We start from the raw sequence: 72,089 nt of genomic DNA, 5'->3' as shown, positions 1-72,089 counted from the left end.
TAAGTACTTTGGGTGAATTATATAAAAAAATTATTTTTAATGACAAAACGTATATTCAATTTTTAATAGATCATGATTTACTACCTAATACAAAACTGCGTACAAAGTTAAATTCTATTGAAGAACAATGTAACGGTGAAATGAAAGAAACTTTTTAAAAAACCGAAAACGTGGTGTAAACGTAGATATTATTATAACAAAATATTTACGATGAAAAAAAGGGTTGTCTAACATAGCAATTCATTTGCACAGAAAATCTATTTTTTATTTACACCGAAAAAATGGAAAATATAATAGTGAATTAAGTTTATGGAAAATATTTGAACTTGTTTGGTGCTGGGAAAATCAATTTAAAAATATACTAACAGAAAAATTTACTGGTAGAGGACATCACACAGTCTCAGATTGGTATAATTTGAGTCGAAACGTTATCGTCGAACAGTTTAAACAACGAGGAAAAATTGGAGGCAAAGAATACATCGTACAGATTGACGAGTCTATTTTCCAAGGCAGACGGAAGTGCAATAGAGGCAGATTACGGCTTGGCGATCATAGACCTAATGATAGTACAAGCTATCCTATTTTGATTCAATTTCTGGTTATGATTTTGAAAACTATTCTGACGAAGAAAATCAAAATATTGAAAACCAAAACAGAAGAAATTACGGAAATCGCTTTCAAGGACCTTGGGTGTTTGGTATGTGCTGCTTGCGTCAAGATAATATTTTGGAGCGCCGTTATAGTTTATAGTTGATAAAAGAGATCGTGAAACATTACTTCTCATAATTGTCCAAGAAATAGAACCTTAACCACAATTTATTCAGATGAATGGAGAGCTTACAATATTCTTAGTGAACATGATTTTCTTCACCAAACAGTTAAACACAGCAAAAACTTTATAAATCCACGTACAGGTGCTCAAACACAGACTACTGAATGGTTATGGAAACACATGAAAGTAAAGTATGGAATCAGAACTCGTGGAGCGACCAATCTTCTTGAAAAACAATTGCAAGAAGAATGGTGTAAATCCGTCAAAGAAAAAAAGTTTTTGAATGTTTTTTACAAGATATAAAAAATATTTTTAAAATAAAAAAAAAATATGAACAACTGATAACAAACAGGCTATTTAAAATACAAAAACTGTGAACCAACAGGCTTTGAGCAGGTTAGTAACTTAAGTTTGTAGATTTTTATATATGATTTTTTGGTAGATATAGCATACGATACGTATGTGTAGATTTTTGTATAGATATGATTTTCTTGGTCGAAAGCATACGACACGCCTATAATAATTATAATATTATGTGGAATTCTGACCATATTATTGTCGTCGTTATACTTTCGTAGTTTTATTTTCGTATGTCAATTTTAGATTTTCCAGAACTTTTCGCCATAAACATAACGACCGTCATGCCTTCATGTTACAATCTTCAAAATCATCAAGGACAAAACCGAATATTATATTATAATATAATAAAATAAGTGTGTCTTATTTATATTACAGGCTTAATGACAGGTAATGTGCATAATAGCAAAATTTCATATTTCACGATGGTTGTGTTAAAGTAAGTAGGTATATACAGTATATCTACGCAACATTTTGTTTGAATTAATTTTTTTTTTCATTATTATTATTATTCATTATGATCCACTTAACAATACAACAATGTACCTACAGATAAAGTGTTACACTGTCATTGTATGTGATTATTAAAAATGATAATATAAATTAATTATATCCACAAAATATACATATATACCAGCTACTCGTAGGTAAGTAGAGATAGATACCTAGATTCACCTTGCCATTATAGTTTTTAGGCTATAAGAGCAACATTATTAGTAACGTATACAATGATCTATTGTCCTAATACTGTTATGCTTTTTATTTTTCCAGATAAGTATGATCCCACCTCAAAAGTGCTTTTTTTTTATTAAATTTAACCTTCACGCTGACACAAAAAAAAAATGGTTTATTGCATACGAATATACTCTCGATATTAAGCTTGCAAGTGATCATTATAAATTTGACGAGTTTAATGATGTTAATTGCAATTTAAAATAAAAAAGTAAATTAATTAAAGTAGATATTTATTCAAAGGAAATATTCAACATTGATTACAACTCTAAGAAATATTTTACCATGTTACAAGTTTTTTAAGGAAACGCCTTTAAATTTAGTGAATTACATTAATTTATTGAATTTTAGGCATTTGAATTAAATATATGATTTTAAAAAAAGTTAATGAATGTCAAATACGATTAATATATTATATTTAACACTAGAATTGACCGTAAACCTAATGACAAAAACCTAAAGACAAAAACCAAAAATAGTTTTTAATTGAAATATAAAAGTATAAAACCCTATAATAAGTTTATTAAAAAGGTCGCACAGTTTACTTTTTCAACTACAGTAAATTCTTTTTCAGATTTTCAACGAAGTGAAAAATGTACATTTCTTTTACAATGATATGTTTATTTTATTTTCGTTATTTTTTTTTTACTAAAAAAACTGCTACAAAAGTTTCAAGTAACCTTATTTATTGATTGAAAATTGTATCTAGTTGGTACTTTAGACAAATAATATTTTTATTATTTCATTAGTTTTACTAAACCTAAAGAAAAAACAAAAAATAGCAAAAACGTAGGAACGTTTTATAAATTATAACATATCCACTTAATAAAATCAATTATAATTATTTCATCGTAAATTAAAATATAATAACACTTAAGAGTCAGACTATATTTTTGCTAATTATAATATTATGTATATACATAAGTACATAAATTATGATTTAACTAACACTAAAAATCTAAAACCTAAACAATTAATTCATTTTTTTGTACATAATGTAATACATTTACTATTACTATTTAGTATTTACTAGTAAGCACTTTTAATGCAATTATTCGTTGCTTTCAAATTTAAATTAACAGCCCACCTCAAATCTATATACCAAAATGGTCAACCTAAATGTTAGTGACCTACATTAAATGTGTTAAGATCGATAGATCATCTGTTATTGATTTTATACAAACAAATAAATATATTAAAATCTTTACGTGTTATCAAAACGATTAAAAAAAATTTAAAAACTAATTTGTACAAATATCGGATAAACCATTTTAGATTTGATAATAAAATTTAAAATTAAAAAAAATATTATATAGTTTTGATTTTAATAATTACTATAATATTATATGTATAGATATTTTATTACTATATAATATTATGTATTCTAATCTTGAATTCAAAAATTAATGTAAATTAGTTATGTTTATTTATTTTTTGGAAACTCGTAATTATTATCCATAATAGAATATACCAAACCAATAATTTGGTTAAAAATAAGTTCGACATACCTAGCTTACTTTTAATAGAAAAATAAATCCTACTTGATATAGTTAAATGAATTATAAAATATCTTTAGAAATATAAGGTAATATACCGTATCTGCAAATAATGGTTTTTCATATTATATATTATTATAATCATTAAAAGTATGGTTGTTTATTCAAAAATATAATATTTTTAATTACTCATCAATTTACGATACACCTAAACTAACACAAATATTAACCGAGTTAAAATAATATTTATTGAATAAGTACTTAATAATGTATAATAACCAATATTGTCAGACAAGTTGTGTCTTCTCCAATAACTTTTTTTCTAATTAAGCTAATTTCAACTTTAAAGTAAGTTAATATTTATATTTACCTTTTTGATTATTTCTTGTGCAAAAAGTAAAAATGTATAATGTATTATTTGAATAAGTGTACAAAATAGTTTTAAAAACATTAACATTCTAAAAAATGTAAAATTCCTTATAGGTTTTATAACTATTATAATTATTTTTAAATATGTATTATTTGTATTATTTTTGTTTGCAGTATTCATAATAATGATATTAAAATACAAACACTATTAATAAGAATATCTATACGTAGTTTTTATAATTTCATAGTTTTGATTTTGTATTGTTTTTATTATAATAATAATTTAATAAGATTAAATAAGTTTATAATTTGTATTTAAATGATTAAGTTGTATAAAAAAACATAAATTATAATTATAATATATAAATGGGATATTTTTTTTTATCATTTTATATTTAATATTTTGTATCTATATTGTATTTATAAGAAATCATAATATAATTAATAAAGTGAGCAAAACATATTATATTTACATTATTTGTTTTTAGTTTATTAGTTTATAGAACATTTAAAAAATGTATTTTTACTGATACCTACCTTCCTACTGAAAATTAAATTTGAATCAGTAATAATATAATATAATGGTATAGATATGTATAGACATGCATGCTAAATGTGGGGGGGGGGCATGTTGGTCGGTATTGTAACTTATAGGAATAGTATAGAGTATTACTCTATGCTGCATATTATTGACAAATTGCATTGTTGTATTGATAATTATCTTATCAATAGCTATAAATATCATATTATCATAACTCAAGTAAAATATACTGTTAATTTGACAAGAATTTTGTTTGTTAAATAGCAACAAGATGATTGTCAAACAAACAGGAATTATTGTCAACATAGGCACAAATAGTGTTTGAAATCTGGGGGGGGAGGGCTAAAGCTGTAGCTCAGATCAGGATACTGAATACTCTTATGATGCGTTTAAATTAAATAATGTGTATCATGTAGTAAAATAATTTGTTTTTTGTGTGGGCTATAGCAATTCTTAGGAGGGCTAAGCCTCCATACCCCCCCCTCTATTTGTGCCTATGAAATATAATATAACCAGAATTATTTTTAATTATCATCTCATTATAATTACAATTTCACATATGTTGGTTTGACAAAAATCTTGTCAGCTAAATAGCAACAAGATAATTGTTAAACCAATTAACCAACCTAGTATTTTTTTAATTTGATCAGGATTTTTATTCCAGTATAATCAATTAATATTTAATTCGAATTTAATACATTCATTCCAGTGATTTGCTCAGTAACAACTTAGGTATACTTTAAACCTACTGTACAACATTCAGCAGTCAGTAGAGCAACTTCCCCGATTTTTTATACCCTAAAATAGTATGTTTTTTGTACATACATAAATAAATTACAGGCTTTCCAGTGTTATTCATTCACACTAATGAACGTTGAACAAATTATTTAAATTTATACTACTTTAACGAATACTATTGTAGTGTTGTTTTAATTCTATTGTACATTTTTATACGTTATGAAAATCTACACTGTTGTTATACAAAATACATGTGATCATAATATGAAAAGGTGTTTATCGAAATTTTCCGACTGAAAATACCAAGTTTACCGACGAAAATAACTATTTTAATCATTTAATTTGTATGGTTTAATCCATTGTGCAATGTATTTGTAAGAGGACGTTGAAAAATATAAAGTTTCTAAGAATTAGAATATTATATACTATTTACCATTATAATGTATGTCTAAATTTTTGTTACACTATTATCCATGTTTTATGGTTGAACAACTTACAACTATAATTATACCTCAATTTTAGGTATGTGGTAGGTTGGTAGGACGGTAGGTATAACATTTTATATTTTACATTTTGATATTATATGTTTATTTGTATCATTGTATTTAGTTGAATTAATGTCTTATTGACTTTTTACAAAGGTAACAGAACAAAAGATGACATATAAATAAAAACAATTGAGTGAAATAATTCTGTTATGCATTGAACAATAAATATTTTAAAAACAGGTGATCCAATAATAAATATGAAGTTAAGAAAAAAACAGTTTGTGCCTTACTATGAAAGTATTGATGTATCAAAACACATATTGTAATCATGCATAATAAACGGTAGTAATGAATTCTTGAAAAAGTTAGTATAAGTAACTTAAGGATAAAAAAAATCCTAATAACTAATATTTCTGTCAATTCGGATGCTAACTCGTTTGAGTATTTTTGTACCATCTCTCGAATAAACCTTTTTCCGTCTAACATTGTCTATATTTTAATATTATTTAGTCATTGATAACAAAAAAAGTAAAAAAAAAATTATCATATAAATCCTATACATATATAACGTGTTATATTACTAATTTATTTGTGTCGATTCAACTATAATAATAGATGCTCAAACGAAATATTTGTGATCATCTCGATTCTGAACTGTAATCATGCAAAAAAAAAAATGTCGTCAAGAAACTGCGACTCCTTCTTTCACAGGGGCGAAGGAGAGTACGGAACCATTACGGATTTCCGATAAACCACAAAACGTTAATAAAAAAAAAAAAAGAAAAGAACATAGTGTATTGATAGTGGCTTTGGAAGAATATGATTTCACTCTCGTATCGCGTAGATGGTGATTTTGTTTTCGAGAATTTTCCAGCTTCTGAGTTATATCTACATAATATTATTATTTATGTATGTAGGTGCAGTCAACTCCGCCGGTATACACACTGATTGCGGCTCACGACGACCGACACGTATACTCATGGAGATAACTCTTGTCTATGGCCGTGATTTATATATACCTATATATAGGTACACTCGATACCGCGTATTGTCAATACGTACCTGCGTGTATGTTATGTGCGTGTACGTTTGTAAAAATAAAAATAAATCCAACGGCAGAGGTGACTCGCTAAACAAACAGAGTCGGGCGAAATGTCACGGTGGAAAAAAACTACGAATGTAAATAATAATAATAATAATAATATAAAAATATAAAAATAAATAAAAAAAAGTGCATGCCGAAGCCAATAAAACGCGCACGCGTTCCTCCCCCCGAATTCCAGGCGATCACGGCGCATCTGTCTCTATTTCGGTACACAATAACATCATTAGTCATTCGCCGGGGAAATAGATTCGGATCCCGTTGAATGACTGGAATTCAAATGCCTCGCTGGACGTATATTATACAGCGTGATACAAAATAATATTTAATATTTGCCACCGAAACGAACTACCTACAACACTGTTGGTAATTATAATATTGTTCAGCGCTCGCCGCTCATCGTGTACCTACATAATAATTTTGTGTAGGTATTAAAATGGGAAATCGCATCGTTTCAGGCAAAGAGTGATTGAGACGGTACCGTTTACGCGTTTGTAGCGATTCATATTATTATAATATTATGCAGCAAGTAAATAAATAACCATAGGTATAAAAAATATGAATTTCTCTTCTTATTTCTTAAACGCACGTCGACGATGTAGGATGATTCCTGTTGTTATCGAATAACAGTATAACACATAATTTTGTACGTACGCCTACACACGATATAAAATGAATACAAATGTTTGCTACACATTGGAAAAAGTAAAATGTATTTTCTCTAAAAAAACACGATTCATTATTATTATTATTATTATTATTATTATTATTATTATGATATTGCATTCGACTCTGAAATTCAATACTTATAACTTACGAGTTACATGTAATATGTGTAAATACAAATTTCATTGCAAGCAGCTATGTAAGTTATTCATTTTTAAATAAATTGAAGCGTATACTACTGAGAACTTTCTTTTTACCTGTCTTTATATTTTCTAACCTTTTTTCTAATGATTTTCCTTGAAATCAGATTTTGTGTAGGTAATATCATGTATATAGTATTATCATTATATTAGATAGGTCCACATATTATGTTTTAATGATTCCAAAATATTTTAGATAGATACAGATTATAATCATCATTTGTCATTTAAAAAGCTGAAATTATTATAGGAACTGAAATATTTAGGCTAGGTATTAACTATTAAGAGGATAATAAAAATATAGAAGCATCTTGTCACTAAACTTGATATTCAAATAGTTTTCCAAAATAACCCTATTGTTAATAAATAATAATAATATATTAAAAGTTTTAAATCATAAGATTAAAATTATACAAATGTAGTATATTATTCTTGAGTATAATTTTCGTAGTTTTAAAAAAAAAAAATCAAAACCACTGAATACTCTATTAAAAGGTAAATCACAATATTGGTGAAACTTCATTACAACTTTTATCAACTTATCAGTATTTTAAAACCTCTTTACCTATTGTTAAAAACTTAACATTTTGACCATAATTTATCTTGGTTGAATCTTTAAAAATATTTGACTATTTAAGGTTTTCAACCTATACATTACTCTCTTATATATTTATGTCTTATATAATAAAATGTTTGAGGTTATTTTTTTTAAATTGAGTTGTAAGATTTTCAGCGGAGCATTGTTTTTAAAATAATGTGTGTTTATATTTTGTACTTCAAATCGAATCTGATTAAATTGTAGATACTAATCCAAAATAATCAGGAAAATAAAAATCAAAAAACAAGAATTTTTACACAAAAGCAGTTTTCAAGAAAATTTATTCTATTTTTTTATTGTGATAAAATAAAATTAACAACTGCAAATACTTAAGATTTGTAAAACTTTTCGACACCTACTATACTGTATACGCAACACAGCGACTTCCCTAGTATTTTGTGCAACTTTAATATTTCGTTGATAACCGGAAATTAATAGAATTCTAATTCTAATTCAAATACCGGAAGTTTTTTTTTTTTGATCAAAATACATCGACAACTAGGCGATTAGTAATAGAAACATTTATTTTGGTTACATTTTTAGTAATTAAGTATTTAAATTTTCTACATTAAATTAAATTGTACAATTCTGTTTTTTTTAAGAATAAAATTAAGTTTTTTACATCCTGTGGGTTTGGTCCAAGTGCTTGACAGATTTATTCAGAGATGTGAAATTTATTTCGATACTGGTTGTATTTTTGACATTCAGTGATGATGTGGTTGACGGTTAAAAGTACGCTGCATTGACTCACATAGTGGAGGATCGTCTTTACTCATCAAGTAGCTGTGTGTTAAGTGTGTGTGACCAATTCGGAGGTGGTTTATTATACCGGAAGTTTGATTCTGAAAATTAATATATATATATAAGTTAAACGTTTGATTATTATTTAGTAAACTTAAAACCAGTTATTTCTCATAATCGATTATATATCATCATATTTTCATGAATTATTCTATAAGAAATTTTAATATTAAAATATATAAATTACATTTAATTCATTCAATTTTAGAGAATGTTTTGTTTAAAATGATAATTTTATCAAATTGATTTTTAAAATATACCTACTATAATGTATAAAAATGTATTTTCTACAAATTTAAAAATAAAAAACATCAAATCAACCAAGATGGAATTGATAATCAGGTATTTTAAGCTCTGCATTCTGTCATTATTACAGAAGAAATTCAAATATCTGATACGAATGAATGTAACGAAGTAAAAGAAGATATTCTTAAACGCTTGTTGTATATGGATTAAATTGAAAACTTGACTTAAGCAATGTGAAAAAATAGTATCTGCGTCCGACGTTGATGGATTTAAACAATAAACATATTTTAAAGTTTAAATCGGCAATTGTATAGGAGTTTATGTACCTAGTACCTACGGCTACGTATTAATCAGAAACGTACACATCTAGCTGTTCAACTCAACTTGAACTGATGAGTCAACGCCGATTGTCGTTTATTTATTATAATTTAAGTGATTTTTTATTTTATTTAGTATTAGATTTGAAAAATAAAACTATCAAAACTGTCTCATAAAAAAATATATGTATATTTTTTTTTTTTCATTAAGGAAAAAGTCTCGGTAACGTCACCATTGGTTTGTGTTTACATGATAATGATAATTTAAATATTTCTTTTATATTAATACGGTCTGTAAATACAAAATGAAAAGAATCAATTTTTCTTAATCAAAATTAATAATATAAAATATTACAAAAATAAAACATTATGAAAAAGACGATAGTAATAGGTACTATGTGATTAAAGCGTCTGGAAAAAAATAAAACAAAAATATCTCGATCTATGATAATACAATTTCAGGTTGACTTAAAATATACAGTATTGGTACCTAATATTCATTGCAGTTCAATGTGCCGTAAAAATGTTTTAGAAAGAAAAATTGATGAAAATTAAGCCCGGACGAAATGAATCAACTAATCAATAACAAAAGAAGGACATTGTGTATGCGTAACCACATCTATGTACTTTTAAATTATTTTCATTCTATACGTGCATAACTGTAATGTTATAAAAAAAAATGAGAAAAGTACTATTGGCCACCGTCGTATGAAATCGAATAATGCAAAAACATAAAAGATATTACTTTATGTGGTACTCGGAGGAAGAATTTATTTGGGTTAACATTTTTATCAGACAAATAGTATATACGCTCTTCTATTATGGAAAAATGATATTGTTATTTATTAAGGGGCCAAATTCTGAAATGTACATCCACAAGTACGAATGAAATTGCGATGCAATGTGCATTTGTGCATATACTCATGTAAAGTATAAACATCAATATTATTGGTTCAAACTGAATGTCCGATTGCGATAGGCTTGATTATTGACTTTACTACTTGCGATCATAAAATGTTTATCCAATAACTCGAAGAAAACGAGTATTTTACATATAAGTAGCCAGTAGGTTTATCGTGCACAACACGTCATACATTTCTTTTTTAAAATCACTTTATGAGAACACGTTGAATAGATAGATACAAATATTTTTATTTTTTTTTTAGATATCATAATAGAATTATATTTTTTTAAACGTGCCTATAATGCCTATATGTTTTTGCGATGGATATATTATTTTTTTAACCAAATTTTTCTGACCGTTACAATTATTGCTATGGCAACCCAACAAACATTAAAATGAATGTTACAACGTTATAATTTAGCGTTATACTACGTAACCACCTAAGTTGCAAATTGAAACTTATAATATAATATAATATAATATGCACCACTTAATTACTATAATGTATAATGAATTATTGAATTATCATTATACTACGGGTCTAAAACTATCTTCCCTAAAGTGGCAGTATTCCTAAGAAAATAAGGAAATTACAATTTTTTTACTTTGACAATGGTATAAATAAAACAACATCAAAAAAATTATGTCAAGGTTAAGGTACCAAAACACACAAATAATAAAATTTGATTCGACCTTGGATAGATCGCCTACGACGCTTGTGCATCATACTTGGTTTTATCATTCATATTGGGTGACAGTTGCTAGACCTATGATCGTACTATCTTCAAACTCTCTGAGCTAAAATCTCTCCAAAATCAATTGGATTAACGTTGTTAATTTTAAAGAGGTACGAAGGTATACGCTTATGTGATTTACCATCGTTCCTTCATATTTAAAAATATTATATTTGAAAAAAATAGGTAATACACTGTAAGACGCATATACCTACCTTATAAGTTAAGCATAAGTAAGATATTATTCAACATAAATTTAGATCATATTTTTGTATTTATAAAATATGTATTATATACTTTAAATGAAATGAAATTAAGTAGTATAACTTACAGTTAAATAATAACACTCCATGCCAATACAATTTTAGTTTTATATGTAGGTTTGCTTCCAGTATTGTTTATGCTATAATATTATGTATGTTATTTTGATTCTAAAAATAGTAGCTATCAATGTACGTGCAGGTTATGCTAAATAATTATGATCTAGCCTTAATTACTTTTATAATATAATTAATCATAAAATAAAAATTTAAAAATGTGGAAATTGTATAGTATTATATTGATATTGCATGTGATATCTGATATCTACCAAATGGAAATATACCACCTTTAACGACTTATGTAACTGAAATCAAATAATATTATGTAGGTACCTTCATTAAAATTTCATGCACTCTAATAGCTCCAATATTTTACAGTCCAACTATACGAAATATACGTATATATAATACGCTGATGTCTTCATTGAAACATTTAAAGAAAGTAAGTTGCTTTTCTTAGAAAAAAAAAGTTGTTTTATTGTATGAGGAACATAGGTAGGTACTCTAAATTTCACTTCCTGCATGCATAGACGACAATAGTGACATAAACAAAGTATAGATAAATGTGTTATTAAGCTTTTTTTACGATGACTATTAGGTGTACCTATCTTACTGTTTATAAGTTTGTTTTGAAATGAAATGATTTTGATAACACTGTTTTTGAATTAAGAAACATTGTAATTTGTTATGTGTTTCAGTTACAACTTAATTTTTATATAGTGATAATTTAATTAATATATTATATTATAAAAGTAAATTAAGTACATCAATGTGTATCTTGAAAATAATAGTGATTGTATAAGAATATTATTTCTACATGATGTTTACTGTGTAAAAGAAATTTAGAAGAGAAAAACAAATTTAATGCTTTGTAAGCCATTTTGGAACTGGTTGATCTGTAATACCAGATGTTATTTTTCCAGGGCGTTTCGATGAACAGATGAAAAATGCACCTGGCTCGTTAAACATTGGTACCCAAAATTGCATGAGAAAACAACTGCGCAGTGGTTTTTATTATACATGTAGTGTACATTATATACGTAAACTTTTATCTCAGATACCTACGGATTTTGTTAAAGACGGAGTTTACAAAAAATCAAGAAATAGTTGATGTTTTTTACTATAGGAGATAATACTTACGAAATTATTTCAGGAAGTTGTTGTTAGTTGTTACTCCAAATAAATGTTTTCCATAACGTAATCGAAAATACTAATTTTTTTAAGAAAAAAGTCAACAATAATAATAACTGTTGAGTCCAAAATGATGGTCACAGAGGTATACCAAAGTCGAGTACCTAATGCTATAAAACAGGGGTGGGCAACTGGCGGCCCACGGGCCGCATCCGGCCCGCGAGCCTTTTTTATCTGGCCCACGCTACATTTTCAAATTGCATTAGGTATAGGTATACAATTTTAAACTTTATCGTCTATACTCTATAATCTATAATGTCTAGTATAGTGTATACTCTATCTTATCGATATAATAATATTGTTATCTGGTATTGAACATTGTTAAATGTATAAATGTCACAATATAGTTATAGTAGGTATATACACACGTATGGATACGTATAGATTTTAACCATAGCTGTTTGTACCGATCTATTTAATTATATCAGAAACATATTAAATCAAAACATAGAAATCGACTTACAGATGAAACATTAAGTCACCTACTTCGTGTTTCTTCGTCCGAAATAGAAGTCGATTTTGCCGCGTTGTCATTAGAAGCCACACATCCTCAAAACTCTCACTAAACTGCAAATAACTATTTATATTTTATATTTAAATATTTAATTAAATTATTTTCAATAACGCTTTTTGTATTACCTATGTCCTATTTCATTATAAACAAAATAAATGCTATTTAAAATGTATATTTTAAATGACCTTTTTTTTTTTTGCTTTCTATGCTCTGGCCCGCTATATTTTAAATTTCTAAAAATTGGCCCTATAGTAACTGTGAGTTTCCCATCCCTGCTATAAAATATAAAACAAAATAATTATTATAAAAACGAATTAAATTTTGATAAAACAAACTATAGGTGTATAAAATATGAATATACACCTACCTATTTAACAAAAATACCTTTACAACAAATGTGAACTAAGTTTTTTAGCAGTTTTCTTACGTTTCGTCATATTTAACATTTATAGTTATAATTTAAATATTTAATTCGTATTATACGCAATAAAAACTTGTTAGACACTACCGCATTATAGATATTAAATTATTTTACCAATAACCAACAAAAATCACAAAGACATTTAAACTATTAAGAGGTTGAATAAAAGTATTGATAAACTTAATTTTATGATTACCTCAAATTTACCTATTATATCCGCTTAAATTTAATGGAAATACTGTAAGATAATAGTCACGTACTGAACTACTAAACCAACAATCTATATTGATGAACAAATTACTCGGGTAGTTGTTATGCTATGAATGTCACGAAAACTACATAATAATTGTATCGAAAAAAGTCGATTGACTTTTATACATTTAGCAGTTTGAACCATATTTTGATGAACGTATACACCATCATATGATATAATATACATCACCCAATTTATAATAACAGTTAGAATTTGTTATCATTGCATTAAATATATCAATTTGGGAGGATAAATAAATTATAAGTTGAAAAATAAATAAATATAAAATAGGTAATACCTGAAGCCTATGTCAAAAAAGTACATTTAGAATATTATTCCGTAGAAAAAATAATTAACTGAGCTATACATGGAACAAAACAGGTTGACTGCCAATTAATCAGCGTAAATCTACATTGGAAAGATACTGTTTTTATTTCTTATTTAATAAATTAAATTAGTAAATAATTTATGAAAATAGATTAAAAAGAATGATTTCATAAATGATTTGAATACAAATTACTTGATTACATTTCAAATACATTACGTAGGTAATACGTGCATCTAATCAATCATACCCTTAAATGAATATTTTTTATACATAAGCTGTGCTGTACAACCTCAAAGCGAATACTTCAATATTAAACTGATAGAAAGAAGTCAAACATGACAAGGATCAGGGAAAAAATCAAGACTTGATGTAAAAAATTTAACTCTGTTTAAAATACACGAAGGTGGAGCAATATATCGCATGTGTAAAAAAATAATAAATCAAATGACTTAATCCTAGACCGAACAACTAAAATTGTTTGAATGTGCATAATATATGGAATGTACCTACATGTGTATATACCGAATCTGGTAAACAGTCTGTCAATCTATTAATCTTCGTTAGCGAAATTATTTATTAACATCGAGTAAAATCCCATGATCCTATGAAAAAAATCATCGTTGTTCAACTCACCTATAATGTATATTGTATATATGCATGTTATTATGACAACGAATTTCACTCAGTAGAACATCGGTTTGCTACACATTTAAATGAAATTTATGTTTTCAAAACAGACACACTGTAATAATATTATTAGGCAAGGACGAATTTTATGGATGCAAGGGAAAGGGTTACCTCTATGAACGCTTTTTATATTTCACGGTTGTGTTGTTTAAATTGATAGAAGCTTATTTCTAAAATTAATGCTACCTAACGGTTTAATTTATTCCCTTTTATAAAATTTAAATTCCCTTTGTATAAATATTTTTCTATAATACTTAAGGCCCTACTTAAAGTGAGTTACTTAAATATTAATTCTCTGAATTTCCTCCTGTTGAACCATTTAAAATTTTAATAATGTCTTTGCATTATATTATAATGTATGTATGTACCTACACAAGATAAATCAATTCTTGGTAAGCATTACGATTGCGTCATATTAATTTAACTATAATACTCTTTAAATTTGGAACTATTTTGTGAGCTAAGTAAGCGTCTCTGATTATATTAGGTATATCTGATATATCGATAATTGATTTTGTATTTCACCCAAATTTCTGCTTGTTTTTTTTTTGTAAAAAAATGAGTTAAAAATTCTCTTTTAAACAGAATATATCTCTACAGATTTGGAATCTTTGTTCTTTTTAAGAATATAATATGTATTCTTTTGTTTTATTTTATTATAAATTAAATAACTTACTAGAAATTCGGAAGATCATATTATACGCCATAATATTATGTTCATATTATATTCATTTATAATTTATTAGATATTTGAATATATCATTTCAATATATATATTTATAATCATATATCACAAATCATAAACTGAAGCAACTCAAGTTTATGCATTGTACTCAATTACATGTGCTGAAAAATATTTAATAATTTGGAAACGCTTTAATTACTGTTTGCATATTTTTATAGTTTGGTAAAAATATCAATAACAGATAACACCGCTGCACATTGCCACATTTATTTGGTAAAATATTTAACAGCCGTATTAATTATATCATATTTTGGTTCATAATTCCTAATAAGTTTAATGACCGTTTACAAACTTTGTGAACACCTATATAGTATAATAGCTTATTTACATATTAAGCTTAGAGCTATAAAAAATACGTTTGAAAATGTATCGATTATGAATTATTAAGTAAGCTTATTATTAGTTATTGTCTTTATGTACCTATATTAATGATGCGAATTACATATTTATCTATTATTATTCAATAAACATAATATAATCATGCTTAATGTTCATCCAATCATAGTCGTACTATTTAAAACAAATTTTATATATTATGTAAGTAAAATCTACAAAAATAATTTGCGTGTTTCAGTATAATGAGTCCATAATGAAAACTTGAGAAATCAAAACACAATTTTACTATGAACAATATATAAAAATTTAACTATTTAGAAAACATTTTTTGTTAAATAATTAAAAAATGTTACCGTCTAATTTTAGACTTTACCAACTGTATTGTCACTGTAGTTATAACCTAATAGAAGAATTCTTGTTACTAAGTTTTTTTTTTTTTAATACGAACTTATCAGTAGGTACGCTATTTATTTTATAAAAATTAATGAAAACTGAAAAAAATAGTTTAACTAGGTATGTAGTTTTGAAAAAAACACTATTCATAATTTAATGAATATTAAATAGTTGTTTTTTTTTTAACATTTTAGATTCGAATTAAGCACAATTTTATATTATTTTTAATTTTTAATTTTTTAAATAATTGAGTACTTTCAGTATCCTATACACATTTATCAATATATATTACAAATAAATATTTCAATAACTTCCATCACCATTTAAAACTACAAAATAATAAAAAAATTAATAAATATGGGTTATTTACATAAAGTTTATAGTATGATGTATAATAAAATATAGGTACATATAATAAAATAATAAAACCCATTGTTTTGTGGTTTTATTTATTACATTTTTAGCAATAATTATTTACTAAAATAAAGCTGAAAGGGAAACAATGTTGCTAATAAAACAGAAGAGACTAATAAATTTAACTATTTTTTTTTTTATATTTGTACAAATAATTAAAACTATCTATAAGGCTTTTAAACATCTAACTAAAATTTTTATATTGTTTTTACTGTCTTACATTTTATATGTTCTTTAAATAATTATTTACGAGTATCATTTTAATTATGTAAAAATTCACTGATTAAATTGAATTCAAAATGCTATCCTTAAATATTGAACAAATTTGATAGGTAGTATATAACCAGGCAAAACTAATGAAATAATAATAAAAATAATAATTTTTCTATTCTAATTTACGATTTTACGATTATCTAATTAATCATACTAAACACAAACATTTTGGCAGTGTTGCGCATTATTTGGAAAAATATATATTGATCTTATCTTATCTAGAAAAAAATAATTTAAAATTCATATTTGATTTATCTATTCAAATAAAATGGTAACCAGAGATAATAAAATATACAATAAATTGTACAATTAATGTGTAACTATATATATGTATAATGTGTATTGTATATATATATATATATATATATGTGTGTGTGTGTGTGTGTGTGTGTGTGTGTGTGTGTGTGTGTGTGTGTGTGTGTGTGTGTGTGTGTGTGTGTGTGTGTGTGTGTGTGTGTGTGTGTGTGTGTGTGTGTGTGTGTGTGTGTGTGTGTGTGTGTGTGTGTGTGTGTGTGTGTGTGTGTGTGTGTGTGTGTGTGTGTGTGTGTGTGTGTGTGTGTGTGTGTGTGTGTGTGTGTGTGTGTGTGTGTGTGTGTGTTCAAAGGATCTATCTCATGTATTTAATAAAATAAAATAAAATAATATTTATCTGTATAATTTTTTATGACAAGATTTTCAATTTTCTTCTCGTATTTTTCATTGCAGGTAGTTGTTTTCCTTCAAGTCGATACTGTTAAATATAGGTCATGCCATCTATTCCTGCAGTCCATTGCTGAAATTCATCAATCTAGAGAGTTCGATTCAGCCAGCTCCATGTTTTTTGTAGCCTGATCTTCCCACATTAACTAAACATCCTATTGGTTTATTATCTTCCGAAGTAAGTACCACATTGTTGTTTAAGTTTGATTTAAAACATTTTTTTTTTTATGTGGGATTTGTAATTGTTGAAGCTATCTGTCTTATACTGTAATTATTTAACAGGATATTGTTCATTCTTGCTGTTAACTCCAATGAGTCATTGTATTTAAAAATGTAAAAATTGAAACTTATGCAGTTATATCTTATATGACGTATATTGTTATGCTTATAGCAAAAATTCAATTTTATTCTAATTCAAGTTTTAAATTATCTGTTTTTTATTTAGATCTTTCATCTATTATCTAAATAAATATTATTATTAAGTGTTACCTAGATAATAATATATGAATGAATTAACTATTAGCAATAATTATCATATATAGGTAATTTTTGGGTTATTTTTTACAACACAGCATTTTGAATTGTGTACAGACTACAGAGTACAGAGTGTCCCGTGAGAATATACCCATTAACCGTAGAAGGGGACTCAACGTACGGATAAAAACCAGTTGAGATTAATGAAAATAAAATGTTGAAAGGTCAACATTTTTAGCAAAATAAACTCTATAAAATAGGTATCATTATTTTTTCAAAATTAAAATATTGAAGAATAATTTTTTTAACTTTTTACCAAAAAATAAAATTCAATAAAATAATAAAATACATGTAGTTCTTGTCTATGTGAGTCTAATAAAAAAAAACAACAGATTTATGATATATTTATTATCTCAGGAGATATCACAATGGGTAAATCCTCGCGAGGCACTCTGTATATGAATCTGAGTACAAGCACAAAGAGAGTCTCATCTTTAAAATAAAATAGCTTTCAAAGTAATAAAAATAGTTTTTTTGTTTTTTAGATTTCAAATTGGATTGTTCATTGTTCTAATAATGGGTTTTATAATATAAAATATTGTTTATTATTTTTCAACGCACTAGGTTTTGAGTAAGTATATACTGTTCCCACTTCCCACACATGTGTAAACGCCATTTAATTTGATTGGAACTTTATTATAAATTAAAAATACGAATTTTCTAGTCGGAAAACGTTCTAAATCCTATTATAATATTTCGACAAAACCTCTCGAATTCGTTGAATTTATTGATTTTAGTACGTGCGATTACGCATTTATATTAAAGGTCTTGAGGTTTATATTTTTATTTGATATTCATTCATAAAAAATTACGTACAACGTTTAGCATGTACTACGTACATTTACGGCTTACATGAAACTAATTATCTATATACCATGATGGAGATTATGACTTGGTATACTCGGTATTATATATTATTTTTAGGTACTGTTGTCCAATGATGGAAACGGGATGAAAAGCTGCAATAAATCGCGTGTAATTCGGAGACTAGAATATTGTCGTTCCCAACTAAATATATACCTAAGTATATAATATAACTAATATTGACTATCCTTTTATAATGGTTTTGAACCCATATTCACTAAAACACGTGCAAGATTATAGTGGTTGCGCACGTTGTGCGTGGTGTTGTGGTAATGCTGTATCACTCGTAATTATATTGGGACCCTGATAGTCTCTAGGCAATTTTCATTTAAACGAAACGTCCTCTGTTCGTGCTGTTTCAATGGGACGAATTAAAATCATTTTTTATATATATATATATATATATATATTATTTGCTAGAAGTAAATGTCTGCGTTTTCAAATAATTATATGGATACAATTAAATCGATTACCATTTTTTCCGAGGTAGATATATACTATTATTATTATGTAAGATGTAACTTGAAAGAAAGGGGTATTTAGCATTTATCATGTGATTTAGTAATCAAGTGAGAACAAATCAGTAATTAAGCGATTATGTTGTAGTTATATGTATTTTGATTTATTAGTATAAATCGGATGTAATACGATAGTTCTTGTCGGACATTACAAATTACACAGTAATTTTAATAATTAAAAGCAATATGCTGTTGAACTAAATAAATAATTTTGTTGATTTTTGATGTTTGTTTTCTTTGTCATTACATCAAACATGTTGCAAGTATTTATAAAAGTAATAACCATATTAGAAACATAATATTAAAAATTAATAAAATTAAATTGTGAAATTTGTATCAATGTATTTTGAAATATTCCCGGGTTAAAATAATAAAGAATTTATTTAAATTAATATATTTAAATACAACTGTTAATAAATAATTATAATATTTTTATTATTTATATTAAATATAAGTATGTAGATTGTAGGTAGATGTATTTCTATGTCTCGATGCAAAATGACTAGTACCTATATCATTATTTAAATTATTTGGTAAATTCTATTTTTGTTTGAATATATTCATTGTTGTAAATTTAAAATTATATAAAATCCAAAAAAATATTAAATACTTTTTGTTATTTTAAATAAATAAATGAAAACCTTAATACCAATTTAAATATTTGACAAATAACGAAGACGTTGTTGAGTTCTTGAAGTTTTTCTATGAAATTATTTTGATAAAAATTATTTCTTAATCTTTTATGGGTATTCAATTATTATAATATAATATATTATATATTTGCATTAAGTTCCGTTGACCTTTATGTTATTGTGACTAATGAAAATATCGAGAACGAGTATAAAACAGTGACATCATTTATCTATTGATATCTATATATAATCATAATTCATAACAAATTTACAAATTCAGAAGAGTATTCACGGGTATTCGTATAGTAGTGGTTTCAATGTATAATATAAAAGGATATTAAAGTAAAATACGGAATTTAAAAAAAAAAATTAAGAATTCTACTCGCCTCATCTAATTATGATTAATGAATAATGTACTTAAATACGTATAGGTAATTTTACTATAAAAAAATTATATACACATAGATAGATATTTATTATAAAATATATAATGCATCGTGAATAAATTTAAAGGATATAAATATTATTATTCCTATTTGCTGCTATTTTAAAATTAAAATTCAGCTTAATAATTTTATTTAATGACGCAATAATATTAATATTTGAGGTGATGGAGATAATGACTCATTACATTTAGTCAATGGATATATTATGTATGTTTTAATGTTTTATGAAATCAATACTAATAATAATGTGGTGTCGTGTTAAGAGAAAGTTTACGATTCGTATTATTTTTTCGTTGTTTTATTCAAGTTTAGTTGATATTCAAACTAGAAGGAAAAAAGACAAAATTCAATTAAAATTTGATGTTTGACAAAAAAGTAGGTAATATTTTGAACCCTATAGGATGAATTTTTTTTAACCAAAGCTATAAGTACTACCAAATTAATGATTATTTGAACATCGTGGTTTACTGGTTTAACATCAAACATATACATCTCCAAAATACTACAATAGGAATTTGACAACAAAAATAGATCAAAATTAAGAAAAATAATATAGAGTGCATTGACAATTTGTAATGCTATAGAAATAGGTGCTAAAAGTGAAAAACCTAACCATCGCCGCAATTAGATAATCTAATTTCAAATAATATCTATATTCCTGTGGCAAGGTTTAGTTATTACTTATTAATTATATTGTCTAAACCTATAATCATAGTTTATTTTCCATTACATACTGTATGTAGTCGCTAATAGGTACTGCGTAAATGTCAATTTAAATCACTCTACATACATATTATTATGTGATTATGTCGTATCTAGTAAACTTTACTTACCTATTAAAAATTGCTTTTTTGTTAATTTCTTAAATAGATTTATTTAATTTTAATGAAGTGTTTAGATATAATAATTATTATAGTTTACGATACCATTGTAATTAAAAGTTAAACGAATTAAATTGGCTCCAATATCACAAAACTTCATCCCAAACAAATGTCTTACTTAATGGTGGTTGCGTGTTGTGTGAAATCTCAGTGTCACAATAAATGTTATAAAACTGTTTGAGTTTTAAAGAAATTCTGTCGAACACACATAACTTCTGTGTAAACTATAAGATATTGCCATATGGGCCATGGTATAACCTCGTCAAAGTAAACATACCACACTGTCTAACCTTTAAAATCTCTATTAATATTCTTTAAATAAAATATTTGGAAACACGATTCACATAAAATTCAAAACAATAAAAACAAATTATGTTTAGTAAGGAATACTATGATCAGTTATAAACTTAGTCATCTATAAACACTGAAATTTATAATATAATTCATTTTTTTTTTTGAAATTCAATCGTCTTTTTTAGATCAGTAGATCACCTATCAGCTGTTATTTGACAAAGAAATTTGGAAAAGAAGTGGAATACAACACTGTAAACATCCTATGATATGTACATATTATATATACGTTATAGGACGCATAACATATAGGTTGAATGGACATGAGCATATCATAATTACAGCACTCAACAGTCAACACATGCACTAAAAATATTTTCTTTACTCGATAACTAACATATTTCATTATATTATATTTTAATAAAAATTCGTATAAATCGCAATTTAATTAAACATCATAATATATTAACATCCCATAGAATATTAGTTATTATCATAACAGTATATAAATAAACCATACAAGGTAACATAATATATTATTATAAATTTAATTAAAGTTGAAAATAAATAAAATTGTTATGCTTGGTTCAATATGTAAATTCGTCAAAATTTTAACTGAAAAAAGCTATAAAAAATCTGTACTTATATATTTTTAAATTTTTGGCTTATATAATTAACTACTTATATGCAACCTTGTTTTGAATTTTCAATAAGACTAAGAGCTTATTAAGCACAGAATATGGTGTCTAGGAAAACAATTTCTTCTTCTTCTTCTTAGGCTTGAAACAGACCATTTCGGTCTAATTTTGCTTCCACAACAAATTCCTCTCCATTGAATTATATCTACTGCCAAATTGATGCTATAAGTAGGGTCCACTCGTGTTAAGTCTCTCTTCATCGTATCAAACCATCTTTGGCGTGATCTCATATGGGTCTTTTTCCACTCAGGTTTCCAACGAACACTTTTCTTATAAGACACCCTTCTGCACGCCACACATGCCCTGCGCATTCCAGTCTTTTACTACTAAGAAATTTGGAAATGTTCGGTTTATCATAAAGTATTTGTAAATACTTTATGATTATATATTTATATATTTATATTGATTATATATTTATGATTATGATTATATTTTTTGATTAATTTGAAATTTATTTTATAGATACTTACATATTTTTTTGAAATAATAGCAATTTAATTAATATAATATTTTTTTTTTTTTTTTTTTTTTTTTTATTAAATTAAAGTGTTTCTGACATACAAGGTCATCTAAGTTATTGATATAATAAAGAATTTTTAAATATAACATAAAACTATAAAATATCCTAAACTGAGAAACCATCTCCCCTCAGAATCGTTTTTCGTATACATGCAATGATATATATTATATCATCGAATTCGAATTTAATACCATCCATTACAGTAACCCATTTGTATACTACTTTACAGCAGAGCGACATCTACTTACCCGCTTTTTTTTGATTTCAATACCTTAACTTTGAACAATTAATATAAGGTTACATATAAGTTTTTCTTGCAAGAATTATACTAAAAAGTCATTGAGTGCAGCTCCACAAATATCTATTTTTATAAGCTTCTGAAGTTGAAATTTTGAAAACACGGAATATTAAGTATTCACCTATTTATGTATTCTAATTAATTTTAATTAGTTTTTGTTGTAAAATAAAAAGTAATAACTGTAGAAATTTGATAATTCACAATTCTTTAAATACGGTATCATTTTCTGTACTCAATTAAACTAATCTGTTCAAAAATAATAATAGTAGGGACGTGAAACTTTTAAAGACCTATTTGATAGATAAATAAATAATTATATTATGTTATACATACAATAATATTCTCAAAAAATTTAGATTAATTTTAAACTATTTCTTATATTTATACCACGAGTCTAAAAACCTCACACCGTTATACTGATTCAACAGTTCATAGCAATGGACAATGGTGGTGTATGATATAAATATAAACTATAAACTTATACTTTGTAGTAATAAAATAAGTGTTAAGTTTTCAGAAAAACTTAATTCTAAATAATATTATAGGTTGCTAATGACTAATGAGTAATAAATGAATTTATCAAAATTTAATTCAAATTTAACAAATTTATTACAGTGACTCACTCAATGAAAATGTACATCGACATCTACTATACAACAGAACAGTTATCTACTTGCTCACTTTAAAAATAAAAATCTAATTTTGAAAAAAATAAAATACGGTACGACATGTACGTCTGTACGACTGTACCTACCTATACTATATAAAGGTAAGTACCTACAGCACATTATTGGTATGTATGGTATATTATAAAAGTTAATGTCAATTTCATTTGGGAATTGCAATTTGATGGTGGACCGAAATAGAATATTTATTTTGTACTTTTAAATCAATAAACTACCTAATAGACATTCGTTCATTTTATTAAGTTTACTTTATATGTTTATCCTTTCCGAAACCATGTAAATATTTAAAAAAAATTGTCTCATGTATTTTATTGCATATTAATATAGGTATTAAAAAAATCTTTATAATGCACTTTATAATATACTTACTAATTACTATAGGTACAGTTATATTATTATATATAGCTCATGGCATAAACAATAGTATGGTGAATTATTAATTATACCTTTATCACAATCCGCTCGTTATTTCCCAATCATTAGAAATTTGTTTTAACTATATAGATATTATACCTAATATTCTATATAGAATTTATTTATTTTAAACGAATTCTATACTTTCTTAATTGTATACTGTTTGTTAACATTTTTTAAATAACTGTTAACATACATTTAAATAAATTATTTTTTGGAAAAATTATGAAAAAGCTTCTCCCTCTTCCCTCCAAAAAAACAATGTGGTGCGTCCACAATTTGGTCTTTGTATTTCATCCTTAGGCTTATTATTGGTAATATTTCCACTACTATTAATATTTAATACCTATACCTACATTAAACATTTACTTTTTAGTAGCAGTTATCATACTTACCACACTGTACTATGAACGGGTAGTTCTATAAGACTAACGTAACGATATAATATAAATGGTCAGAATGTCCTTTAAAATAATTTTTACGTAACCTACATACGTGTATACAACACATAAATTTTTTTGTATTTTAAATTTAATATCTTGTGTGGGAACATTTCACTTTTTTATTGAACTGCATCTACTGAAAATACTTTACGACAATTTTTACTTTATAGATGTGAATAAATTATAGCATACCTGCGTGCTCTATACTATATCATAGCCCATAGGTAAAAATGTTCTGGTGTTTGAAAACGTTACGAAACACCTAAAACAAGTGTTAGGTATAAACACAAAGTATAAAAAATTCTACTTTTCATTGAACATAAAATAAAAAAGTATTAATTGTGTACTTAGCTAAAGGAACAGAAATTATGAGAAATCGTTATTGCACTGCGAATAAAAACGTTTATTTTTTATTGCCAGTATTTATTTTCACGGAGCAAGTTAATGCGATTTCTATTCTCTGCAGGAAACAAAATTACATTGACGTTGCTTGTTTGTTAACCAATATCGAAGTATTACACTAATCACGGAATAAAACAGCATATTATTTTTTATATAAGTATACCGTCGTATAATATATACATATGCACCCGCGTACTTAATAATAATAATAGTAATAATATATCGAGTATCCACTATAGATAATTTCACACCTTTATCTATTTCTCTCTTTATCTCTCTCTCTCTCTCGGTGAGATTAGAACAGTGCGAGTTATTCGAAGGTTCCCCTAAAGCCTTGGCAAACAAGTTTGTAGTATCATGACGTAGGACTCGATGAAATACGAATGATGAATACAATAGTTATGAGCATAGTTATAAGGGACTAGACCATCCTATGTTAAATATATTGGTAGTCGCATGCCAACATGGCGCAGTTATGCAGCCCGTTGAGTATAAATATATCGTAAACATGTATTCAGTGTTTGGAACGTTCACTAAAAAAATTAATTCGTTCAGTCCTTAAAAAGGAACTCGTTTACATTCTTGTTGTTTTAAAAAACTAATAGGGTCGTTCATTTAATATCGTTAAATTTTTCTATAGTAGAAATTTTAATAAGAAAATATTATTATACAACATTATAATACTAATCAATATATTTTAAATATAATATATTTATTAAACGGAAATAGGTACATTAAGCGTCCAAGTTCATCAAAATACAAACGTTGTTCACGTTCACGTCCAATTTGAAAAAAAGACGAGTGAAATTAACGCATGAATGTGTGCGTCCATGATCAACGTTTATTCCAAACACTGTACATAGATATATTATGTATGTTGTACCTTATCAGAGTCATTCAATTGCCGAAGAGCACCATTTATCTTGACTCGAAGGAAACGTGAAAAGAGCCGGTCGATTGATAAAAGGTGCTAGGGTTATGAGGAGAAACGGGTGATTACCAAAGTACGGCGGCAAATGCAACGGTCGTTGCACATTTTTACTGAAAGAAATATCCATCCGGATCTAGCGTGCACGAGAACCCAAAATGCCTTTGAGCCTACGACGGCGGCGTACCATCGCTTTCGGTCTGTCGTCGCCGTAGCGCCTCATAACGTTGCGGCGATATTGTACAAGACCCACACACACATATACACGCGAACGTAGTCAACGCCGCTCACTTCACCGCACCACCGTCAACCTCCCTTCCATGCAAACATAATAATAATAATACGTCCGAGTTCGGCCGCCGCCGATTCGTCACGGTCGCCCGGTCGGCGGCGTCGAACTGGAGGAGGAAACGGCGGCGGCGGCAGCGTGTTGATACCCGGCGAGGCCTCTGCCCGACAGCCGACGCAGTCTGTGCGTAACCATCGCGTCGGCAGTGTACCGAACGTGACGTTATTGGATTAAGTGCCGTTGCCGCCGGTTTGTGTTCGACGCGCGCGCGCGCGCGCCTCGCATTTTCGCGCATCAATTAGTTACTTGCGACTCACGTGGACTCGGCACGAAAACTCAGTCGCCGTTGGATCAAAGGTCAGTACTCATCGTAGAAAATCTAACGCGTTCGGTGTGAAAATAACGGTTGATTGGTCTCGGCAGACGTACGTCCGCAGCCGGACCGGTTTGGTAGAAAACGGAGGGAAAAAGCGTTACCGTTCGGTGGGTAACAATACAACAGAAGAGTATAATAATAGGAAAAACCGGCGTGTCCGACGCGGCGTTCTAGTGTTCGACTTTCTCTCCTTGCCGTCGGTCAATTAATGATTATCCGGTGATTATCGGGTGATAACTTACTAACCGACATCACCGATTTATTGTCAATATTGTTATTCATTATAATATTATCTTCTGACGATACGATGATGATGTCGCTTTGGGGAAAACACGACGGTCTTTATTATTTCCGTTCGGGCGCACATGTTGCACAATATTACGGTCGGCATGCTGGCTGCAGACCGATCCGCGCAGAAACCTGTTCCCAGAATCTTCTACCGGCCGCGTGTTGGTCGCAACAACAACAACTACAACAATCTGATAATATTGTTGTTGTTGTATGTATAATGTAATATTTTTTGTTATTGTTATTACTATTATCATCATCGGACACCACGTTTACCAACCCCCATACCACCACCGCCGAGACAATCTCGGGAAAACATCTCGCTGACGTGTTTTACGCGCATTCGGCGACCCTTATCAAATGGCATTTTTCATTCTACCGAGTAGGAATTGTGCGGGGTGTGCGTACCATTGGTATCGCAGGGGATGTTGTACAACTATGGGGGAGGGGTGGGAGAGGGGTGTTCGTAACTATTATAGTATTACACGATAACCGCGTGCAACGTGCGTCCGATACGCGTCGCACGGCCGCTGTAGTGTAAAATAACAATGCGGTCGCAAACGGTTAGGTTTTTTTTTTTTTATTGTCTGCTACCTACCGACGGAATCCTACGTTCGTATAATAATAATATTCCCCAAATAAATCGAAAACGCATTTTACGGTCCAACTGGCCGCCGTCGGTGCCGATCGCTATTACAACAACTGCCACGCCACTACGAACGGTCCACGCAAAATGTGCCATAATAGCATACGATTGTTCGTGTTTTAAGAGAATACGATTTTATATTAATCTCGTCCATCAGCTGTTGTTGTGCGATTTGTGCGTAGATGCTCGGAACGACGATCGATTCGAACGAAATACGATTTTTCCATCTGAAGACTATTATAATATCATTGTCGGTACGTCCAGACCCGATGGGTGCCGAGAATACGCGTAATAAATATTTACACACGCCCGCCGTCCGTCGTGTGTAGCCAATGACCTCTGTCGGTGGGGCAGTCTTCTGTTTCTATTCCGGACACCAGTTCCCAATATAAAAACCCACACAGGCAGGAACTCTAATAATTAATCTAAATTAGTATATTTTATCGTTTTCCGTCCAAACATTTTGTATTGGTACTGTGTTTAATTCTGAAAACTTATGAAGCTTATAATAATATTATGGTATACGTAACAATTAACGGATTCAAATAGGATAATAAAATTATTAATTATTATACATATTTAATAAATCTTCACAGTGTGGTTCTACGCTTGATGTAGGTACCTAATGGTAATTATGTATTAATATTTAAAATAACAGGAAATACTAATTTGTTTATTGATAAGATTCTGAGATATCATACCTATCGCTTGATTAATTCAAGGAAAACAAATTAAGCAAATTATTAATAAAATTCAATATAGAAATCAATCTGGAAATAAATTCTTTTCAGTAAAATTGAATTAAACTTAAACCCGTTTAAAATAAAAAATAATTAGTAATTTTATCCATGTGAATATTTCCTATTTCAAGCGTTCAACTAATAAACTAAAATTTATCTTTCTATTATAAGGTTTATTAGGTATTTAGGTATCATTAATTATGCTCCTACCTACAACTTATATAGAATGATATTTTCAAAATATTTGAAAACAAAATATTACCTATTTGAAATTAATTAAATCGTAATTTGAAAAACCTCAGTAGCACTACTCATGGTAGGCACTTACTACTTGGTATTATGAGGGGTATTATTTATTGTGCCTTCATATTTATTTAATCCCTTTACGTACTATTTTATTTACCTTTTTTTATCGGATATAATAATACTTTCAAAATTTGAAATCGTTTTGTTTTCCTATATTATTTATTTATGTACCTATGTTAAAAAAAATTAGTTAAGGAAAGCAAGTTTTTCACATTTGTGTTTATAGCACAAGCATATTATTAAAATGCATTAAGCCGTATACAATATACCTATACCTATTTTGTTTTTGTTTTTTTATTACCTAATTGAAAAATATACAACTTATATAAATATATATAAGTAATTATGTAACATAATTGCAATCAAAATAATAAATGCCATTTATTTAGGGCATTCAAGCATACAAGGAATTTAGTTTTTTCTTTTTTTTCAGAGATAGGTAGTATTTACATTATTAATAGTTATATTCTGTTCTCGTTTCCTTTGCTTATATACAATATGAGTTTGTTACCTACCAAATTTCGAAGGTCTTTCAAATGATTAAATATAATATGTTATTGTATGGAATAGAATTGTGAGAACTGTCTGGTTTAAAATTGTTTAAACGTTATGAGTATAACTTATAATATATGTATAATAATAGAAGGACGGTCTGTGGGGCTAAAAACTCACATGTTAGTATAGGCCAAGGACAGACTACTTTTGTCATTTTTTGATATAAGTAATTACCAATATTATCAATATTACACCAAATTACTCTGTCATTATTTAAACATAATTGTTTAAAATTTTTTATAATTTTACCTAACCTAACCATTATATTATATATAAAGGAAAACTCGTTTCATTCAGATAATAACTAATTGAGTACTTAATTCTCGAATTAACTATTATTGACCATTAGAACTTAAAAGGGTTTTTATTCAAACAATATCACTTTTAAATTGTCATTTATTGTGTGAAAATATTTAAATACGTTCAATAAGTATTAAACATGTCTGTTAAACGATTGTTAAGGTTACTCGACCTATCTAATTTATAATTGACGTATAGTAACATATTATAAATAATAATAAACGGTATAATATAAATCATCACCCGAGTCATCACCTAAATACTAAATGGTGATTCACTGTGTCGTTTAAAACGTAAACAATCATACCAGTATAATAAATTCATCTCGTAGGAAATATTGAATGATTGAAGTTACCAATTTAATATAATTTTGTCATTATTATAAATTATTAAATATTACTCAACGTAGAATGTTTAAGTATCGTGTATTATGAACTATATATTAGGTAGTTATAATATTTAATCATCGAAAAATTAGTTCATGACAACGAGTGCCTATGATTTATTAATATCTAGTTTTTTTGCAATTTATAACTTATAATTATCATGTCAACTGTAACCAAATGTTAATAATTTGTTTTTGTACAAACGAAATAGCAATTTATAAATATATTAAAAACCTGATTCACTCTTTTCACAGCGGATATTGCCAATTATGCCGTTTTCGAATTTCCCTACCAGCAATGACCTACCAAGTATAAAGTTATGCAATTGCGCTTTTCCCCCTTCTTATAATCGTTGTATCCAAATCGAATATCTATTATCTTTTTTGTTCATTATGCAATCGTAACGTATTATAAAATGAATTACAAAAAACATGTAAAACTGTACCTATAGAGTCCTACATAAAATGTCATAAACGAAAAAAGGTGTATTTCGTGCTATTAAACAACAATTGGACTCTCCAGGCAACGTTCAATAATCATTTTAAAGTTTAAACCGTTTTAATATCTTTTTGTGTCCAAAATATTTCGATGTTTTTCAAAATTGTGATTAGTGCGATTGTTTCTTGCCATACGATGCGCCTTTATAGGTGTGTTCAAATAATAATAAGTAAGTAAATAATAGTAAATCCTACCTTTTTTATTTTACTTAGTTGTTGACACTAAAAACCCCGCTAAAAACCTATTTTTTTTAAATTGTTTACTGTTCATGATTCTTATATTTATATATTTTATAAACATTTTCCAAATAACATCTGACAAAATGTCTTCAGTAATACCACTTTAGGTTGTAAATCATAATAAATAATTAAATAAGCTATTAAAAGAGACATTAAAAAATTATGTAGTTTGATTATCACTCATTCTGGGTTTATTATTTCGTAATTGTCCACGTGTTTCCCATACGACCAGTGTTTTTCTCCTGTCGTCATTCAAGTCGACATTTCCTAATTTATAATGTATTGTTATTAATTAATATTTTACTTTATGATTGCCTGATAGGTTTACAGGCGCGCACACACAGTGGTTAATTATCCATAAAGCCCCAAGGACGGTCAGAATAATTGACTGTTTCCTCTTCGTGCTACGTGTTTGGCACCAGTTTTTCATGTACTTATGTTTTCTATGTGTAGACAGGTTTTTCTATAGGACCGTACACCGAAATTACCTGATAAATTTTTGATAAGCTTACATTATTTTATATATTCATTAATATTTTGTATGCAATCGTACCTATTTAAAATATTTAAACTTTATTTTTAAATCAACGTGTTAAAATGACACATTTGTTTTTAGACACTTTAAGTATAAAACAACAACACTGGTAATTATTTTTTATTTTTAAACTCCAGTCTCGGCAGCAGTTAGGCCAAAGTTCAATAACAAGTTTTAAAAGTTCATAAAATGATTATTATTTTTAAACATATTCCCTGCCGAAATTTGAATTTATCACAAACCTATTTTGTGTAAATGCGTCGTATATGTACATACCATTTACGCTTTCCCATCTTTTCGTGAAATGTGTTCGGCTGACATTTATTAAATGTGCTCACAGAATTGATTTTTCATTGAAGGTTTAATGTCAAACAACTTGTCCGAATTTCAGAATAAAATGCAAAGTACAATACAATTCAGTGTTCAATAACTAAAAAATGGTCACTACATTGATCGAAAACAAGATCGTACACGAATTGCAGCTAGATAACGATGCGGATTAGTTTTTCACGTTTATAGTGTTCATACGTTCTCTGCTTTTATTTTTGGTTGTAATAATGTCTGATGTGTGTGTGTGTGTGTGTGAATGTGTGCGTGCACTAAATGCAACGTCGCAAGGGGTATCCCCTTGTCTGTTATTCTGATGTCGACGGTGAATAGCAATTTATATTTTTTCATTATTATTATTTATTATTATTCGCCGTTGATCTGCGGGCGTCAGCAGCACAGGAAATACGGTCCAGTGATGCCAACCCCTGAACCGGTTCCGAACAGTTTCCCCGTACAACATTAATTTAATTCATTTATTTACTTTTTGGTAGGCACATATTGTAGATATAGAGTAATAAAATAAATATATTATTACCTATATGGAATATGGATATTATAAATTATAATGATTCGACCTGTCAGACCGAGAAACTTTGAATCTAAATTATCAAAATCTAATATATTATTTTTGATAACATGTTGATTGCAACATTGAACCACCTATGTTTAAAATTGTTAATAATTTAGTACCTATTAACTTTCAGTAAACCTATATATTTATTTTATTATTAATTTTAAATATTAATTTCATTCGATTTTTTTAAATTTACAAATTTTATTTCATTTCTGTTTTTACTTAATTTAACAAATGTTGCACACTATGCTTAATAATATCTTAATCATAATTGTTAATGATTAATGACCTTGACCTACCATGAAATGAACATATTTTAAACATATACATGAGCGATGAGCACTTCATGTTTTTCACAATAATATTTGTAGTTTTAAAATTAATATCATTATTATATGCCCGATTATATGTCTATTCGTACATTAGAAAAATTGATTGATTTTAAGTGTGTTTTTATATTAACGTTCCCTCAAACTTATAATCTCAACGTTTATCAGAAAAACTTATAACAGTTTATAAAAAAAGGGTTGTGGACACTAGACGTAATGAACAGAGATTATAAGATTATTTGAAATGTGGATAATTGAAAACCCATTTCAAAATAAACTACTCGTTACAGAAACGATACTAAAAATGCCTACATTTATTTCTGTCATTAAAGTAAGATTTTTACATTTATTTGTTTTTAATTTCATGTAGGTAGGTACTTATGAATTGAATAAAATATAAATATGAATAGTAATAATATATAATACAGTTTTAGAAAAAATATATATATTATATTATATATCCGTTACAGATAAAAATAAAAATTTGTATGTATTATGTAACACGATTATAGGTACTTTTATAATTGAGATTTTAGTGCCCTTAGTTAAGTCAAATTATCTAAGTATACTTTTATATAGGTATATAGATACATTGGTACATTTATATTTTTTTATGGATAATTTAAGGTTTTATCAAGATACTTTTCGCTATTCAAATCGTATTCTATATAAACTTAACCTATTTAAGTAAAGGTACTTAAGATATTTGGTATAATATAGTATTTGTCTAGTTTTTGTGTTGACATGTGCTGCAGAATGTTACTCACGTGAATTTTTTTATCATATAGAATTAGATTCTATATCATAAAACAAAATAATCTATATTATAAATAATAATTATATAAATAGTTATCTAAGGGACAAGGAACTTAACAGATAATTTATCTGTACCTCCTGACTTACAAACGTTGTCAGAGGGAAGTCTATGATTTTGATTTTTATAATGTTCGTAGTTGTTTCCTTTGAATACATACATCATCCACATATTCAGTAGCTAGCGATGTATATAAATATTTTAAATGAACTATTCGAATCTCAAATGAAGAAAATTTCTGGTTGATTATATTTTGAATATAGTATAAAGTAGGTAAGTACTAAGGTAATATGATTTATTACCAACCATAGTGCCCTTTTCATGACATTTTCTTGAAAACTTCAAATAGAGATGACCCTAATGTTCGTGGCATTCAAGTTTGGGCGTCAAATGTCTGACGGTTACTTTTTCATAATATTACATTTGTAACCTAGATGATATAAGTATAAAGTATAACCGCTGTTCATCAACTCTACTCGAAACTTTTACTGTGTTTGTAAGGATTAATACCATGTGGTTGGATACCTATAGTATGTTATACATAGCACGCAATTATAGAAATCTTATAATATTTTATTGAAAACATAGATTATTTAAATACAAAATTATCTAATAAATCCTATTAAAATTATTAAACATTAAATGTTTTATTTATTAAAAGTGTAGCTAAAAGTATAATAAGTTTATATACCTATATACTATTATTATAATATTAGGTATGATATTATTAAAGATAATCGTTCCCAATATAATGTTTTTATTAATAAATACATAATGTACCTAACAATTATATTAGAGCTAATTTAAAATATCAAGTAAGGAGATATAAATTTGCCAGAGATTTAAATGCCGCACGATTCTTATCACTGTTCATACTTTGCAGAGTTGTTTGCGTTATACGATATAATATTAAACTTACTTCGTGATAATACATTGGTAATTTTATGGCTAATACATTATGTAATATTATAACTATTATAACTTAGATAAAAATTAGATCTAACAAGATTAATAATAGTTTTTGAAGTCGTATTTCATTTAAACTTGTTAAAATATTATAATTAATAACACTAATGTTGTTTAAACGTTTTAAGGTTTGTTTGATAATTTATCTATCATATCATTATGTATCTAGTAATGTAAAATCTTATATTAAATAAATTATATAATTTGTTTCATAGATCAACAATATCATGTATAAGGTATTGAGTTTTATATTTCGCTTTTTAAAATTTTGCAATTGTCACTACTATATGGGTTTAGTTATTTATTAATATATATTCACTAATCACATATTCTTATTGTATTCATTGTTAATTAATTTTTGTTGCTATCATTTATAGATCATAAAAATCATGTTAAAGTCAAATATTTTACATAAATATATGCATTTCATAAACACATAATATATTTATAAATATATAAATTAATAGCTAAAATTTGTACATTTGTAATTCATTTAAACAAATTTAATGTAGTGAAAAAAAAAACTATAAGTTGGTTTTTCATTTTACTTTATTTCCTTCCGCTGTGCTTCACTACTTCATACTACCTTTCTGTTTTTTTCAGAAAACCTTGTGTTGCATTATTTACTTCTTTTATTTAATTTAAAATACTAAAAACTCATAACGCATTATACCATTGTGTAATATTATGTGTATAGATACCTATTTTTTGTAACAATTTTGTACTAAACAAATGTTTTTGATTTATATCTACGTTATTTATCATAAATTATTGAATTAATTCATAAAATAATAATACAAATGAATTGTCGTTGAACTGTATACATTTATTTTTATTGCAGAACAGTTTTTACATTTACATACCTTTACAGTGCGTTTTTACAATTTAAGTTTTAATAAATAGGATTAATATAATATGATAATGCACAGAAATTGTATATTAATGAGATACATGTTTTATTTTTAAAATGTGCTATTGGGCCGCAGGTAACAATAAATAAAATGATATGCTCCATTTGCTATAATTCCATCGGCTATAATTGTACATCGTTTAGGTTGATAGCTCATTACAAGTATAATTATATACGTATCATCAATCGGCGCTGGTATGCAAGAATAGTTGCATTGTACACTCATCGAGACACTTATTTTCGCTAGTACTCTAATTAATTTGGCGTTTTGTTTAATATTTAAATAAAACGCCAATTTTGCAATATTAACGATTATGTTGCAAATATTATGTATTAAAAAATGTATAATTATTTTTGAAAATTTTGATATAATATTGAATTTTTTTTAACCATTGTGCCTAACATTATTTCTTGTTTTATTAAGAACTTAAGTGAACAACGGTTTTAACACTACAGTATTTATATAGTAACTCACTCTAGGTACCTATAATATCTACTTATCTTTGAAAACAAGCTTTAATAGTTATCTAAATAATATTTGTGTATTATACCATACAGCTTAGTTTGTTGTTATCTCGTATAAATAATGTAATAATATGTATTGTACCATTAAATATATTTTAGTGAGAGCATTGTGGTGTGATGCAAAGGTAAATCCTATAAAAAAAAAATAAGAAGTGCTCAAGTTCGAATTTCCACAAGATACTCAAATAGCTGCGTATACAGCATGTATTAAATTTATTTAGAAAGTAAGCGTATCTACGTAAATCAGAAGCATTGTTAATATTTTATCTCGTATTTTATTAATCAACAGTGTAATTTCAGAGGTAATTTCAGAGGTAATTTCAGAGGTAATTTTAAACTTTGTGTCGTATAATTGGATAGAGAGAAAAAAATATGAACGCACTTTTGTCGTTATAATATCGATCCAACTAAAAACACGATCACGACAGTAATTAGTCCACTGTCGCGGAAGTAACAGCTCATCAAGTTTAGTCTTCCCCTCCCCCCTACCCCATCGTGATATTTGGAAGTATTCCAAAACATAATTTTCATCCCTACCCTGCGTGTCAAACTGTAAAACGACAGACGAAATCCAACAGAACGTAACGGAATCATGGACCAGAGGACTACGATTTAACTTGTTGAATATACATCAATATCGAGTACGTGTTTTCGTGATAGTTGATGATGATTGTTGATTTGCTTTGAGATGGTGTCGTTCTAAATTGTTCAGTTAAAGAATTGCCCTCGTTTTAACAATTTTTGATGAAGGAAATAGATTTTAGAAGTAGAAATTGTCTTGGCAAAACCTGATATATATATATATATATATATATATATTGTGAATGTAAAACAAATATCTGATATTAAAAAAAAAAAAGGGTAAACAAAATAAATCACATTATTCTATGGATACATCTATCTGTGACCTGGAAACGCATGTTTTTCTAGAAAGATAGATCAGTTTTTTTGAATGCTTGCAATACTAAGTCTTGTACTTTTGTAAAATGTATATAATATAGAACAGTCTGGCAAAATATAATATAAATACAATATATAAACCACTCCCCCTCATACAAAAAGTTTATTGAATCAATAATAATTTTCTAATTATTAATAATTAATTTAAAAACGGATTAATTGATTATTATTATTAATTAGTCCGTTTAATTTAATGCCCACAACTTATTTATTTGAATGTACTTATACCAATATATAGTATTTAAATAAAATGTTGCTTTTCTTATTTACTTTATGTATTATTCACATTAAATCCTGGTTCGATTGTTTTAATTTTTAAATGACTGCTAATAAAGACAGTTTTTCAATAAATAGTATAGGTACCTATACTTAAAAATTGAACGAATTCCACCTTTTTTTTAAATCACTAAAATACCTATATAGTTAATTTAAAACCTTAATTACTTCTATTTTAAAGCTTTCATCACGGAATTCTTTGCATCGTATCCTCTCTCTGTGTTAAAATAGTTGTGAAAATCGTAAAAATGGATTATAAAATAAACAGTTTTTATTTAAATTACCAACGCTTTATATCTATCTAGGTACTCCTTTTGTAGTTATAGACTACAAGGAAATAATAATTTATGAGAAAACATTATTCATTATATTATTCTATACAATATTGTAAACTATAATTGCATTTATTATTAATTGGCCTTCTCTTTCCAGAACAAGGTTTTTAAAATTCATATCATTAAAATTAAATTAGTTTTGTTGTCTATTTAAGTTGTATAACATTTCCAACCTTAATAAGCTTTATGTTCAACAATACAGGACGTTATGTTTTACAGTTATGTATTGTTGATCACTCGCAATGATACGAGTGTAATGTGAAATTTTTATCATAGTACCATGCCACCAATGATCTATATTATTTTATCTACACATAATTATTGGCATCACTAGTAATTACAAACATTTAATTTGCCGATTTTGAAACCCTATGCCAATTGTCAATGGAAGTGTATATAGGCATACGTAACATATTAATTATAATTAAAATCATTGACCTTTGCGCACAGCGAAAAAACAAATATCAATGATAAAATATATAGAGTTTTCTTATGTTTTTATCATATTTTCTCGGAAACATAAGTGACTCAATAAAACACGATTATAATAATCCGTTTTTATATGTATTTTTTTTATCTTGAATCATATCATAAAATGTTTAGTATTTCGAACGTCGTGGAATATGTGAATTGCCCATACAATAATAACTAAAAATCATTTAGTGGTATATTTTAATTGGGGAAATGGGTGGTGTAGGTTTTCGTAGCTAGACACATTACGCATTGCCGGACTATCGTCGTTGTCGGGAAATCAAGTCCGCAGAAACTTAATTGTTGTTGCCAGACGACTGCTTCCGCCCTGTTGTGTCGACCTTTTAATTAGTCACGACTTGAGATCGCCACGACTAAGGAGACGTTTTGCCGCTGAACACCGGAAATTGAGGTTGTCTTAAGCTATTATGTCTACTACACCAGTGTTTCTTAACCCGTGTTCCGCGGAACCCTAGGGTTGCTTTAAAGTTTAAAATCGCAAATGAGAGAGATCGCCGGCGGCTTTAAAGATAATTTTCAAAGTGGTTCCGCTTAAAAAAATTAATATTGTTTGATGTTCCGTGATATCAAGAAGGTTGAGATTGAGAAACCCTGTATTACACAACAGTAAACTTCAACACTAAACTCTGTTCGAAAATCAATTTATTAAAATATCTTGTCTGAGAAAAAATATTTTTTGAATTTCTAGCGATTCGTAACGTTTTAACGACGCGTATAAATAACGCTTTATTTGGGAAAATGTCGATGGGTGCTTTCTTGCAGGCGTTTGTTATTGTAATACGCATCTTTATTAGACGGGGCGTCGTCGTATTCGCGGGCCACAATATTATTTTAATCATAAGCAAGTCCGTCCCAAGGAAAACTGGCTTTAATAAACCAGTTACACTGTTGTTTAGAGAAGATAGTAAACCGTCCGTCTATACCATCCGCCGCCGCTTAACTATAATCACGTTTTTCGAGGTGATTTGTAAGCGCCGTCCTTTTGTTTTGCCGATTATAGTTATTGTTTATCCAGCGAAAACAAAATATTATAATATTATAATATATATATAAGGTGTCCGTGTCCCGCAAGAATTTGGAATGTCGAAGATTATAATATGCATGTGAACACGTCTTATTCCTTGCCAACCGCTCCGACAAAAGTAAATCATCGCGGGAATACACCCTTTATATGCTCACGCCGAACCAACTACGTGGATGCTGTATAATATGAGAAAAAAATCTTTCGCCGTGAGGAGATAACGATATTACAATTTAGTATACGAGCGCGAGTGTCGGTGACTGGTAGAACGTAGCCGGGGTTTCCAGTCTCTCACTCACGCACACGGCACACACAATCTTGCCTAAATCTCTGAAATTTTTTTTTTATTCTCTTTATATAATATATGTGTATATTAAATAGTAGAACAGTCGTTGTGTGTTTACACGCAGCTGCAGTACGTCGAGGATAGAAAAACGGCTTAGATGTTGTTGTACTTTGCCGGTTAAGCCTTTGACTAACTACAGTGTCACATTATCGCAACGGTATTATATGATTATTATTACTATTATCATTATTATATATTGCGTTTTCCGACGCTAAGAGATTCCTTAAAAAATCGGTTAACCGTCCTTGAAATTACGACAAAAAAAAAAAACATACCCGGGACTACGATTACGAGACGACGAGATGATGATGATGATGATGACGATGATGATGACGACGACGACTGTCACGAGTTTTTGTCGACAATGCTTCTTCCTCCCCGCGCGCGCCACTTCGTCATAGGCCAAACAACCTTTTGGACCCGTCTATCTTTCTATCTCGAAAACTTTTCGTACTGTCGTACGTCGAGGCCATTTTATACTTACTCGCCTAGGGGTCGAAATAAATTTAATGACGACCATCGCACAAAAAGATACACTCAAACCAGTAGAGGTTATTATTTAGTTGTAAATTGAAACAGTGCCGCAACTTCGAGTTACCTCAGGGCATTTAATAATTTTCGGCCAGTTTGATACGCAGATTATAATAATAATATTTCGTAAATGTTGATTTAATAATAATAATATCAACCGGTAGCGTTATCGAAATATTTTACTATCAGTTACAGCCCCGACCGTCGGCTGTTATCTCACCAATACCGCATAATACGTATATAATATGTTAGGTTTGATATTTTATTATTTATACAACGTTATAATATATAGATGATGGTTACAATATTATTATGAAACTAAGTTTATACTTCCAGTGGAACCGAGTATGGTATATAAAATATTTCGTGACAATGTATTATTATATCAGACTATCCAAATATATAATATATTGACAATTGCTACTATTTAAAAAATAATATAATAATATAGTGATTAAATCGTGAAATCTACTAGAGATACACTCTGTATACGATTGTGCACGCGTATATAATAATTATTATTATAATATTGATGTATAATAATATTATATGTTTAATAATGATTTTCTCGATAACTGTTAAAACATCTCTCTCGGCTTTCGTCGCTGCAATCTTATCATATTCAGCCAGCGACCTCCAGCTGTCTACACACTATATATACCTATTGTATTATTTATATACGATACATTATTGTGTTTATTACTGCGTTACACTCATGTCCCTCATTCACGCGGTGGGCAGTGGAGATTAGTCACGATGAGGCGTTATAACATTCGCACCGAGTACACATATTGTTATTATAATACATCGTATGCATATTATAGGTGCAATGTGTTATATATGTCACAATACGTGTTCACCAACCACACATTATGGCATCGCGTTTTGTATTGAAATGCTTTGCCCGTGTTTGTGCAGGTATATATATAGAAAATTAATTACCGCATTCGACATTGTCGATGTGATATGCGCTCTGTATAGTCTGATCAGTCGCCGCCGAAACACTGGACTGTGGAAATGTATTCAATTTGGCGTGTGTGTGTGTTAGTACAAGTTTAATGACATGCTCTCAGTCAGACTAGTTAGAGCGCAGGATCATTTTATAAGATAAGTGATTTTTTTTTATTCCACCCCTTTTAAGGAGACTCACGCCGAGAGTTCCAGCTGGTTTCTATACTACTATACATAATACATACTTAATAATCTGATCTACCGTGTATATAATATTATTATGTTGTACAGCTACAGACGACCAATATAATATATTATATCATATCGATGCGAAGCTGTTGTTGACTTTTCTAAATTCTAAACAACCCGTAATAAATACTGCAAATATAGTACTTACGTCTATAGGTGCACAATAGGTACATATAAAGTATGTATGTAATGCTGGTTGTACAATAGCCATCGTCAATCAGTCTTTATGAAATAACGAAAAAAATTTAATTAATTTAAAGTTGACGAAACAATAATATTATGCTTACTATCCTGCTGTTATACTCTAAATTATACATGCGGTTGTTCTGTAATTATGTAGGCAGAAAAAATATTGAATCTTTGATTTTGAATTAATAATAATGGTGTATATAGTCTATATTGACAACTATAGTGACCGACGACCGTCGTGGCGGTGATGTCCGGACTTCCAGAGGTAGACATAGCGGGCATAATAATAGTGATATATCTTTATGATATTCTAATCGTGTTTTGTAGGCATTTGTACAAAAACCTAAATGTACACACAAACAACATCATGCATGTATTATGTATTTGTTAGTATCTATATACGCTAAACATAGTTGTAACGAATAAAAATCTTGTTTATTTTAATTAAAAACATGTATTAAACATACCACGTCCCTGCGGTGCAGTGTATCCGAGTATACAATGTAATTTTAATAAAACTTCGTCTGCATATCTCTTGTGTAATTCGGTCATTTCCATCGACTATATAATATTATTATAAAGTGTATATTGTTGATGCTAACGACGGCGTGTGTGCGTTTTTTTCATTACACATGACGCACAGCTGTTTACTGTAGCAGGGGATATAAATTACAATAATTTTTGTAACGACAAAAAAAAAGCAAAATAAATAACCATTTCAATAGTTTTTCTTCTTTATGTTTCGCATTTGTCACGTATTTTTTACGTCTAACAATAAAAAAAATTGAAATTAACTTAACCGATATAATGTAGGTATATTTAGCATATTGTGGACCTGGTAAAAAAGGATCTATATTAAAAAAAAAAAGTAAATAGGTCGAACGAATTTCAAATCGCATATCCTTTCTTTGATTCACTATTGGTTTCCATTCTCTGCGGCAATTCACCGTATATTATAATAGAATGGTCTTGGTTTTTAATTAATGTCGAAAAAAAGTCATTATTATACGGCCGTACAAATTCTTGGTGGTAGTTTTAAAATGCACGATTAAAATTTAAATTATTGATAACATTAAAAGACGCTGAGGGCTTTAGCAATCAACATCCTCCGTGTGCTCTATACAACCGTAGTATAATAATATATTATGTATATGTATAGGAAGCATCCCCGATTTATTTACTTTTTTGTGTCGGATTCCTAACATCGTGGCGTGACATAAAATTGTAGTATATACATACTATACCTACGCTGAAGGGAAAACGATGCTATATATAGTTCGTTTTAATTTAAATTACTGCGTCCATCATCTTTTCCCTTGCTTTTGTAGATCATACTATGACTCGCATCGTTGTTTTTTTCTTTTTTATCGCGATTGCTATCGGGAAACTCCAGACGCTTTCAAACGAACAAAAAAAAAATCAACTTACATATTATACCCGTGAAATGATCTGGGCTGCTCCGGACACGTACTAACATTTTTGTTGATAATATACACTTTGATATGTCAAAAGAAATGATACGATACATACGGTCCCAGATGAATTGCAGTCATGTGTATGTACCTATATATGTAAAGTAGTTTATTCGATTCCGTTTTAGTATATTTTTTTCATGTACACCTAATATTAATATATATATATATATATATACATACTACTTTAATCCCCCATGAGAGTCATTGGTCAAATTTTTGAATGTCAAAGCGAGGAGAGTCATGAACTTAATGAAATATTTCTGGCATTTCATTTTCAGCCAACAAAAAAACAAAAAACAAAAAAAAAACTATAATCGTGTAATAATATTATGTTCCTACCGATGTATCACGTTTGTTTTGCGCGCAGAAAATTAAGCAAAAGTAATTCATGCTTATATGAAACTAAAAAAAAATGAATTTTGTTTCATATTGTTACTATTTTCTATTATACGAGTTAAATACAATATTATGTAAAGTAAAGGTTTATGTATTATAATATGGTGTTTATCGGTTATTATTTGATCAACATTTTTAAATTTCGACTAAAATAAATGTTGCTATCGGCGGTGAAAAATGTTTTGAAAGTCACTGGAAGATATGCGCACTGTGCACTACATCGCGAAATAATAATATTATGCACTGCCCACCAGCCAAACTGTCGTCTACCGTCTACCCTGTTAAGACCATAAACCATTCATCGATGACGTTCCGTACATTAACGGTTGTATAGCCCACGGACCATCATATATATACATCGCTCACACGTTCTAAATCCAAATGAAAAACCGTAGGCGGATTTGGTTCGTGGATATTAGGTCATTACCCCCATATATACTATACCTATATATAGTAACTCGTAACGTTATAAGTGAATGTGCGATTTATTCTGATGTTTTAAATAATGGAAAAAATATAATACATTATTATTGAGCTTATTAATTATAACGACGACACAGACGAGAGACAAAATTCTTACGCGTACTTTGACGATGTGGCCCGCAGTAGTGAAGGGGGGGGAGCAGATTACTATTTTTTGAATACAACTTTTATAAAATCTTGATTTTTTTGTAATTGATAACTAGTGGACAATAACCATACAGATATTCAAGTTAAAAAAAATGTATGCATATTTCGGGGTGAAGGGGGGTGGCATTTTTAGGAAATATATAAAATTAAGTAAGAAATGACCGGGGAGTTAGACTTATTTTATTGTACAATTCTTTTGAAACGAAGTCTTACATTACTTGAACCAAATAATTTTTGTAAGTTCACAGCAGTATATCCATAACAATGCTTACATATTTATATAAAAAAAATGTATTACTACATAAATATTAATTTTTTATTTTATTTAATGCTAATTAGATAAATTTATGTTTATATGTACTACAATCATGAATTCGTAAAAATACCAAAGCCCTGTAACTTTCAAGAGGGGGTTGGTAGATACACCCATCGTTGCCCCCTCGAATACGTGACTGCAAGTGGAAAGAGGATATATGTATACCAGTTTTAAACGCATAATGTATGTTATTGATTTTTGAAAGTTTACTTTTTTTCCGGTCTAGTTACTCCGTTTATACGTATAGTTACGACACGTAACTGCAATAATGCCGCTGCGTTTAACTGCTGTATACATCCGACGCATATCGATACGCATTATACAGGTGCGTTTTCTTTTCTGCCTTATAAACTCACAAACATGGCTGTTTTGCTCGCCAATTTGATCAAAACGTTCGTTCCCATTGTTCACAATAACTTAATAATACATTTAAGTACGTTTTTGCTATATTATATAATTTATAATGATTGGTACCTGTACCTATATATCTCGCTATATATTATGTCGCTTCAATCGTCCAAACGGCTCGAGTTGATGAAATGCTATACGTGTGTAGATGAGAAAACTTTTATTCTCTATTATTTATGTGGAGCAAAATAAATACGTAGTGTGTGTGTGTGTGTGTGTTGTAGGTAGTATCGCCTACCTATATATTATTCCTTACGGTTTGTTTACGGTTCATTAGCGTTATTGGCGAACTCGATAAATGCACGTCAATCGATTGGTGGGCGGTGTTTGCGGGGGATACCGAGTGTTTACGGCGACTGACAATCACGTGACAAATTGTAATATAGTGTCTGTTCAGTAGTGGTGATGATGATCAATGTGTGTTTGTGTGGTCACTTCTAGTGTTTGTACACGAGGTGTTTTTATGACGTTTAATACACATCATACCGAAGATATGATACCTGCACGATACTCCAATAAGTACAATGACGTGATTCTATGATATCTTGTAGGCCTTTATATTATTATCCTTGTAGTTTGAGCCACATACATTGACAGATATTCTCGCCTCTCGCCCTCTACAATTTATAGATCTACATTTTTTTCAAAGAGGGTGTAAACCATATATAATGCAGTTTATACAGAATATAATATCACAGTATTGCAGTCGCACTTGGGCGTGCATTATTTATATTGCAATATACCACTATATACCCATATTTACGATTCCTACCAAAACTCGTATAATAAGTTTTAGTCAAGGTTAGGAGGTTGTAATATTTTGCATGTTCTGGTGAGCCCAAAATATAGCCAAGTGAGATAGAAATCCATTTCACTTATTGGAGATTTAAAATATGCTATTTTTATTTTGCAAATTTCTGCATAGTTTTGCATATTTTGGAGATTTTAAAGATAAGTAGGTACATACCTATTTCAATATTTCGAAATTATTTATATCATTTCATTTAGATTATTTCTAAAATTCCGTATTACGAGTACGTCAATTTATTTTAGGTTTTTTTTTTATTATTCGTTCAACGAAAATGTTTGATTTTTGTCTAATGCTTATCGTCTATCAACTATCACGGTTGTATTTTTATATAAATCGTATATTGTGCGCATTTTTATTTTATGTATACCAATTTAATAGTTAACACAATATTTTTAGTTTATTTTTGAGCATATTTTAAATGTTATTGTTGGGGTTATTGTAGTAGGTAGGTATATCAGCATGTTTTATTTTGTCGGACCCCCTTCCGGGCTTCCCCCCATGTAAAATGTCTGGTTGTTGCCACTAGCTGGTGTATAATATATTATAATTTATTGACTCAAGAATAAGAGAGAAACTCTGATGTAGCCGGATGTAGCACACGTACCCCCCAAAGCATCTTGCTATTATATTATTTCGTATTCATTTACTTAGCTTCCATTATATATATATATGCATATAATATGATGTAGGTAACTTTTGGCTTTTACTTCGCGTGAAAATAACCAAAATTACTCCGTCTTTGTCCTCTGGTTTGGCTCAAACGTTTTTTTTTTAAATTTGTACCGGAAACAAAACAATCGTAATAATATTATACTATTGTAACAATGACGCATGCGCGGTCATCTGGACCATCACCTCCGCCACCGCAGCGTCGAGATTAGTATCGGACACGCGACTCCTGCCTGCTGCAGAGACATAATATAATATATCAATTCCGTTGTATTGGCAGAGATTGGATATTCACGTGCCAAATTTATTTATATAATATACCGTGTGACCCGTGCCGCGAATATGTAAGTAAATTTATGATAAATGTATATTATATACACCAGCTGTATACATGCAAGCGTTTCGTCGAGACCCGTTTTCGGATGATGCCGGAAAATAGAGTAATATATAAACAACGCGTTTCTTTATATTTTTATCGTCATCGCGGTGAGTTTGGGGGTGTGCAGCAATCACATAGTACAATACGGCCAACGATGTTCAACTTTTACGCAGTGCACCTACCTATACTATGTATTGAGCACGACGTGATAAATCACGCTGCTTGTGTATTATATCATAGTATATTATGCGGCGTATTTACAGTTTGCGATTAATATACTATAGCGATTTTGCGATTTATCGGCTATTTAAACATCAATATTGTGACACCGTCAGTATAACGGCCATGTGGTTGCGGATACGTTCTTTTCTCACGTCAAAAAAAAAAAAAAATCAAAATTAATTCCGCTCATATAGGCCCATGTCATATACTGGAAATTGTAAATCACTCTGTACCTATGCGCAGTAAATTATACCACCTAGTTTCTCTTACCAACGCCGTTGCTTTATAATATCATATGTGCTACAGAAGGAAACCGATATATCGAGTTTTTATTGCCCATAGGTCGCGTTATGTGATTTATATATAGAAGCCAGAAAAATAATGAAATACTACGAGTACGACAAACGTGTGTGTCGTAGCGTGCGTCGATGCTCCGTTTTTATATTGCATTGAAAAAAAAAATGTGTAGGCTTGTATTGCATAAAACAAAAGCGCAACGCATTCGTGCTGTTTCCAATACAGCGTGTAGGTTAAGTATATGTGGTATAAACCTCGGTCCTCGGTATAAATGTATAATAACAATAATAATAATAATATATGGTTTTAACCGATATAACATATCATACTATATATGCAACGACAGGCGCCTCACATTTCACTATTGTATATAACATTTCTCCACGTGCAGAATCACATTCTGAGCCAAAGTTTATTTTATTGTTATTGTATATTATATACACTGTTGTGTGCATGTAGATTCTAATGACCTAACCTTCCTATGGCCTACCTGTTTCTGTACCAACTACTTCATAACGTTATTTTATTTTCGAATTCGGTTATTGTATGACGAATTAATTGCCAAAATCTCTGAAATTTTTAGCCAAGTTCCAGTGAAACGCTGCAGTTGTATTTGTTTTTTTTTTTTTTTTTTAACTCATTTTATTGTAAAATATTACAGATGATTTACATTTTATTAAAATGTTAACAGTTAAATATCCACCTCCTTTAATCGCAATGCTTGTGATGCATTCCATACACATTTCATATTTTAATTTATAAGTTGATTCGTTTTTAAGCTGATAGTGAAAATAACCATGAGTTAAATTGTTGTTTTATGTACGCAACTCTAAGAATTGAGTCAAATACATTTTTTTTATAACTTTTCTCTAAATAAATTCAGATCATAGTCAGTAAATTATAGACAAAAGCTTTCAAATATCGTATACGTTACGGCATTCGAAAATTATATATATATTAATATTATTTTTACTGGTTATCGGCCTTTATATTTTTTAAATTTTTGTTAAAATCATTTTTTCTAGTGTACAAAACTAAAGACATTTAATTCGCGCATAATAATATTAAAATATATCTCGTAAAGCAAAACTACTATTTTATTTTAAAAACTCAATTAATTTATTTAAATCGGTTTTACATTGCATCCGATTTGACCTCGTAAAACAGAGGTAGATGTGTTTTTCAAACCTTTTATAGAGTTTGTATAACAATCGTTGAACTCTCTCTTTCCTTTAGACGATTAAAACAATCGGCCCGTTCGCGAATAAACGCGAGTACCTGCGCCATTTAATAAACAACAACAATGATAATGGACGAGTTTCTGGACCAGCGGCAGCATCAGACAACCTCTTGCCGGCATGCCATTAGAGTATAATAATGATGAAATTTATTCGATAATATACCGTGTGTCCGCAGAAACAGGGTACACTTTACCACTAATTACCCTGTACATATTTTTCAATTCTGTTTTTGGGGACATTAAATTAGACTATTGGATCTTTAATTTCGATGACTTACAATTTTTTTTACTCGCGTATTTTACGCATGCGCCACACAACTTTACTTTTTTTAAATGGCAACCCCTATTTTGAATATCATTTTCGGATTAATGGATTTTTTTAAATTAATTTTGATCTAACAACTACTAGGTACTCTCAATCCAATATTGACCGAATGATAGCGATTTAAAATTAAAAAAAAAAACATTTAAAAAATTATTTTGTTAACATTTATTTTTTAATTTTAATTTTATTATTTTAAACTCTACTACACATTTTTTATTTACAATTCAATTTACAAAAATCACCAACATAAGTTACTCGATAAATTGTTCGAAAGTCCCTCCCTTATTTAAAACGCTCATTCGGTCAATATTGGATTGAGAATAGTAGTTGTTAGATCAAAATTACTTTAAAAAAATCCATTAATCTGAAAATGATATTCAAAATAGGGGTTGCCATTTAAAAAAAGTAAAGTTGTGTTGCGCATGCGTAAAATCCGCGAGTAAAAAAAATTGTAAGTCAACGAAATTAAAGATCTAATAGTCTAATTTAATGTCCTGAAAACAGAATTGAAAAATATGTACAGGGTAATAAGTGGTAAAGTGTACCCTGTTTCCGCGGACACACGGTATACGACGACCCGCGTCGTTTTCCGGGACGCGTTGAAATTGAAAACAAAATGACGTACAAAATACAAAACGTACACTAGCGTGATGAAAGTAGCTCGGGGGACGCGTGTTATAATATGTATATTATATTAATGTCCAAGGCACACGGAGATTTTTCGCGACAATATTTTGTATCGCCGCAGTAAAAATACGCGTAAAACTCGCCGTCGGGGATCTGCAGCAGCAGCATCAACAGCTAGTGGCCTGTACCACCCTCCCCCGAGGGGTGTATACGGATTTCCCGCCAAACTCGTCGCGCAGTCATGGTGGAACGCCGCACATCAGTACACCCCTACGACGTATACTTACATCCACGTACACCCTAAACACATTGTTTATACATGTATATTATGGTCTAGCCACCGCGTGACTATATACGAACGTGAAATATCACGTTGTCGCGAGCAATGCCCAAGGGCACGAAGACGAGTTGCCGTGGCAACTCCCCTATTCAACAGGGTGGCGGTTGCGGCGGTGATATTGCCCCTCTCCGCCATCGCTACCTATACTCGTCAGCTGTTCGACACAATAAACGTATACACACACACACGAACATAGTAATACAGTATACTGAACGAGTTTTCTGCATCATAGTGTAATAATATTATAAGGCAATAGTAGGATAATACTGCGACGCGTGCCGGAAACGTCGTCCGGGATGATGGTCGTTCGCGTCTTCCCCGCTCGAATATAATAATATTATTAAGATTAACTATAATAGTGATTTACGATGGCGCGTCGTATATGGCTCTGTAATAATAAACATAATAATTATAAACAATATTAATAATACATTATTATTATTTTTATATTTTGCGTATTTAGAATTTCCGATTCCAATCATGGACGGCGAGATCGCTGCCCCCGCCGCCGTCGCGGACGATGATTTACCCGCCAAAGTACCGTTGAACCTGAACGTCGAGGAAACAGCGGGAGGAGGTTGCGGTAGCGACAGCGGCGTGGACGTGACGCCGGCCGTGTCATGTGACTCGAGTCTGGCGTCGGGCTGTTACGACCCGTGCAAGAGCCCGCTGGGCCCGTTCAGTCCGACCGAAACCGGTGGCCCGTCCTCGTTGCCCTGTTACCCGACCGCCATAAGCTGCAGCAGGCCGTCCACGCCGACTTGGCGCAGGTCCGCCGACCGGCAGCCGTGCAAGCTACCGGCAAGCATGTCGTCGTCGTTCCACTTCGAGACGGCCAGGAACAGCCCTCCCAGGGTGGAGTCGCCGAAGAAGACCGACCTAAATGCGGTAGCCAAACAGTCCAAGGTGTCGACGGTCAAGAAGTTAGTCAGCACGTACGACATGGTCAAATCGCTGGACAAGTTCGCCACGTTACCCAGACGAAGGAGGAAGTCCAAGGAAAATCTCGCTGTCAGCTCTGTGACGCCGTCTAGTAACACGGTCGCCACATCGGCGCCAAGGGAACCCAGTTTGAACCGGGCGGCTAGTCTTAGGAGAAAGCACATCGAACAGGGTGCCCTGGCCCACCTCAACGGTGTTGGAAGTGGTGGTAGCGGTACTATTTCTGGTTCCACGTCGCCGGCGAAACCAACTCTTCCGAAATGCAGTAGGCCGCCACCGATTGTCGCCAGGACGAAGATATATCACGAGGTGTGTTCACAGACATGCCTGACCAGCGAAGATATCACCAAAGTTTTATCGGGCAGTATATTGCCTCCGGTCGAAAACAGGGTTGAAACTAATGACGCCGAAGTACAGGTTGGTTACTCTTGTCTTTATTTCTGATTATTATTCTCGTGCAAATTCGTTCTTAATTATATCTTTCACTGTAAGAATTTTCTAATTAATTGATTTTACGTGGTCGTCACTGTCTAGGTTGATTTAGTGGAGAAAAGGATCAATGCACTTGAGACTGAGCTAAAGGAAAAGACTGAACAATTAGACTGTAAAACAAAAAAATTCAATGAACAACAAGAGTGCCTTAAAAATTTACAAGAACGGCTGAATCATGAAGATTTGGACACATGTAGACAAATCGATGCTTATAGTCAACGACTATGCAACATTTTTCAAATTAATAGTAATATTTTTACATTTCTTACGATTTAAAAATCAAATGTTAAGCTTTTATGTATTTTTACAGATTGCTTGGATCCATCACCATCAAATATCTTAGAAATATTGGAGAATCAAATGACTACCACAACATCGGTGATCAATGAACAGCAAAAAGAACTCAACCACCTTAAGACTCTTTGCACTTCTTTACATAGAGTGAGTTACAATAAATATTACAACGGTCACCATACATATATATTATAATATATATTAATTTTGGCGTTTACTTCTATTATAGGATTTAGAAAAAAGCTATGCCGCTCAAAAGTCACTTCTACAAGCAAATCAAGCCTCTGAGATGGAATCCTCAGAAATTCAAGACTTTTTGCAAGCTGAGAAGGCTATGCTTTCAGACACAATCAAAGAACTAGAAAAAGAAGTATGTTATTTCTGATATTTTGTTGTATTATACCTAATGTTAACATGTCAATGTAACATTTTATTATTTTAATTGGTTTAATGTAATCGTTTTTAATTATAATACCTTATGGCTGACTTTCAGGTCAAAGATTACAAAGAACAATTAGCTGTAAAGGGAAAAGAGGCTTCCAAAACTATGGAGCAATGCACGCATTTAGTAAGGATATCTGAACAACGGAGGCAAGAGAATTTATCACTACAAACAAAAATGCGTGTGATGGAAAACAAAAGTCGTGAATTATTACAACAACAAGATTCAACTGTGTCAAGTGCTGTTGTGGGTCTGTCTGGATTAGGCAGCCGTCTCGATGCTCTGTTGGATAGACTCATCAAATCCTATTCCATTTCAGAAGTTGATATCGAAGTATGTACAGTGCACTTATTACATTTATCAGTATTGTATGCTATTTGTCATTTTAATAATTATTTTCTACTTGATCATTCTTATTCAAAGGATGAAGTATACTTCAACGAAGCATACACAAATGGAGATAGCAGCAGTGATTCTGAACAAATTAATGGTACATCCAATAAGTCCGACTCCAAAAGCCTTATGTCTGCCATTGTTTCTGCTATTAAATCAGCTCCTACTAACTGGCATAAAGGGAAAACCGATAAAAACCTGGCAGGTAAATATTATATAATATATTCTTTATTTTTTCATACCTAATTTATAAACTTATTTTTCAGTCAGCGCAAACACCCAAGAATCTCCATGTTCTCCTAAGAAACGACTACAAACATCAGAATCTATGAAAGAATTACAAAGACCATATTATCATTCTCCTATTTGTAAACGAAATGGATCAACTGGCGACTTATTATCACAAACTGATTCCTTAGACGGTATTTATTTTACTTAATATTTTATAAAATAAATTATTATAAAAGTATTTTTAGTATTTACATTATTAACAGGTCTGTATTAAAATAATGTTTGATTTATCTATTGCACATCTTTCTTTGATTTTAGATTGTAGTGATTTACAATCAGCCGAAAGTGAATCCTTGAATAATCTATCGGAGGCCATAGTTGCCAGACAACAATTAGAGTTGAGTATGAACAATACTAGTACTGGAAACTTTGACTTTGAATTTTTGGAGGACTTTCGAGCACCCGATGCTGATCTCTTAGACCAAGTGATTGATTTGGATAATACAGTCACCAAGTTGTTAAAAGTCATAACTCTTGTTCAAACAAATGGCAAAGAACAACCTTTGCATCCAGATAGGTTAATATATTGCATTTTACATTTCAGAAAAACTTAATTCAGGTTACTTAACTTTAATTTTATTATTTTTAGACATGAAATCAAATATACAAATGGTGTTAATGGAAAAAGCAGGCAGTATTCCTCGCAGTCCCCATTGATACACGACAATGATGAGTCAAGTTATAAGCGGCCACCAATAGTGCCTATGCAGGAACTAAACTCAAGCTCACCAAAAGCTTTGAACGGAATTATGTGATGACTAATTTTAATTTTTACACTATAAATGTGTGTTTTTATTTTATTTTCTATGTATAAATATTACATTAATATTATTTTAACCATCTATTATTATATAATATTATTATTATATTATATTTGTTTAAAACTGTGTTGTAAAAATTACCTAAGATCACACATTATGATGTGTTAATTCCTAATTTTATTGTTAAGTTAAAGTCACCTATGTGGCTCTGTTGCAAATTAAGCAATGACCATAGAGCACATCTAATTGATTCAAAAATATTTTATTGCTAAAAGCAATAAAACATTGTAGTGTGACAATATACAATGTTGTGTTATTTTGCCAATTCAAAGACAGTAAAATAAAATTACATAATATACACACTTTTTTGTAGTACCTATACTAGTATTTTTATAGGTACACGTCATCTTCTTCTCGAGATTTAAAACTAATGCAATCCGTTGTTACTGGGGCAGGGATCGAAAAATAATATACCAAAAACAAAATCAGAGAAATTAGTGCACAGTGTGTATTTTACAGGATGTGCTCGGGCTTAATGTATGTGATATTGTGCAATTGTGACGCAACAGAGTCCATTTAATCGTCTTATAACTATTGTCTATTATAATAATTTTAATATTAATACGAAGTTGAGCCCCAAGGTAGGCACGATAATGTCGTCTAACAATATTGTCACTGTATTGCATTGTAATCGAACAGGTTTCTCTCTGAACGAGTCGGCTACAACTCATTTGCGCACAATTTACGAACAATAGAAACCTTTTTCCAAAAATGTATCCACGTTTAGGGTGTACATAATCCAGTGTTGGTGAGTTGCGGCCCAAACCCTAAATAACGTACGAGTTGCGGCCCGGGTTTATGAGAGGTACGTACGAGTTGCGGCCCGGATTTATGAAAGGTACGTACGAATTGCGGCCATACAATAATGTATATATTACATATATATATTATATACTATATGTCTATATATAGTAATAGTATATAAACATCACGATATTATGTAGGTATTTTCTAGTATAAATTGTCGTTCTTATATTAATATTGGTCGTTGGTCGTAAATAAAATAAAAATATTCATAAAATTATAGAATATAATATAATATATTAATATTATGACATAATATTAAAATATAAAAAATAAATTAAAGTATAATTGGTGTAATATATTATGATAATAACGTCCAAAAAAAATCAAAGCATTCATAATGTAAGTCATATATGGCAGATAATGAGATAAAACGATCTATATTATCTTTAGGTATCATATTATACCTAGTATATAAAAATATAACTTCCCATACGTATTGAACATTTCGTTTATCGTTATTCGTTTATACGGTACATAGGTAATAGGTATATAATATAATATATATTATATAAGTAAGGTACATATGTAATGATAATTACTCGGGCCGCAACTAACCTATACCTAAAATATTATCGGGCCGGAATTCACCGGTCTCCAACACCGGAAACGAAAGGTCGGGCCGCAACTCACCCTCAGCCACATAATCTGTGCGTATCTCCATAATTTCAATTTGGTCAACACTAATAGGTAGTGGACAATAATTATTATAGCCAAACAACATTTTCCTCCGCCCTTTAGGCGAAGTCCTTAAAGGCTGAGGACTTTCAGTATCATCATATTCTGATGTTATAGACTGGTGGGTTTAAAAATGTTGTTTTAGCTATTTATTTTGGAACAGCTTCCTTAGAAGCATTATTCACAATTTTGTCAAATTACAATAAATTACGGTACTACTCCTGTCTGATAAAGCGGCCCATACACCATCAATATTGACCGTGTATTGGCTGTATTGATGGTACTTCAATTTTTTTTAACGGGTGATCATTGATATCAATAATATTGAACGTGTTGGGCAGCTTAAGACACCCTGTACACCCAAAACTGTACCTAAAAGCTGGTTTTCATTGTTTACTATTTTGTGCGCAAACGAGTTGTCGTAAATTTAAAAAATATATTAAAATGTGCGCAAACGAATCTCCACCAACGAGTCGGTACGTAACTGATCGCTCCTCGAAAAGCGGTTTAACGTAAGTAGGTTTTGGTATAAGATATCGTCTTTTTGGAGAAGGGTTACCACTATTATTATACCTCACTATATTTTACTTACCGCTACTGCATCCGGCGGATGAGGCGCCATCGCTCATAAATATCGAGAAACATACTTCTGTCGTGTTCTTCGAGTAGGCTGCCGACTATTTCGGATGCGTTTTCCAAGGAGTGTGTCGAAAACTAGACACAGACTTTCGCGTGATTAGCATTCAGTATAATGTAGGTACAGGTAAGTTATATTATGCACATATTATTACAAAATACAAATCCGTTTATCAGGGCGTTTCCATCTATTGGTAGTTATTACACAAACAAAACAGCAGTCAACGCTTTAATCTGCAGATGGAAAAATGTCCAATTTTCGTATTTGTTCAATTATTTATAAATCGTGTTCGCGTGCAGCTGTGGTGAAGGGAGTTATTGACAACACTTTGACAAAAAAAAAATTGGTGAAGGGATTTTGTTTTTTTTTATCCGAACATTTTTTAGCATAACGACGATGTCAAGCCTAATCGGGTCAATAGATGGATTTTGAATACTTAACGTCGTGGTTTAGTCGACTTCTATATACTTAATCTTAATGTCTATATATGAATAACTACGTATAATAGGTGTCGATATGCTACCCGTCTGCATAGGAATGCTGGAAGTAATTTATTTTTTTCGAAAACAATTTCCTTTCTCAATTTCTATAATATTATATAGTAACTATATACATATATTATATCATATTTCCTGTTCGCACTTTCAGTGTTCATCAGTTTTATGTTTGCAGAATTTTAATTATATTCTATTTCATACAATGATGATGTATAGGTACAAATTATGTACCGTACAATAACTATATTAATATGTTTACGCTTTAAACTTTAAATGATTTTTATTTTTTTTTAAATAAAAAATAGATTTTAGATTTTTATTTTTTTTAAATAAGACATAAATATAATTATAGTTTGATATGTCAATTATGTAGGTAATCTATAAATATAAAAATGAACTACATTTGAGAAGATATTAAAAATGCTACCTTCATACTATGCAGACAGTCAGAGTCTGACTGTATTTATGTATGTGTATAGGTAGTTGAACGTCTATGAATTTATTATATTGTTATTTATTACATCTCATAAGAACTATTTTATAAAATACCTACCTACTGCGCCACTGCGGTTCACATACGAGTTATGAGTTATGGCTTGTGAATTGTGACACTTTATAGACAAGCTAACACAGTTATTAGAAGATATTGTCGTACAATTTCCTACTTAAATTTTTCTAGTGTTTAAAATTAAACGACTATTATAGGTTCTCTATAATAAGTGTCTGTATAAAAGCAAAATTTTCGATATCTTCTATGAGAAGATTTTCCTTTTCGTCTCTAAAGGTAGTAACTAGATTCAAACATTTTTCACGCATAATTAATAAAAAAAATTAATGGTACCTACCTTTTTTTTACTCCTTCTTTATATTATTATATTAATTGTGGAAAATTTGGAAGGACAGACTACAAAATTTAAGCATAAAATATTAATACTGTTGGATAAATGTATAATGTACAATTCAACATCAAATTAGTTTCATCTTTCACCTATCTTAAAAGTGAGTATAATACGAATAGTAGTAGTAGGTTAAACCTATGATTCAATTACCTATTGAAAATTATGACCAAAAAATACAATTATTTATGCTTATAAATTGTGTTTTATGTTCTTATCAGTTATCATACATAATTTATCAGCACTACCTAATAATACAAGAAATATTTTCGCTTTATTTATCATATATTCACAGCGGGCTGCTGTCTATTTTCCAACGAAAAGCTTAAAAGACGCTAGAATTTTATCAAAGGTTATCATATTATTACTATAAGATTTACCATAATTTTTTTGATGGTATTATTCTAATCCATATTTTATAACTATAATTAATTGTATTATTGATGGAGTTTTTGTAAGCCATATCTACAAGTAGGCACTGGGCTTTGAAATCTACTTGAAATCGTTGGCAATATAATACAATATTAATTACTGCGTTTTGCGTGCATCACATCACGCGTGCCAAACAAAAAAACTGCCTACGCAACTCGACAATCGGGGAAATGAAATACAAATAAGATAAAAGATTATATTTTAATAATATCGGGTCTGGCTATAATATTGATAACTATATCAGATAAGTACCTACTTTATGAATGCCATTATGTCATTATTGACATTGTTTCAGGGTGATCGTTATTATGACGACATAATTAAATTTATACTGTGTATTTTCGATATTGTATATGCTTACTTTTTCGGAGCGTTAGAATGATGTACTTCTATAATTCTATATACAGGTACTTATCTACGTTTTATTCCTCAACCTTTTGTAACACTATACCAATATGTATACATCTAATTTCTCAAAATAATCTTCTAAAAAAACTTTTACTTAAATAAATATCGAATTCCAGACAAATAGTTTACTGTTTATATAAATATGCAACACAAATTACACGTTTAAGGCAGCTGCAGTGTAAAATTTATTTCTCTACTATAACTACCTCTCTTTCACAACTCACCAGCATTATATCTAAACTTTAAACATATTTCATTCTTGTCCGACATATTTTGAAATTTATATTATACGTAGGTACCTAAAGATTTTTAGAAAATTATTCTGCGTAAGAGTTTGAAATCGAAAATAAAGGTTATACAATTTGAAAATCAAAAGTATAAATTTACCTTTACAATTACTAAAAAGTTTTAAAAAGAAAACTTTCCGAATGTGTTAAACATAACGAAAATAATAACTTTAATAATAATAATAACAACAAAATAATATGATAAATGTATCACCCGGTACATACATATTATACATAAAATGAACGTCAAAATTTATCACTTTTAACACTGTAGTGGCAGAGAAAGTTTACCCCGCGTGTTAAACGCCGCATATTATAATAATAATAATTGAACCACTTTCCGGTTCGATGCTCGCCCCAAAAATTATGTCTAACCTACCTATATATATATATATACTCGTATATGCGCAGTGTTCGTAATATGTATAATGTATGTATATAAACTATAAAGATACCGAATATTATACATGGTACAAGTAACTTCTCGTATAAGCTTTAAACGCCTAAAAAAATGGTTTGCCTCTATATATAAAATAACTATATTAAACAAAAACGGTAAAAATATCCGAAATAAAATTTTTATTTTACCACAATACTTTCAACCATCAATATAAGAATGACATTTTTTTTATTCTCATCGATACCGTTAAATTTAATACTCAGTAAATATATAAACGTGTTACACCTACAAATAATACGATTTTTATGTGCTGTCGCACGGAAGACCGAACTGATCAAAACCGTTCCTATATAAAAATAACTCCCAAACCCAAACTTCCAGAATTATTTATTTTTATTATTTATTAATCGTGAACGTAGGCAAATATTATCTCGTAAAAATGTATTTTAAAAATTATCTCGTGACTAGTGACTTTTGTACGACCTATTACTTCAGTAGTATTACGTCATATACACACAATGCTTTTAAAACAATAAATATATTGTCCTCTTCTGAAATATAAAACACATTGTACAATTTATCAGTACCATAATTATTAATTCATTGTGGTTCGTGAATAGGTATATTGTTAATCAACATTTCATATTTGTATGTTGGTTCATTACTATCAAAATAAAATAATATTTATACCTTAAGTTTATAAGACTATAATATGTATCATTATTATGTAATATAACATTAAGCATATTGTATAACTGTAAACTTAAGTTTTATAATTAATTCACAATAGGTACATTATAATGCGTATAATAATACAATTTATACATACATTTAACTAAGTATTTTTAATTTTTAGTTACGTGTATGGATCGCTACATAATTCATTGATATTATGAGATGCAACTTAATAACTACACTCTGTCCAACGAGAGGACGCGCCAATCCTACGCATTGGTGTATCTATGTATTTAAGCACAGGGGTGCACCTAATTTTTCGGGACCCTTATAAAGTTTCAGTTGCTACTTGTTGATTAGGCAGATAAGGGGCTCAAGGGCCCCATTTATAAAGCACATTTAAAGTGACCTAGTGCAACGCGACTCCTGCACCCCCCCCCCCTAACTGCCAAGGGATTTTTAACTTGATAAGTTCTGTTTTAAATGAGTTTGACATTGAGAAAAAGTTAGTCAGCCAATGTTACGATGGAGCAAGTGTAATGGCAGGACATTATTTGACAGGATTACAAGCGAGAGTAAAAAATGTTACACCCAAATACCCAATACAATATTTTTACTCACTGTTTAGCGCATAGGTTAGACTTGGTACTGCAAAATGGCTGTAATATGAATTCAAAATGTCATATATTCTTTGCAAATTTAACTGGCATGTCAGCCTATTTCCATAATTCCACCTCATCCACTAACGTTTTTGATTCTATCGTAGGAAAACGCATTCCACAATTTGTCCAAACAAGATTGTCTTCGCGTTCAAGAATTTTGAATTTGTTAGTAAATGAGTGGCCCAACTTTATAACCGTTTTTGACTCTATTAGTATTGATCCAAAATCATCTGCAGAATCTATTTGTGGTGCTATAGGGCATTCAAAAAATGTAAAGTCTTTTGAGTTTGCTTTTATATCACACATTTCATTTTCAATGATATATTTTTAATCACGTAATCATTAACTACTTATTCAATACTTTACAAACTAAATCCTTTGACATAGAATATTGTCTTAGGCAAATAAAAACAAAAAGTGATCTCATAGAACAAAAAAAGAAAGAATGAACATTTTTCAAACTATTTTAATACAGCAGTTAAATTAATAAAACATACCACAACAACAAGACAAAATTCTAAAAATGAATTAAGTTACAAAATTGTATTTTATGAAATAATAGATATCATAATGAAATTAAATATAAGATTTAGTGATCAAGGGCGTCATTTCAGGTTTTTTTCGGGTGTGCGAAGTTTCAAGCAGGCCATTTTGAAATTTCACCAGGCCATATAAAAATAGATAGTATGTATATTATCCTGCATTCAATTATTTCCATACATTATAGACCGGTTATTACAATTTGATTTTAATCATATATAAATAATTGTGCATTCATGGCTCGTGCATTATTTTAGGCTTCAACAAGGCGCAGGCCAATTGTAACATTCTAAAAGTAAGGGGTGCAACTGCACACCCTGACCCTCCCTCCCCAAATTACGCCCCTGTTAGTGATACTGATAAATTAAAATTTTTACAATTAGGTGATGTTACAATATTTAAAGAATATTCTACTAAATTTCCTGATAGTGACTTGAATTATCTCAAAAATGCATTTAACTATATTTTTCAAGACAATATAATAAGCTAAAAACTGAGTTAGAAGCTTTGTACGGTTACATACCTATTACATACTATTCCATATTATATTCTAAATACATCGCAATAATATCATTATAGATATATTTATGACACGCGGATGACGTCGGAGATTTGAAGCAAGTCTTATTGGTCAGGTCCTATATATATTTAATATATTGTGTACCTATACAATATTATGATATGCCCACGTGTCACGTGGACGACTACTATAAACACGTGTAAAAGGATGCGTTTGGGTGGAAAAAGGTCGATTCTAGTTTGGATGGATGATAGGCGGCTGCAATATGCGTATCTAGTGTTTTTATGTGTAGATATATAAATTGTTTACGCGTAAAAACAAATAACAATATACCTATATGGTAATGGTTATATAGGTTATGTGGTTACGTCCACACGTAAAATAACAAAAAAATGAAAAAACCAATTTATGTATTTATTTCAATAACAACAGAAAACACCTTCGCCACGTAAATTATAAAAATATTAGAACAAAAATAAAATGATAGCATCGCACCGCACCGCCTTTTTTACAATATTCCTACGGAATGAAGATAAATTGAAGTTCCAGAAATCCAGGCTGCAGTATAGTGCAGTGTGTTGTGTGTGTGGTGTGTACTGTGTATAAAGCTTGATTTAAGATAAAATAATTTACTATTTACCAGTCACTTCATCATCTGGAGCTTTCAAATTGATTAATACAGTTAGATGACTACATGAAACACTAAAATAGCAGTAAAAACAAATAACGACTACTAAGAGCACATAATATGTCAAAATGATCGTAGATTTACCTACGGTTCATTATAATATTACCATTTGATAGCGCTATACGCTTATTTTTAGCTTGTAATTGCATAATAATATGTCACTTTATAAAAAGCCGATGGCTAAGCACTAACCAGTATTATATTTTAAAGTTATTAATCCATTGGCGGTCATGATTGGCCATTACTTTTTTTTAAATCATGATTTCATTAAGCAGGTTTGATCATTCTGCCAGTAAAATATTATTGATCTCAATCAATCATACATTGGTGGCAATTTGAAAGAAGTAAGGTTTTAAACAACTATAAACAGAAGATTAAGCTCGACGAAGCCAAAAAAAAACAAATTATACTGACATGAATTCCAGCTGGGATATCCGATGTCACAAGTAACGAAACACCTCCGCCAAAATTACCATCTCCGACAAGGACACTCCATTACTAGACTTCCTACCTATACGATGACTTTAAAACCTCACTGAAAACATACATAAGAAAAAAATGGCATATAGCTTGGAATAGCCAGACCACAAAATTAAACCAGATCAAGCCATCAACCTTCAGATGGGATAATCCCAACCTCAATCGAAAAGACGAAACTTCTTTTAATCGTTTAAGAATCGGACACACTAAACTTACCCACGGATATCTCATGGAAAATAACGAACCCCCCCCCCAGCTGCGAAGATTGTGGTCAACGCCTCACCGTCAAACATATCCTGAATAAATGCCATACTTACGATCAATAGCGAATGGACCCCAATTCGACAAAAACCCTTAACGAAACTTTTGGTCCACACCTAGAACAGGACAAAAAAACACTGAAATTTCTAAAATTAACTAATTTAATTGACAAAATATAATTGTATAAAAGAACTTAATGTATATAATTTAAATAGTAATTAAGAATTTTGAACTAATGGCCTATTCTGCGGAATTGTATTTTTTTAAGATCAATAAAAAAAAACAACAATAGATTATAAATGCAACTGTAATAATTATTGTCCAATAACATATAAATATAATGAAATAAACACAGCAAGTATCAACAAAACTAATGTAAAATTTCGTAATACTTTCCAAGTCAAAAATAATAATATAATGTTTACAATAAAATAAAAGAAATAAATTTCACATATTCCAACAAATCTGTCAAGCACTGGGACTAAACTTGCAGGACATAAAAAACTTAATTTTATTCTTAAAAAAAAATTGTATAACTTAATTTAAAAAAAAAAAATGTAAATAACACTTATTATAACAAAATCTATAGGTCGGTGTATAGATATATGATGTCGATGTATTAAATGATCAATAAAAAAAAAAAATAAAATAAAAATAGTCAATTTGTCGAAGTATAAAGCCTAAACATAAATTCATACTCTTGCATAAATGTGGTTTGGACTCAATGATATAGTACACATTAGAAAATTGTATATTTGCGAGCTTCTTTATAATATATAGCAATATAACGTTCAAATTGGTTCTACTCTTCCCGAGCAATTAGACCAATTAGGTTTGCGTTATATTTGTTAGGTGTTATTATTGTATTTAGGAATGTGTAACATTTCTCACTGATACATTTTTAAGTTTATTATTTTGAATTCTAACATTTCGAAAATGTATACATTTTTTCATCGTACATGATGTACAACAGATAAACAGTAAAACTATACTATTTTAATTCATAAATGCTATTTGAGTAAGAAAATGTATGAAAATATTCTTGAATTATAGTCCTAGATTTATCGTAAAAATTCTTGTAACTTAATATAATATAATTTAAAAATGATCACACTGTTAGTTTTTTTTTTTTTTAATGTTCTATGTGGTAAATCAGTTTCCTATATATAAAATGTGTAAGAAATTAAAATATGCTATCTCTGCTTAGAGTACAATTTTAAGTTTTAATTACCTAGCACAGTTACCAAATACCAATACTTCTTAAATTTGAATGTCCACAACAAAACATCTATACATTTTAAGAATATAATTTTTATACTTATATACTCAGATTTTTATATAGATAGTATTTTTATCTTGCAGGTATTGACTTTATATTTTATCTTGTAGGTATATGAAAATATATGAGTGTATGTCTAAGTCTAATATTCTAATTGAAACATTGCAATACCTAAATTTTAGTTTTCTTCAATCACCATTAAATTATTACTTTTTCTTATAGAACTCAGTTAAATAGAAATTATCACATTATTTCTACGTTCAAACCACGTAACTATATGTCGGCGATAACTAATCGGGAAAAAAAGAACAAGTGTGAGTTTACATAATAAAAAAATATCGAACATAATTTACACTGAATATGATATGACAGATTAATTCATGTTTTAAAATTAAATCAGTTCAAAAAATCAATTTCGAAATATCAAATTCGCAATATTTTGAACGTTATTCCGATGATATATTTCATGAACATAGAACATCGTGAACAATATTGTCTCACTACACACTACTCAGCATTAAATAAATTCCTATTATATACACAGGTAGGTAATAATATCATATAGGTACGTATTATGCACTTGTTCGCGCACAATACATAATATCATCAACGGATTTATGGATGGTAGGTATAGGTATTATACTATTATACGTATCATCTTCTATACCTATATTATTAAATTCAATCTGGTGACTGATGTCTGATAATAACAATAATGTAATAATACGAATTCAACACAGTAACACTTACACACCTACACACAGCATAAACCTATATATTATATATAGACAAAATAGGCATTTATAGTATATAGCCGTATGAGTACCAATATAGAAGATATTTGATCAGCGGTGCAGTGCATTATAATATATTATAATAATACAATATATGTATTGCATAAATAAATATATATATACACGCACTATATTTCTATAATATAAACGGGATGGTAGTAAATGAAACATCCTTTGCCCGGGCCGTATAATAATAATTATACTCTGTTTCGATTTCGGAATTGACGTGTTTCCGGCTGAACACACCTTCATTAATTCATGACACCTTATGTACGCATCGCACACTATATAGATGTGCTGCGCCACCACAAACGCTTCGAAGTATAAAATGTTCATTCGAGCTCAGCATACGCCCTACAATTGCAAACGCTATACGTATCAGTTATATTATTATCATAATTAAAATTCAGATTTGTATATGCACTTAAAAAACCTGATTAAATATACGATTATGCATCAAAATACTTTGAAATATGCACCTTATACAATATTATAAAACGTTTAAAAATGTGCAAATATTTGAGTTTTGGCAAAAACATGCTCTTGTCTAAAATACAGGATGCTATTTCTTTGATAATTACTATAAATACTGAGCATAAAACGATCCTTCATTTTAAAATAACCATCTTTTAAAAAGAAATTCCTTAATGCTGCAGAATATAATAGGTATGTATACATTTATAATACAGTGAAACCTTAATTAGTCAAAAAAATGTTAGTGTAATTTATAAATTTGTATAGGTACGTACATTATAAACAATTTTTATCATACTAAAAAAATCCAGAGTACTGAATAATTTTTGATAAATAATATTAGATCAGACCATGGGTCAAAACTATTGTAGGCCCTAGGATCCTTGCCTCATTTTTTGCTTTCATTAAAGCGTCTTCTTTGGGTCCTTTTGTATAAATAGGAAATTTTTTTAATCAGATGGAATATTACTTTACAAATGCAAATTATTATAATTTAATACTAGTTAGCATTTAATAAGGTAGGAACTAGTACAATGTAGGTGTACATCTTACAGATACGCAGAATATATTAATATTTTTTTTTTGATTTAATAATAATTTAAATGTTTAAATTATTTTTATTATATTTTGAATTTTGAATTGCATTAAGATCATTATTCTTTAAATTTAAAATTAATGATGACAAAACTCACAAACATAATTTTTCAAGTTTAGTTACCAATAACTAATAATCATATTATAAGATGTTATTTATTAAAATTGAATCTAACGTTAGGTTAAAATACCTATTAAGAAATTGTTCCTTCAGTTCCTTGTAAAGTGAACTATTCTGGATTAACGATTGATTAAAAACGATATTAATTAGAACAATACATTGTTTAAAAACCTATGTCAAAATTATAATTTAAACCATAAAGACCAAACTATTATTTATGATTTCAATCAAGTTTGTGGTATAAAATATTTATCATAATCAGAAATATTTCCTTTAACACTCTAAACAATAATTTTATCTATCATACACTTTTGTAGGTATGTGTGTGACATTTTATCGGTTTATTTAATTTGATTTCTACTTGTAATATTATGAATTATCAAGGTATGTAACAAACATTGATATAAAAATATACGAGTAATATTATTATTTTTGCTTGTAAATTCTTATGAACATAATATTTTATTTTTTGAGTTAACATACACAGATTGGAATGATTGTATGTTAACTTATAATAAAAATAAGCATAAAACATTGCAAAATTCGAAGACTAGCATTTTTGTAAGCCCCAAAATATTCTAAAGCCCTAGACGCAGTGCCTATATAGGTATTGTCTAATGCCTATGCACTAATATTACAGGCAATACGGCCCTGGATCAGGCACTTGAAATAGGTGTATCGAGTAAAATCAAACGCTCATACTGCTCATAATATAATGAAAGAAGTTCCGATTTAATATACTTTTCTTTGCAAAGACCTGGTTGTAATACACCGAGCAAGTGATTAAATAAAACCGATTCGACACTAGACTAAAATAGTTATACATTTAATAAAATACCTAATCAAAATTTGTTATATCTATATGGTGAGACTCCGTATAGACTATGATAATTCAGTACAATTTAAGATGGCGGACACAGGGTCCTAGATACAATATTATTATTAAACTAACAATTTATTGTTCATAGGCCTACTGGGGTACATACTCGTATAAGTATTTCTAAAATATCACCTCCGCTATGGGAGGTAGTTCAAGGTAGGTATTTATCTTAATCTAATATAACATTCTAGATGTCAAATAATATTAATACAGTAGGTAATTTCGTATCAAAATTACCTGGAAATTAATGCAATATAATATGCAAGTTATTTATATATAGCATTTGGAACACAACTTACCCGCCTTAATAATATTAGAAATTCTTATATCAACAATGTTATGAACCGCATTAACCGCAAGCATAGGCGTGTTCAGACTTTGGTAGCCGAGGGGACCCAACAAATTTTTAAATTGTGAGACATCTATTTTTTTTTTTTTTAGACATGAAAAAACATTAATTTTTCATGTTATAAAATTCACAATGGTAGGAATATTTTTTAATTATTAATAACAAATTCTAAACTACTAAGCAAAGCTTAAACTTTTTATAATCTAGGCATTAAAAACATGTAGGTACATTGTACAAATAAATTTACTAAACAAATTATATTTCACTTACATGTTAATTTGACTAGTTGTTGGCTGTATGAAATAAAAAAATACTGTTAATGATTTGTACACTAAAATTAAAACGATGATTAGTTTATTGAATTAAAACCTGGGAGGCTCAAATACAGTAGTAATAGTAGTATAATAAATCAACATAAGTATACATACAGTTAGAAAAGATATAAAAAATAATAGAAAAAAAAAAGCGGGTAAGTAGATGTCGCTCTGCTGTACATTAGGTGGTGGGGTGGACCTCTGACTAGGGTAGTATATTATTTAAATATTGTCATATATTCTATTTTGACACAAATATTTTATTTTTCAATTAGGACGCATTTTGCATAAGGCATGGTTAATCAATTTTTCCAAAAACATTGCATGTAGCTATCAAAATTCATAATACCTTATATTATCATAGATATACATATACCTGATTTCATAAAAATTTAAAACTCAAACACTCAAAACATTTTTCCTATAATGACGCTTCGAGTTTTCTCTATAGCTACTTGAAGAAAAACTTATGGAAAACTTAGTGTTAAATTTTATAACCTTAGATATAAATACAAACAATATTATGATTTTTAAACTTCAAAATAATTTGCAAATATTCATGGTTTTGACGAATTTTTGTCAATATCTAAACTTCAAATGCTAATTAAAAAAAAATTGTGCCTATGTATTCTTATAATTTTTTAATCACTATAAGAATAACTTATGAAAAACTTTGTATTAAATTTTCAAGTATTTTGATTGGGCCAGAAAAATTTTATGGACACTTCAAAAGAAAATTTTCAGAAAAATTGAAAATTTCAGTTGTCTATAAATACCTTGAAAAAGTCAAAATATTTTGGAAATTAAATCATGTAAAGAAAATGCCAAACTTAATAACTGGTAAAATTTTCAAGTATCTACGACTTATACTTTTTGAATAATAACAAATGTTTAAAATCGTTTGAGGATAAATCGTTATCGTTACGCTATTTCGTAAAAATTTTAAATTCAAACGCACCTAAAAATTTTTGTATAATGATGCTAAAAATAAAACATATTATCAGAGGTTAGATAAAATATTATTTAATCTCTGATACCACAGCGCAAGACCTGTTAAATGGGCACAACAGTACCATGTTATGTAGCACGATTTAAGATATATTATCTACCTAGTTATGAAGAAATGATGAACATAATATTATATGATAATAAATTATAATCACGAATTAATAAATGCATAACTAAAAAAATTACAATCAAAATCTATAAGTATTAGGTACTGCAGGATACACAACTACACACTACACGATTTTTTTTTTATCCTGGCATGATTTTGTTGGAGGCACAGTCGGACATGGGAGGGGGGGAGCAGTGCCCACTCACCCCTCCCATAACCACGCCTATGACCGCAAGTAACATAAACGGCTGTATTTTATAATAATAAAATGTAAAATAATTATTATTTTGAAATAATGATATTTTACACCAGTGGTGGGATTAAGGGGGCATAAGACCCCCCCCTTCCCTTTTGGGACTAAGCTATCTATTATTATAAGGCGAATATTATGATTTATGATATATCAACAACTATTAATATTTTTATAAAATATTGTCATTAAAGAATATGGATATTTATGGACATTTAAATGCTCTGAATGGCTCATTAAAATAATAAAATTATATCGCTGCTATAATCAGGTAATATAGGTAAATTTATTTAAATAAACAATAAACAGTTCGTTTTTTTTACGTGTATATATAACGTAATATTACGTATATTTTAAAAATGGTTAAATTGTTTTGAATTAAAATTTATTATAGCAATATAATATTATCTATTTAAAATATGTTGTTAATGTGAAACAAATTTCTAAATTAATTTTAAAAAAAAATGGTTTACATATGAGTAAAATCGTAATATGTGAATTAAAATTTATGGAGATATCAAATACACAGTAAATTCTTTAACCTCAATTAGCCCCCTCACCCTCTTGGTGAGTGATTAAACTCGCCCACGGTTTTACAGCATATATTATTAGCTTCAAAAGTAAGTAACACCGCGATGAGCAATAATGATATCACGATTGATGATAACACATTGTCATAATATGTGTATCTTCATTAAAGATCGTACATATACCTAATTATAATATATAACAGGTACCTATATAATCTTTATTCATTAATCTTTACCTACCTACAATACTGCTATTGCATATTATTATCCCTTATATTTAACGGCGTACCTAATTAGTAATTTGGTTGGAGGGATGGGATTATATGTTTTTAGCAAAAATTTTTAAGCCTCATACAGTAACCTATACACCACTATAAATATAAATATATAAATATAAAATATTAGCAGTAAAATAAAAGTTTTTTGGGGATCTATTCTCCCTTAAGTGCACCCTGCTTATATTAAGAATATATGTTCCAAATGGATAATATTGGTGTGGTTAGAGAGTGAGTCTGAGTGACGCGAGTTGGCGATCAGATTATGTGTGCACACCACCGTACACGCGTGTATAGCTGTTATAATAATAATATCTGTGGACTGTGGCTGTGTGATATTATGTACCTATATTATTAATCGCATTAAAACAACAACACATACTAATATCGCGGTAAAGAGTCCGTCAAACGTCAAGTCGTATTAAATGCACACCAGCGGATGGTGGTCGCGTGAGTATACGATCATCGGATCATGAACGACGATGAGTACCTACCTAGCATTTAGGAAATGAGCCACAGAGGTGTATATTATATAAAAAAAAAACTTTTACATACTTTTATGTTATTTTAATCACCTAGGTAATACGTAGAGCCTAGTACCGAACTGTGCACGCGCACATATAATACCTAGTACCTAGACCAGAAGTACTAGAAGTAGCAATAGTACTTAGGTGGTACAAGTGTACGACTGTAAAAGTACAAAACACGTGTCGGTGTATCGCGATTACTGATTACTGATTAGTGACATTATATTATAAATTTATAAATAATATATAGTTACTCAGAACACTATATAATAGGTAACAGGAAGAACTGACTAATGATGAATAACTTTCATTCTAATAAATATTTTTAAACTGTTTCTTTTTTATGTAATTTACAGACATATATTTATAGAATATAATTTTATTTTTATAACCATTTTAATGTATACACTTTTTTTAAAATATTTTATATGAGAATTTTTAAGCACAGGTGCACGTTAAAATCTAAACATTTTATTTCTTATATTTTTTATAATATGCAGATATGTATAAACTTGATACCCATCATGAGTCACACTATTGATTAAATAACTACTATATTCATTACCAAATATGTAAAAAAAAACTGTTTTTATCAATAATTTTAGCATCTATACTTTAAACAATTTGTTCACAAAATATAGCCACTTCAAAATTCGGGCGTATATCGATTCCGCCGATTTTATATTGATTCCGCCGGCTATTGACTCCGCCGGCTACTGTTTAAAATATCTACATATCGATTCCGCCGGCTACTGTTAATATTATTTACATATTAATTCCGCCGGCTACTGTTTATCCCGCCCTTATAATTTGTAAATGTATCTTTAAAATTACAGTCCTACATAATATAACATAAAATAAACAAAATTTTAAAAATTTATCAAATGATTTGAAATTTTGAACGATAATAAAATTTCTGAGATCACTTATTTAAAACATGTGTCCAAATAATACCAAAAGTAGTTACATTTATATTATATTTATTTTAATTAGATTATACATTTATACAATTATTATTATCATTTTATACAATTCAAACTATAGTACATATTATATACATTTTAATATGTTATCATTTATTCACACATTTTAATTTTTAATTATACAATTATTACTATTATCATTTTATACAATTTAGACTATATTATACATTTTAATATTTTATCATTTATTCACACATTTTAATTTTTGAATTATACAATTATTATTATTTTTTTATTATGTACTATATAAAATACATATACAAGGGGGGGGGGGGCGATAAACAGTGTCCGGCGGAATCAATATGTAAATAATATTAACAGTAGCCGGCGGAATCGATATGTAGATATTTTAAACAGTAGCCGGCGGAATCGATCCAAACCTTTTTTCTAAACAGGTAGTTTCAGCGGAATCAATAATTCCCCCAAAATTCAATCATAAAAGATACTTTTATCCGTAGTAAGTAGTAACCATATTATGCAGCATTAGACACTATAATAATTAACTCATTAGTCGCTTCATTATTCAATTTGCACATTACATTACAATAAAGATGCTAAGAAAACACGTTATACACTACTCAGGTCTGCGCTCAGCATCGACTTTTAACAAATTTAAACTGATTCAAAATATTTATACATAATTAATTTTTAAATATTATTCATTTAGTTAATAAACAGCGTTTACTAACTTTGTCACATTGGATTATTAAATAGGTATTGCTTCTAATTTAAGTCACCAAATTAACTTGCAGGTTTTCTAATAAACTGTGATAGACCACAATTTAAATTAGCAATTAACAATTTTATTGTTTCAAAAAGCAAGACAATTTAATACAAGAGTCCAAAATAGAGAACGATAAGGATTTATTAAGTTTTTTTAAATTTAACCTATATGTATATATGTGAGATGATGATGATGATGTGTGTGTGTGTGTGTGTGTGTGTGTGTGTTTGTGTAATTTATATTATGTGGAATAATAAAACACGACTATATATAGGTAGTAACCGCCCCGTTCGAGCTGATAATTCACACCGACAAGTTATACGACGTACGCCCATGTGCTGTAGTTGCGTGTACGCGTATACGTGTTCATAAAATGCCTATCCAAATTCAAAACTGGAAAATCGCTTTACCGAGCATAATACCTATACGTTGTACATTATACATGAATGGTGATAGTAGCGAGCGTACAACCGCGAAAACGTTAAGGCGCGCCTTCGCCGTGTTTTAACGATTAAACTCACTCTGATTTGAACATTGAACCTGTACCTAGCTAAGTTATCGTCATTACGCAAAATTAGACTTATTTTTCTCCTTGTACCTATTTTTTCATAACAACGAGGCGATGCGTTTAAGGCTTTACACATGACGTATTTGCCAGTGTGGCGAAGATGACATTCGTTTATGTCAACAAGGTGTTTCTAGAGGATTCACTATTTTTCGCTATATATTATGTAGCTGAAATTCCGGTGTAATCGATCCGGCAATTACTCAGATTTGTTCAAAAGAGGAATTGAAATTTTAATTTATTTTTATTAAATACTATTCTAGATGAGTGTCAAATCAACTATTATTCTTATAAACACGCGCAAAACCAATTCATACGATCAACAACAGTACATTTACCAATTTACCATTGCTGCAGCACTGGCGGGACTCGCCAAAAAAATGAATTTTATTTTATGCTTTATTATTAAACATAAAATAAATGTTTCACCTAAAGATTGATACAAATCAATTAATATTAAAAAGTCATTTTGAGTTGATCATTTTTTCACAA

The 72,089-nt window shown here is 29.3% G+C and overlaps 1 protein-coding gene and 1 pseudogene across 2 annotated transcripts; both read left to right on the top strand.

Moving 5' to 3' along the window:
- The window catches only part of LOC149057719 (uncharacterized), an 8,609-nt pseudogene extending 7,534 nt beyond the window's left edge, over positions 1 to 1,075 (top strand).
- A 25,575-nt stretch (positions 1,076 to 26,650) lies between these two features.
- On the top strand, positions 26,651 to 53,019 carry corn (microtubule-binding protein cornetto). 2 transcript variants are annotated; one of them, XM_015512843.2, is made up of 10 exons: positions 26,651 to 26,836; positions 49,745 to 50,640; positions 50,758 to 50,962; positions 51,026 to 51,156; positions 51,239 to 51,379; positions 51,503 to 51,784; positions 51,875 to 52,049; positions 52,111 to 52,266; positions 52,394 to 52,652; positions 52,725 to 53,019. In XM_015512843.2, the coding sequence occupies exons 2-10, from the start codon at positions 49,762 to 49,764 to the stop codon at positions 52,888 to 52,890; spliced, it is 2,394 nt and encodes a 797-aa protein (XP_015368329.2). In that variant the 5' UTR covers positions 26,651 to 26,836; positions 49,745 to 49,761; the 3' UTR covers positions 52,891 to 53,019. The 2 variants fall into 2 exon arrangements, with proteins under 2 accessions (XP_015368329.2, XP_015368338.2); XM_015512852.2 differs by lacking the exon at positions 26,651 to 26,836 and adding an exon at positions 49,559 to 49,671.
- The last annotated feature ends 19,070 nt before the right edge of the window (positions 53,020 to 72,089 follow it).

Source organism: Diuraphis noxia, unplaced genomic scaffold, assembly GCF_037042655.1.
Source record: "Diuraphis noxia isolate RWA-SAM2 unplaced genomic scaffold, SU_Dnox_SAM2 contig0003, whole genome shotgun sequence".
NCBI lineage: Eukaryota > Metazoa > Arthropoda > Insecta > Hemiptera > Aphididae > Diuraphis > Diuraphis noxia.
The sequence above is the reverse complement of the archived record's forward strand: the minus strand, read 5'-3'. Positions and strand labels throughout refer to the sequence as shown.

Bases quoted from the DNA above. Each gene is read 5' to 3' on its own strand.
- corn (XM_015512843.2), top strand. From the start codon at position 49,762: ATGGACGGCGAGATCGCTGCCCCCGCCGCCGTCGCGGACGATGATTTA. The intron at 51,380-51,502 runs GTATGTTATTTC...GCTGACTTTCAG, and splicing joins TCAAAGAACTAGAAAAAGAA to GTCAAAGATTACAAAGAACA. The intron at 52,050-52,110 runs GTAAATATTATA...CTTATTTTTCAG, and splicing joins AACCGATAAAAACCTGGCAG to TCAGCGCAAACACCCAAGAA.